The 72,089-nt window shown below is 43.8% G+C and overlaps 3 protein-coding genes across 3 annotated transcripts; 1 reads left to right on the forward strand and 2 right to left on the reverse strand.

The window, feature by feature from the left end:
* Positions 1-10,307: 10,307 nt before the first annotated feature.
* On the reverse strand, positions 10,308-11,547 carry LOC119654818 (40S ribosomal protein S20). Its single transcript, XM_038060378.1, has 4 exons — positions 11,399-11,547; positions 11,104-11,256; positions 10,772-10,861; positions 10,308-10,522 (listed from the first exon to the last, which is right to left on the reverse strand). The coding sequence occupies exons 1-4, from the start codon at positions 11,399-11,401 to the stop codon at positions 10,409-10,411; spliced, it is 360 nt and encodes a 119-aa protein (XP_037916306.1). The 5' UTR covers positions 11,402-11,547; the 3' UTR covers positions 10,308-10,408.
* Positions 11,548-11,677: 130 nt separating this feature from the next.
* On the forward strand, positions 11,678-41,157 carry LOC119654817 (glycosylphosphatidylinositol anchor attachment 1 protein). The gene is made up of 7 exons (XM_038060377.1): positions 11,678-12,026; positions 12,089-12,439; positions 12,503-12,694; positions 39,601-40,421; positions 40,487-40,632; positions 40,723-40,888; positions 40,950-41,157. Exons 1-7 carry the CDS (start codon positions 11,849-11,851, stop codon positions 41,070-41,072), a joined length of 1,977 nt encoding a protein of 658 aa, XP_037916305.1. The 5' UTR covers positions 11,678-11,848; the 3' UTR covers positions 41,073-41,157.
* Positions 41,158-54,193: 13,036 nt separating this feature from the next.
* Positions 54,194-54,885, reverse strand: LOC119653977. Its single transcript, XM_038059140.1, has 4 exons — positions 54,653-54,885; positions 54,441-54,594; positions 54,328-54,380; positions 54,194-54,214 (listed from the first exon to the last, which is right to left on the reverse strand). The coding sequence occupies exons 1-4, from the start codon at positions 54,803-54,805 to the stop codon at positions 54,194-54,196; spliced, it is 381 nt and encodes a 126-aa protein (XP_037915068.1). The 5' UTR covers positions 54,806-54,885.
* Between the last annotated feature and the right edge of the window lie 17,204 nt (positions 54,886-72,089).

A 72,089-nucleotide genomic window follows, 5' to 3' on the forward strand; every position in this document is an offset into this window, starting at 1 on the left:
TTTTCCATTCGTACATAGCTAAGAATACAAAACATTCCGTCATGTTTTGCCAAACTCCAAGATGCACGTATGTACATACATATCAAACAAACATTGTCTATTACCCCATTGATAAATTGATCTAACGCATCTTCACGCATATCCACTTCACTCCGTGCAAAAAAGCAAACCCTTGAGAACTAGGTACCCAAATGTCTATTGTATTGGTTATTACCCGCAAGCTTTATTCGCACATACATATACATACCTCTACCTTGAGTAATTAATACTGATATGCAAAAATGGAAAACTAAACCGTCCCGATGGGCCCGCGTTCATATAAATTCCCTTTATATGATGATGACGTCATATATAGCTTAGAGTGCAATAAATCTACTTGAAATGGCAGAGTTTGACCTTCTATAGCTTTGTGAATAATAATTGGATTGCCTTTAAACTTTGCAGAATTATATCGTATATTATCATTTCGGTTTCCTGGAGAAGAGCCACTACACCATATATTATAGTGGCCATCCAGTAAACCGTGTGCTCAGAGTAGGTTTCTTAGTCAGCCAATAATATGAAACCTGCTGTTATCGGCTTTAAAAATATAAGCGAAGCGATGCAAATTTCGAAATATAAGCCTCATAAACGTTCACACCCCTACAGAAGAGATTGTAGAATCGGAGAAGGATACTTTCTATGAGACAGTTGAGCGGACCCTCCAAGTTTGTCTCAAGTATGATATAAAACCATACTTGGATATTTCAACCGTCAAATAGGGACGGAGCCCGCATTCAGGCGATACGTCGGCTCCCATAGCTTACATAGCCATAACAATGATAACGGACTGCGGATTATTCAGTTAGCAGTATCGCACGAAATTCTTGTTGGAAGTACCTGGTTTGGGCGGAAAGCGGTCCACAAATATACGTGGGCCTCTCCAGACGGGATCACTTTCAACTAAGTTGACCATGTGCTGATTGAACGCCGCCTCCTCTCAGCTTTGATGAATGTCCGGACATATAGGGGGCCCAATATAGACTCGGATCACTATTTCGTTGGCATAGTGCTCCGGGCTTGAATTACAACACCACCTACAATCCCTTTTGATAATTAGGTTAGAATGAATACTAAAGCCATTCACAATACAACCCTCCGTAACACCTATAAGGGGAAATGAATGACGTAATAACGGCAGTCAACAGAGAGCCTGGAGATGGGGAATCAACAAATGATCTTCACAACCACCTGAAGAGCGTTATCATTGATACGGCTACAAACATATTTGGCCCTAGCCGCAAGAAAAGTCCGAACGGCTGGTTCGGTGATGAATGTAAGCTAGTAATGGAATGGAAGAATGCTGCATACCGAGTAATGTTCCATTCTCAAAGAACGCGGGCAGGGGCAGAGACTTATCATGAACTCCGTCGAACGGAGAGGTCACTTCACAGACGGAAGAAAGAAGCCTGGGAGAACCAACAGGTCTGCGAACTCGAAAAATACATGAAGCAACTGCACCAGCCGCGAAAGTCGATGTTCATCCTGCCGAGACAAAAAGGGAAATCTGAGTTCCAACTGAATGAGCATATTGGAGCGATGGGTTGAGTATTTTCATGAACTGCTCAACAACCAGAACATCAGCGAGTTGGATGTCCCGCCAACTGAAGACGATGGGAAAATAGTGCCACTACCAAGCATAGAGAACAGTCGCCAGGAACCGAAGAAATTACAGCCGAATTGGTTAAATATGGAGGTGACCAACTACACCAAGTGGTTCACCAACTGATGCTCAAAGTGTGGGACAGCGAATCAATGCCTGACGACTGGCAACGAGGCATTATCTGCCCCATAGATAAAAAGGACGATATCACACAGTGCAGTAATTATAGAGTTATCACGTTGCTGAGTACCATCTATAAGATATTCTCCGGCATCTTGCTAGGTCGGACGGCTCCATACGCCCAGAACATCACTCCAGGCAAATCAGCAATAGATCAGATTTTCTCTTCGTACCAAGCGATGGAATATGGACATCAGTTGCACCATTGTTTCATCGACTTTAAAACCGCTATTATAGCATACCCAGGGTAAAACTGTACATGGCCATGAGAGAATTCGGTATCCCGACGAAATTGATAAGACTGACTAGGTTGGCCCTGACCAATGTGCGAGGCCAGATAAAAGCAGCAGGATTACTCTCGAGACCATTTAACATCAACAACGGTGTAAGACAAGGGGATGCGCCATCATGCGTCCTCTTTGATATGGCCCTGGAGAACGTGATTTGCGATGCAGACGTAAATGCGAGAGGCACCATCCTCTTCAAGTCCAATCAATTACTGGTCTCCGCTGAAGATATTGGCACCTTCATCCAGATTGAGCAGGCGGCGCGAGAACTCGGGCTGTTCATCAATGAAGGCGAGACGAAGTACATGGAGGTAACGTCAGCGCGAAAAACGAAAGAACGGACAACATCGAATCGCACTGGTCAAACGAAAACAATGAAGATAGTAGAACTTTGAGACCGTTGAAAGTTTCTGCTATCTAGGTTCGAAAATCACAACCGATAACAGCCATGACGATGAAATCCGCGCATGGTCATTGGTTGCCAACAGAGCCTATTTTAGCTCACAAAAATTGTTCCGCTCGAAGCGGCTCACCATAGTGTTAAAGCTCGTACGCACAAGACTATGATCTTGCCAGTCCTTATGTAATTCTCGGAAACCTGGGTTCTTAGCAAAAAAATTGCGAACTCTTGGCCGGGTTCGAGAGAAGAATTTTCGACCCCCTACATGACGAAATCTTTGAGCGATACCACGATCATCTGGTTGTGGATAAAATCCGGCTGAACAGGTTGCGGTTGGCGAGTCACTTAATCCGTATGGATGAGAATGGTATAGAAAGAAGGTGGAGCATATCCTGCCTGAGATGGAGCGACGGCGTAGGTCAGCTTATAGGCACATCGAATTGGTGGACATTAGCGCGAAACCGTGGTGTCTGGAGTTCCTTATTAAGGCATGCCTAGACCAGATACCGGTTGTTGCGCCGTTGATGACGATTATCATCTATGCTGATACCAAATTTTGTACTTCTGGGATGAACTTCCGGTAAATTTTTAAAACATGGTAATATACTATTATTAACTTTATTTGTACTGATATCAGAACGGGATGTATTTTGAGACCTTGATGAAATAGATGCACCACTGTGGGTTGTCTCAGATTTTTCGGTTGGAAAGATTCTGAGAACAAGACCTGAAAAGTTGAAAGTGAACATTTTTGAACGCACCCATTCTCAGAAACTACCCACCCGAAAAATGTCAAATCAGTGATTGTGCCTGTTTCATGGGGATCGGTCGTCAGAAATTCAGTTTTGTTTAGATTCAATGTCAATGTCCATTTTTGGACAAGTTGTTCGAGATCATTTTCGCTATCAGATGCTAGGAAAACATCATCTGCATAAAGCAGTGTGTAGGGCGCTGGATGTAGGATATCCCGTGTGACGGTGTCCATAACAAGAACAAAGAGTGAGAGGGCGCTTCCTTGATGACCATCAACAGAGACACGAAGCGGTTTTGGTACACCCACCATATTTCAAAGTTTACTTCTCGGGTCGTGTTAGAGCAATTGAACCCAGCGCAGGAGTTCTTCTGGCAATAAGTGTTGTCGTAAAGCATACCAGACGAGTTCGTGTGGCACACGGTCAGACGCTTTCTCTAGATCCAGAAATGCAATGTAAAGAGGGCGATGTTTCTCACGGTGTTTCTCCATGAGTAACCGCACATCGTGTATTGCGTCAGTAGTTCCGTAGTTTTTGACAAATCTGACTTGATTCACGGTTATTTCAACGATTTCGTGAATACGGTTGCCAAGAATGCGTTCAAAAATCTTCATGGTATGGGAAAGTAACTGGATCGGACGGTAATTTGACTACCTTTCTTTTTCCATATTGGAACAGTGGTACTTTCTTGCCAGTCAGATGGTGTTCTTCCTTCCTGTTGGGTCCCAGCTCTTCGCTTTCCAGAGCTTAGATGCAATGTCGTCAGGTCCTGTGGCTTTCCCCGGTTTCATTCGTTTTATTGCCTCCTCGACTTCAGTTGCGCCGACAGGTGGAACTGGTCCAAATGTCGGCAATGTTTGTGGAAGTGGAGGATGAGCAAATTCTTCTTGAATTAGCCTTTGTCCGATTATGCTTTTTGGTTCACTGTACATATGCATGTCTGTTTTGAGTTTCGTTCCACTGAAAAACAAAGCGAAAATTTCTGAAATCCGCGAATCTTACGCATTCCATTTCATACACCAAGCTTATCGTCGTTCTGAGTGTTGATAGTGGTAGCTGCTCTGAATGCTTGATAATCTTATCCGGTGTATGTACCGAAATTCTTCGCTTCGCTTTCTTCTTCTTTAGCCTTGCCTGGTTTAGAAACAGGGTTGGCTCGTAAATGGTAAATAATACATTTAACAAATAGTTTCCAGCTGTTTTTTTTAGTTTTTTAAAGAAATTTTCTAATAATTCACATGTACAAAGAACACTCTCGTCTTATATACGAATAGCACTCTAGTGTAGTATATTTCAGACTATTGGTTTCAATGTGGCGCTGACATTTTTCGAATGCAGTAAATTCATATGAAGAAGACTGTTAATAGTAGTAGAATTCATATCAAACTTGATTCAATCCATTTTACAGAATTGCTTTGTTGTCCCATTTTTCCATAACACTTCTTTGGCGAATACGAATAATTTGAACAGTAGACTTAGTCAGTCTGATTGCATTAAAAATTTGAACAATTTTCTCATCAGTTTCAATATAATGTAGAACTTTTTATTTTCTGTCTAGCGTGACAGATTATCTTTTTATTATTAGCAGAATCAATAATCACATTCAATCAATATTTCGGTGATATTTCTCTAAAAGAGGAACAATTACAGTGCAGATGTTCAAAGAATGTGATGGAAAGAAAAATCGAAACTTTGAGGGAAAAGGCACGTTCGTTGCAGATTTGTGTTACTAATAAAGTACAAAAAAAACTTCGAAAATAAACATCTACACAAACAATTTGTTAAATTATTTTTTTTTTAAATGAAAGTGAATAAATGTCAAATTAGAAAAAAATAATTTTCGTTTTTTTTATATTTGCTCTTTAGTATGTCGAATGATCGCCTTTCGCCTTAATCAGCTCTGGAACTCGTACGGCATCGACTAATATAAATTTTCAGTAAAATCGTCCGGAATTTAATTAAGCTATATCGCTTCTAAAGTTTTTCTGGGTTTGCTTTGTTTCTTATCGATCTTTGTTGCGGTCGCCGCTTCATGAACGCCCATAAGTGCTCCTTGGGGTTCAAATCTGTACTGTTTCCTGACTATAACAGCGCCTGTATGCCAAGCTCCTCCTTTCCAGATGTGAATAAGAAGGTTATTCGGGATAAAAAAGATAAAAAAATTCACACGGGAAAAACTTCGTTTACATGCAGTACGAGCTCTATAACACGGGGCCGAATTGTTCTGCTTCTACCGTGGGGACAATGCAACATTTAATCTTTTGTACTTTTCTGCGTTGACAACACTACTTAGAAACGATCAACAACCAATTTTTGTGGGTTATGCATCCCCGCATTATTACTGAGAGAGAATGGCATGCAGTTTGTACAACAAATTGGGGTAAAATTTATCTCCTTTTCTCCTTCGCACTGGGGATAGACTGTCAGATCCCAGCAAATTGAATTTCGACTGATCAAAGCACAAACCCCGCCTCCAATCGTCCGCAGTCCAGTTCCCTCATTCCAATGCCCAGTCTAGCACAGGAAAGCCTTCGTTAAAATCGGCTTTTTTGATACGCTACGAGCTCTAACACTTCATTAATTCAACCGTCGCTGTATCGTTCTCACACTACCCGTGTCCCTTTCCAGCAATTTACTATGTAATTGAGAAGTAGTTGCAAATCTATCCCGCAAGGATGCTCGCTGTTCGGATAGCTGTGGTTAGAGCATAAGGCCCTCGTACGGAAGGTCGCGGTTTAAATCTCACTGGTGACAGTGGAATTTGTATCGTGATTTGATGTCCTAAGTCAAATCAGGGTAACAACCTTGACAATGTTGACCACATTGCTTCATACAGTCTACCATTACGATCGTGTATGAAGTGCTCTAACGAACGTCAAAGCCCTGATCCAATTGGATTGTTCCGCCAACGATTATTATTATTATAAGGATGCTCCCTGTAATGGCCGTCTGGCCCGCGGAGTAATCACCTGCTTCCTCCCGCTGCTTTCTTTCCGTCCCAGACTGCCTTTGACATACTTGTTAAAAAAATTCTAATACTTGGATCAGAAGAATTGTTTTTTCCCTTTTTCTCTATTACTATCACCCTGTTCCCACAAAACAAGAATATGAGCCATTTCTCAATACTTGATTTTTTCCATTCACTCTCTGTTCTTTCAAATCCCCAATCAAACTGATTTTGAACTAAATATGAATATGGCAATCTTTTTATAACACCAACATTTAACTTTAGATCCCAACACAGACATCATTAGACGAGACTAAATGTTGTTTAGACGCAACAAATAACGGCCGTATAGCTTTGTTAATTTTAATTCGATTACCGTGAAACTTGTCAGCATCATGCGATATGTTACTGCATCGTGTGTACCTACAAAATACTTAAACAGGGTTCTTCTTCATTTGAGCAGGGTTCGGAATGGAATGTGTTTTGAGGCATAGATTTTGTGTAGGGGCACCTTCGTAAATTTTTTCAGATTTTCGATTGGGTCGGTTCTGAGAACCTGCTACGCTTTTTGAGGCACGCATTTAAAGCTCTCACTTCCTTATGTTTCAGCTGATATCAGGAATAAGATCAGTTTCGAAAAGCAATTATCGAGTCCCTCAATTTGGTACCCACATGACTGTGAAAAAAACACAGACTACATTTTCTCACCAAATTTCGTGACAATCAGTTCGAGTTCTTCTTCTTTTTCTTCAGCCTTTGTCCCGTTCACAAGCGGGGTCGACTCGTCGTGATCGGCTTCGCCATTTGGCTCTATCGAATGCCTGATCTGGGTGCAATCTCAAGGCTTTCAAATCCCCATCTAGCGTATCAAGCCACCGTTGTTTAGGTCTGCCTTTTGGTCGTTTACCATCGACTTCGATGTTCAGACCAATCTTGGCAAGTGAATTCTCCTTTGCACGAATTGCGTGACCATACCATCGAAGACGCCTCTCCCGCAACTTTTCCACGATCGGTGCAACTCCATAACGATCGCGGATATCCTCATTTCGGATGTGATCTAAACATGTGACGCCACTAGTCCAACGTAGCATCTTCGTCTCCATTACCGCAAGACGCCGTTCATTATCTTTTATGGTCGGCCAACACTCAGAACCATAGAGAGCGACTGGACGGACGACATTGCGGTAGATTTTAGATTTGAAAGGTTTGTTGATACGTTGATCACAAAGAACACCAGTTGTGGAACACCACTTCATCCAGGTTGCGTTAATGCGAGAAGCAATTCCATAACGCCATTCTCCATTGGCTGATAGCGTTGATCCGAGGTATTTAAATCGCTCAGTTCTGGGCAGATCACTGCCGCAGACAGTGATTATGCTTGTTTCATGTGGATCGGTCGTCAAAAATTCAGTTTGGTTTAGATTGAATCTGAGAACGTGTTGCATGAGGCGATCATTCCATTTTTGGACAAGTTGCTCGAGATCATGTTTGCTATCAGATGCTAGAAAACATCATCTGCATAAAGCAGTGTGTAGGGCGCTGGACGTTGGCTATCCCGTGTGACGGTGTCCATAACAAGAACAAAATGGAGTGTCCCTGAATAACCCGATTTTTGAATTCACTTAGCCACAGTGTTGGGTCTCAGCTCTTCGCTTTCCAGAGCTCAGATGCGATGTCGTCAGGTCCTGTGGCTTTCCTTGATTTCCTTCGTTTTATTGCCACCTCGACTTCAGTTGCGCTGATAGGTGGAACTGGTCCAAATGTCGGCAATGATTGTGGAAGTGGAGGATGAGCAAATTCTTCAGTTGAAATCTGCTCGAAGTATTCTCGCCATCTATCCGTTGCAGCTCGACGGTTGGTAAGCAAAGTACCTTTCTTGTCATTAACGCAACGTAAGTGTTCGATATTCTGTGTACGTTCGTTACGGCTTTTAGCAAGTCGATACAGATGTCTCTCGCCATCCTGAGTGTCCAGTTTATCGTAAAGATTTTTGTAATGGTTTGCTCGGTTGACAGCGACCGCTTTCTTTGCTTCCCGGTTGGCATTCTTATAAATTTGCTAATTGATAGGCGTTTTATCGTCGAGAAATTTGTGGTAGAGGCGTTTCTTTTCACGGACCTTCATTTCAACATTATCATTCCAAAGCCGAGTATCTCGGTTGATGTACCGCCTACCCGGCTTGGTGACCCCGAAGGTTGCAGAGGCCGCTTTGTGGATCATGTATTTCATTTGGTTCCATGATTCTTCCACATTCGTAATGGTTGGCAATCGTATGAGTGAGACCGTTTCTTCTTTCTTCTCACCAAATCGCCACCATTTAATGCGCGGCGAGCCAGTGCGTTCCTCACGCTGTTTTATCGGTGGCTTAATTCACAGGACGGCCGATGTTGAGGTGCGATGGTCTCATAGGGAACGACTTTGCAATCAGTGACGGTGATAAAATGTTGGCGTCTTATGAGAATATAGTCGATTTGCGTTTTACTGTTCCCCATTATAAAATGTGGGAAGATGAGACAATCGTTTGATGAACCATGTATTCGTAAGTAAAAGGTCATGGGTGTCCGCAAAATCGATTATACGCTCGCCACCCTCATTGCGCGCTCCGAACCCCTTTCCCCCATGGCACCTGTTACCGTCTACCTTTTCACCCACTTGACCACAGGTCGCCGGCAATGATTATGTAATCGTCAGCAGGCACGTGACAAGTTTTTTCATCGAGAAATTGCCAGAAGGCATCTTTCTCGGCATCAGGTCTACCTGTCTGTGGTGCATACGCGGTGAAAAAGTGAATACTGCGATCAGCTGATATAATGGTGAGCTTCATCAGCCAATCATCAAATCGTTCGACTTTTTTAATGGCATCACGGAAACCCTCTGAGATGGCAATGCCAACACCATGTTGAGTGTGTGGGTTAACAAAATAGAGAAGTTTGTAGCCATTTTTACCGCGTTCGCGTTTAAGATCGTAGCTTTTGGCACCAGACCATCGGGTTTCTTGCAGAGCGCAGATATCAATGCGCCTTTTCCGAAGGGCTCTTGCGAGTTCTTCGGTCTTTCCAGTTAGGGTACCAACATTTAGCGTGCAGACACGTATTTGTTTTGTTCGTTGTTGCGGACTAACTTACTTACGTGCTGACGCCGTCCATGCGTCAAGAACCCTTGCCCATTTCTCGACAGGACCGGGGCCCGTCCTGCCGCGTCGACTGAGGTGGACGCCCTAGCATTTCTCTGAGGCTTGTGACTCAATCCGATCATCATGTTTGTAACGACATTCTATGCATTTTCTTGGTCGACCTGTCGCGGGGCCTGTCACCAAGAGAGATCAGGTAGGATTTAGCATAGTAGAATAACTCCAACTATACTCTATTTATATCTTCCCCTGATCTCAGCATTTTATTTTTGTTTTACTGAGGATAGTACAGAGTACGTTGCCTCAAACCTTCCTCCTTTACCTGGGCTTGGGACCAGCATACTATGTTAATAGCATGGCGGGTTGTTTCTGAGTGAATCGAGTGTGACAGAAAGACAGACATTAAAATGTGGGGTGTAAATTGTTCCACACGAGACCTTAAAAATGTCAAGTTCTGCAACACGTGTCTGTTCGGATGGGTTCACGAACAGATGTTTCCAAGCGGGATAAATGTGTTTGGCTGTTGACAAATAACGAAACTCCGTTTTCTGGCAACTCAGGCTAATATCTTGCCATGAGTCCTGTGGGTGTCACCGGGTATTACCAGGTAACCCAACGGGGTCGACAAACAAAAATCAATATCAATAGTAGCTATTTCTCCCCATTTCTGAACGTTCGCAATAAATGGTCGATAAAAATCCAAAACGAATTTTTAACCAGGAAATGCAAAACAAGCTCTCTCGGACTGAAACTAAACACAAAACCTCCCATGCCTGAATCGTCTATGTGGTTGGTATCCGGCCTTTTGTGTTTTTAAATCAAGTAAGGAAGAATCGTCTAAACTCGTCTAACTATCTCGAATCACTAACGCCTTTTGTTAGTGAGTGGGAGTTATTTTCTTCCCAAACCCAGGCCAGCAGAACACAAAATCCTTAAATTAGATAATAATGAGGTCAAGAAATGAACACATTTTTGGTAGAAATAAAATTCCCCTCAGGGGATTGTATTTTCAGTTCTTCCAGTACAAATGGAGGTGTTTCTCCTTGGAAGCTTCAGGCGACCTCGCCAACTTAAGCAGCGATTGTGACTTCAACCTCTACACCAGGTTCAATGTTGATGGATGTGATCTTCTTGACGATCTCAGAGGGCGAGTGCAAGTCGATGATGCGCTTGTGAATCCTCATCTGTGGAAGAAGGAAGGGAATGATTATTTACCATTTCCAGGCATTATGGCTAAGCAACTTATTATTTTGTGAGTGTAAAACCTCGTGGAGTCCCTTTGACTTGGGATACGTCAAGTGGTTCTATGTTTGAGATTCGATTGATCTTGGCAGTCGTGAGGCTACGAGTTATGCGAGGGCGGCAGAAAACGAGTTACGGTCACGACTGCCGAGCTTGAAAAGTTTACTTCATTGCTGGTTAGCGATTCTTACCTGGAAGCGATCCCATGTCTTTGAACCTTCACCACAAGGTGTCTTGCGGGTGGTGATGCGGAGGGTCTTTGTCGGCATGCGAACTGGCCCCTGGAAAGATGAATTAAATATATAAGTTGCGCTCCACCTTGATTTGAGAAAATTAGTTTGCGGTCAAAGAAATGTTGGCCGAAAATTAATTTGCATTCGCATTTGATAGACAAAGCAAATAGGCTAGTTTCTGGTGACGTTAATGTAGCATTTATTGTAACTAGGAAAAGCGCCGGAAGAGCACGATTCCTCCAGGTAAATGCGTGGAAGCCGCGTGTACTCTTCGACAGCTGGATACGCACCTTGACCTGCAACTTTTGTGTTTTGGCGCCTTGAATCAAGTCGCGGCACACGTTCTCCAAGGAGCGGACGTTCCTGGAGGTCAAAGTGATGCGGATACGGTGTGTGGTTGATGAATCCACTTGGGGCTTCTCGATGTCTTTTCCTACAGCAGCCTGGAGTAAAAATTTTAGAGGTTAGTCATCAGTCAAAATTTGTTCCACGTGGGATAGGGAACTGGCGCTTCCTACACCTTTTGGGGCGCTGAATCCAAATAACTCAGCATAATATTGATGGACGAAACAGCCAGACACTTACCATGTTATTTTGCAAAATTCCTGGTCGAGATAATCAACAAAAAATCAGGAGATTGATCAGCGCTGAACCAGACGTCTTGCTCACAAAAGTCAAAATGGACGAGACAGGGGAATTTCTTTGACTTTTCGCCTTTGCAAAAGGGAAATTTTTTGATCGGCATAGTTTAGTATTTTGCCTATATTTAGTTTGATCTGTTTAGGTAGTTTAGGTAAAAAGTTGCGATTCGGGCCTAGGATTATTTCTTGAACAACAAAGGTCTTCCTCTGTATATCCTGACCATATTTTCTTGATCTATCACGTAACTCAGTAAGTTTGCTAGAAAAACAAGTGAACAAATTTGAGTAATTCGACATATGTCATTGGAATGCGGCTGTCATTTGTCAGTTATTTTCTATTGATAAACAAATCGTACCTTGATTATCCCGTGTTTCGCTAGTTTCCCCCGAAAACATGGGGATCCTAACCGATGCTTCGCTGAACCAGCGCAATCATCTCGGCCGCAACTTCCTCAAGCACAATCGGAAGATCTGTGCTCTTTTCTACTTAGCTGGCGCGGTTTGGTTCTGTTGCCTGGGCCACTCGCAGTTCAATCATGCCACATACTTATCGGAAAACGCCCTGTCGCCGGGTAATCTTGACTAAAAGTAAGCTTCAGAGGGCATCTCATAATCGTTATTTGCCCATTGGTAGGTCTGGTATATTCGGAGATTAAAGTCGAGTCGGCGCGCATAGCTCAAAACTACTTAGACGAACTGAACCGGGAACGGGAGGTCTACCGCAGCGGCATTCCCTACAACTGGATTATGGCGAAGATGCAGCAAATCGGACTGGAGGTCTACACGCACAACTTTACGTTGCACTACCCGTTAGGCTCTGGTCGGGAATTCCACGGGGAGAATATTTATGGAATTCTTCGAGCTCCTCGGATCGGGTCGACGGAGGGTATTGTGTTCTCAGCGCCTTACAGGCCCCCGGAATCGGTGCATCCGGATATAACTGCGAGTGTGCCTCTGCTCCTTGCGTTTGCTGAGTTTACTAGAAGTGCGGTGATTACGATTCTCTAATTGGAAATGCTTTCTAAGTTGGTTTCATTTTTCTCATCAGGAAAGAACTATTGGGCGAAAGATTTAATTTTCTTGGTGACTGACCGCGAACAGTTGGGAATGCATGCTTGGTTGGAGGCCTATTATAAAGGTGACTTGGAGGATGCTTCTGCGTTGGATGCTGGAAATCTGAAAGGTCGCGCGGGAGCTCTTCAAGCTGCGCTTAACTTGGAGATACAGGATTTTGACGCAGGTAAGAGTGAAATGGAATGACCAATGTGTTGCTAGGTTCTGAGAAAGTGTTTGGTCCGTCACTATTTCCGAGAAATTTGCGCGGCTAGTTTTAAAATGAATAAAAACAAAACGTTGGCCGGAAGTTGAAGATTCTCTTTAAAAACAGGATGGACGGGGTAGAACTAAGGATCGCCCTGTGGGGCTTATTTCGATGGGAACCAGTTTGAAAATGGACGGTATAAGCCCGGCAAAGGAATACTTGAAATAGTTGTTATTGACGATTTGTTCTATTTCTCAATGCCTCATCGTCAACATTCTCTTATCAGTCGTCGGAAAGTTCGGCCGTCCTTTTTAAGGTTTTGTATAAAATCGGTTTACTGTTTGTCTGTCTGTCTTTTTTTTCATGAGGTGGAAATCTTCGAAAGACACTGGTCTGGACACACCAGCGTGTGGGATTTTTACCAACTAAAACCACCTCCGTCTCCTTCCCTGCCCCGCGGAACCACCATAAGGTATTACATCACGGGGCGGAGTCAGCTTATTCTAGCTTAGTCACATTTCTTCTTTCTTCTTTCACATTTCTCCTCTCCTCTGCCTTTCGTAGTTTGGTTTGAACTTGACGGTTGACGGCATCCCAATTCTCTTAAAGTGCTACCATTTTCGACACCAGATTTTTTGGTACTAGCACCTCTCCTAGAGTCTCCTCTAGATTCCTCCTTTCTTCCACAAATCTCGGACAGCGGAAGAATACATGCTCTGGGTCCTTCGGGACTCCATCGCAATTTGGACAGTCGGGTGAGGTCTCCAATTTAAACCTGTGCAGGTATTGGCGGTATCCTCCATGCCCCGTGAGAAACTGGGTGAGATTATAATTCATCTCACTGTGTCGTCTCTCAAACCACTCCTTGATGGCAGGAATGAGCCTGTGAGTCCACCAACCCTTTCCCGGGCGTTCCCAATGCTCTTGCCATCTATTTATGGATCTCTCTCTCTGAGACAGTGCTGAAGGCAGAGCATACTCTCAGGGCTGTTCTTCGGTATCACTGCACTCAGTTTTTTAGTGTTGACTGAGATCCGCAACGCCTCCCTCCAAACTGAGGTCGCATAGAGCATGATTGAGGTCACCACCCTGGCTATAAGCATCCTAGAGGTATGCCGTGGCCCTCCCACGTTCGGCATCATCCTCGCCAGGGCCATACTAGCAGTGGATGATTTATCGCAAACATACTCTACGTGTTGGTTATAGCTGAGTTCCCTGTCTATCACCATCCCCAAGTATTTGATGGTCGGCTTGGAAGTGATGATATGATTCCTGATTCTAACACAGGTGTAATTTCTCTTCCGGTGCTTCGTGATGAGGACTGCTTCTGTTTTTTCCTCCGCAAGCGTCAGACCAGAGCTTTCTAACCAGCATTTGACAGCACTGATTGCCTCGCTTGAGTATAACTTAGCATCTTCGAGATGCTTTGCGACAACAACCAGCGCTATGTCGTCAGCGTAACCCACCACTGTGGCTTCCTCCGGAAGGGGAAGATTAGGTACATCATTGTACATGATATTCCACAGTAGTGGGCCCAATACGGAGCCCTGTGGGACACCCGCGGAAACTACGTACTCCTGGGGTCCGTCATCAGTGTCATACCAGAGCCTCCTTTCAGTTAAGTAACTATTGACGATAGCAGCGAGATAGGCAGGAATACCAACCTTCACTAGGGATTTGCGTATTAGATTCCAACTGGCCGAATTGAATGAATTTTTCACGTCCAGGGTTACTACCACGCAATATTTGCTGGTACTACCCTTTCCGTAAATTGCATCTTCGGCCAAGCCAGTAATCAATTTGATGGCATCAATGGTTGATCTGGCTTTTCGGAACCCATACTGCCGATTTGAAAGGCCGCCCTGGCTGTCAACAACCGGGAGTAATCTATTATAGATTACGCGCTCTAACATTTTCCCCACCGTGTCCAAAAGACATATGGGTCGGTATGACGATGGTTCACCTGGAGGTTTACCAGGCTTAGGCAGAAGTACCAACTTCTGTCGCTTCCAAGCCGCTGGAAATATTCCTTCGGACATGCACGCTTCGAACAACTCAGCGAACATGTCCGGCCTGGACTTTACGGCAAGCTTAAGGGCCTTATTCGGTACTCCGTCCAGGCCCGGCACTTTATTGTCTCCTATTCTGCCGCAGATCTCCAGCAGCTCGTCTCTGGTGACTGGTGGGATTGTCGTCACATTCAGAGGTGGTTGGAATGTGTCGGTGCTCTCCTCTTGCTGGGGGAATAACCCCTGGGTGATTTTCAGCAAAAGGGTGGGACACGTGATCTGCGGAGATGAACGGCCTCTGAATCGTCCCATCACGATTCTATAAGCTCTCCCCCACGGGTTTACGTCCGCTTCTGAGCAGAGCTCCTTAAAGCATTTCCTCTTGCTACGCTGGATGGCGAGCTTGAGGATTTTGCGGGCTGCCTTATAGGCGCACTCTTTTTGCCTCTGATCGACTCTACCTACCGCCCTCTGAGCCGCTCTTCTGGCTCGGTGGCAAGCTGATCGAAGACTGGTCAGTTCATCATTCCACCAGTAGCTTGGTCTTCTACTGGGGAATGAGCATCTCCTAGGCATGCTTTGGCGATGCATTGAGCCAGATGGACGGCTCTTTCCGTAGAGGCGCCTGCATTATCAGGTTGATTTAACCACACCTCTATGAAGGTCTGCTCATCCAAAGATTTTGCAGACCAGCCTGAAATCTTTTTCGGTTTCGGGCATGATAGCTCTTTGGCCTGAGGCTCGACACATGTCTCAAAGAAGATTGCCTGGTGATCGCTGTGGGTGTAGCGTTCGCTGACGTACCAGGACATACCACGCGCCTGCGAAGGGCTGACAAAGGTCAGGTCTACAACTGAGCCAGACCCCCCTTTCTGGAAGGTGTTTATAGCACCTTCGTTAGCCAAAACTATGTCCATCTGCGCGAAAGCTTCTATTAAAATGCGCCCCCTAGCATTTGATTCTCTGCTGCCCCACTCTAGGGCCGAAGCATTGAAATCATCAGCAATCACCTTTGGACTTCGTCCCCTTGCGTCGAGAACAAGATTATCAAGCATTTGCTCGAATTCAGACAGTGTCAAACTTGGTGGGGCGTAGTAGCTGTATACATATACACCACTTATTTTCGCCCACACAAGCCCATATCGCCGCTCCACCAGTCGAATTTGTGACCCATATGCCACCGTGACGGTTTCTATATGGTTCACTTATGATGGCAATTTCCATCTCAGATTCGAACGTGGTCTGCTCAAGTAAATCCTGAGCGACCCTGCAATGATTCAGGTTTATTTGAATAAACCTCATTTTCTCATTGCAGTGAGCGCCTTGCTAAATTCCGAACATTTACCACTTCCGGCAATATGCCGGTTATCCTGTCCCTGTTTTACTTCGCACAGTAAGCATTTGGGGTCCCTATTGCACTCTCTGGCAATATGGCTTTTCTCTCCACACCTTCTGCATCGATCGGATCGATCAATGCTGCTGGTGCATGCCTTCGCGAAGTGCCCAAACATGAGGCATTTAAAGCACCTCTTCAGTGAAATTTGTTTTCTTAAACGACAGAAAACCCATCCAATCCGAACCCTTCCGGCAGCCAACAATATCTGCGCTGCCTCCGGTGGTACTCGTATTGTGGCCGTTTGAGTACCACCATAGGCTTTTCGTAAGCCCACAACAAATTCCTCGGTAAGTTCTTTCAACTTGAATTGCTCCTTCAGAGCAGTGCAAATTTTTCCTTTCGATGTCACTTCATCGACATCCTTACATTGTATATAGATCTCATGTTTTTGGGCAAGCATTGCACCCCAAGTGAGTTTTTCACTTGAGTGCGATAGTCATCAGTTTGGATGTATCTTTTCAGCTCTAACATGAGATCTCCTTTCTGGGTTCTTCGGATTCTGTTCACATTTCCGCTCAGATTTTTTTAGGTCGGGATCAGCTTTGACCTTTTTGAGTATCTCCGCGTAGGATTGCCCTTACTAGAGATAACAATCGCATCTGGACGAGTTCGTACTTTTGCTTTTCGTTTCGCTTTTTTGTTGGTAACTTTAGTCCATCCATCGTTTTCGTTCGTCTTGGGCTTCGCAACGCTGGCCAAGTTTCCTAGATTCACTGTACGCTTTCCTCCTTCTGAGCTGTTCGTGTTGGTTTTCAGGATGTCCTGTCCGCCTTTTTTTCTCTTAGGCGCCTGCTGATTATTTAAAGGATCCCCCTCTTTTTCACGTACTCGCTTATTTCGCTGGGATTCGATGGTAGTACGATTAGGCGTAACTTGGGTCGCTTGTGATACTGTTGGCACAGCGGGGTTCGGCGTATCCTTATTATTCTTTCTTTTCCTTCATCTGTGATCTATTATAGAGGACTCTAATAGCCCTCATCATATTCTTTATGGCTTGGTGCACGTTGTGCTTGTCCTTGATAAACTCGGACAGCTCACCTATTTTTGCCCCAAGCTGGGTGAAGGGTAATTCCTCCGGATCGGGTCTCTGCTCCCTTTAAGTCCCGGCAGGGTTACTCCTTTTACATGGTCCTTCACTTTTGGCGTTTATTGACCTTGCCTGTACTTTATCCTTCATCGTCTTTGGCATTGGTGGAGATCTTAAAGTTGATGAGCTTCTTTTGAATGGATCTCTTCCTTGTTCCTGGAGCATCTCCTGCTGTCGAGCATCTTGAACAGGTGCGGTGGGTGTTGTCACGGTTTTTGTTGTCCAAAAAGCTGCTTTTAGTTCATCTTTGTTTGCTCTTATTATTGATGTTCTCGGTAAGGTCGTACTTCGCTTGAACACCTCTTTCTCCAGATCCAAATCACTTGTAGCATTATATGCCAAGGTGGCCAAGTTGTCCACCACCGAGGCACTGCGGTCGATGGATATCGACGACCGGGAGTCCGCTTGCTTTTTTTCACAGAATGTAGCCATGTGGCGTATCAAATGAAATGTCTCAATTAGCACTTTTCGAAACTGGTTCAATATTTGATATTGTGTGAAACATAGGGGCGTGAGGGCTCAAAATATGACCTTCAAAAAGTGTAACAGGTCTCGTTCTCAGAACCTATCCAACCGTAAGATCTGAAAAAAAATCACAGTCTCAAATCTCCACAAATAAAGTTAATAATAGGGGCACCCCCCCTTATCTTCATCTCAGAAGTACAAAATTTGGCATGCGTGTAAAGAAGAACATAATGCACAGTTTGGTCAAGTTTGAAGAAAATCCAACTATTATTAACAAAGTTACAGGGGGTGAAACTTTACAATTTTTTGTGAATTTCGTGCACTCTGCAACCTGCATGACGTCATCACATATCAATTTGTCAATACCACAACGAAATGAGGTCTTATGAATGGGGTCGGAGAGAATTAATTTGTTTTAGTTTTTTAGTCATTTGTATATGAATACCAATTACTCCAAACAGGCGTGTGTGTATGTAGGTATATAGTATATGCGTGCTAATGAACTTTGCGGATAGTGCCTAATTCAGATAGATATAAGAAATCGGAAATATGGGTACGATCATTTTATATACGTGCATATATGTGTGCAGTTTGTTTGCTTAGGGTAAGCGTAATATCTATGGCTGTAATATGTACGTATGTCTCGTAGTTTGGAAAAATATGAAGGAATATGTTGGATTTGTAGCTATATACGGATAGAAAAATGTGCGTTGAAGTTTCTTACATAAGATGAACACAAAACTTTTATACCCGAAGCGCGAGCTTCGTCGTCCTCGTTCCGCTTTTTCCCCAGTTCGCTTTGCAGTGGCAGGCTATCTGCGGTCCATTTGACGCAAGTAACGTTCTCAGCAGGGAGTACGGCTGTTTCTGCTCTCCAATCGTCTTCCGCTGCTCTCCATGTTCGCCTATAGAAGGAGATGCGCCCCAATAGTTCCTCCAGTTCCATCAGCCCGTTTTTGACGCTTTTGCTGACGTTCCTCTGGAGGAACGTTGCCGACCGCATACGCTTCACCACTGCTGCGCATTTCCTGATGAGCCTTTTCTCTTCGGTGCTAGCTAGGACGGTCGACTGCATTTCCACTCGGTTTGTGTCCGAATCCATCTGCACAAGACTGACTGAGTTTTCTTCCGGAAACGGGGGCAATACAATGTATTGGAGTTGCCATCTCCGCAGGGTCAGTTGCGCCACTTGATAAGGCTTCCTCTTTATTTGGGCGCCCCGGTGTCACATCGGGTATCAGTTCATAGCCACGTCCACGGGCCCCTGTGTGGGGCATAGCACCCAAGTATACAAAGAAAGAAGACTAACGGTTTCGTTCAGGGCAGAGGTGAGGGATCTGGGGACCATAAAACGTGAGAGTAAGTTGCTCTACATTTGGTCCGGTCCAATATCAAGTGTGAACCTGGGATCCCTCATATTCCAAACAATAATACATTTTTTTAAGAGGTTAACATCTTCAAAAGACTAATCCCGGGTTCACGTGCCCTGAGAATGTGGAATTTTTACAAACTGAAACCACCACGGATTTAGTTTTCCCCATCAGCAAATTAGAGTTTCGCATTTATAGGCAGCCGCCGCACATTGGTTGACCTCGCTGAGGAATTGGCCGCTCCTCAATAGTTTGTCTTTGGGTTAGAGCACAAGGCTGTCGTACGGAAGGTCGCGTTTCAAATCTCGCTGGGGGCAGCGGGATTTCTGTATCGTGATTTAACGTCGGATGCCAGTCGACTCAGCTGTGAATGAGTACCTGAGTCAAATCAGGGTAATAATCTCGGGCGAGCCCAATATTTACCACATTGCTTCCTACAGTGTACTATAGTGTGTTACCGTCTTGAATGAAGTGCTCTAACACACTTCAAGGCCTTGATTCAATATGGATTGTTATGCAAACGATTATTATTATTCTTTATGTTAGCAAGTCATTTGACTTTATTCCTTTCAGTCGTCTCGTCATACTTGAGATATCTGTCAATTTTTGATAATAACACTCCAAGAAGACTATACATAGGAAGTGAAACTAGGCAAGCCTTGTGGTTTTGGGGGGGAAAAAAATATAACTTCCGGTGGGCGGGACTTTTCAGTCAAGATCGCAGTTGCGTTCTGCGCATCTTCATTGGTACTGCTTTCCATTTGTGTGATGGTGTTAGTGCATCTGGCCGCGTTTGTTAACCCGTTGGGGAGATCGGTCCCCACGTACTCGAGGAGGATGATCAGCCCCGAGTCTGTAAGGGACTCATCTGAAGTGGCTCTGCCACGAAGCCTCACTGGAGCTTATCTGGTACCATGGGAACCGGGATGGCCCCCTGAGGGCATATGTTCCAGGAGAATTCCTGGAGGATGTGTTTTCGGCCCGGTTATTTGCGGTTAGCCCCCTAGTGGGAGTTTCATGGTGGTTGTGGTTATGCCTACATTGCGGGCAGAGCTCCTCGGAGCTCAAGCGTGGGGTTGCGCTGTACAACTCGGGTGCCGTACCCCTTAGTTGCGGCAGAGGTGTTAGATAGGCCTCGCATCCACTGGTATGAAGGCTGAGCCTGCACTCAGTATAAACCAGTACCGCTGTGCTAGTCATGGCGGGGCTCTGATTGTGGTCACAAATTCAATCCGTGTCTGAAGAGGACCGTGGGATTATGCCTACACGGCAGGTACTCACGTTAAACCCCCAGGTTCATGACCGCGTTTGTTATAGACACTTGGCGCATGCAATTTCATTTTTTCAGCTTCCTATTGTATTTATGTATGTAGTATGTATTGGTTGTTCGTAGCTAGTTGCTAAGCTACATGTATTCGCACACACAGAAGTGTTATAGAAACACGGCACACAATATGTTAACATATGGGACGCACTGCGATTTTGACTCGGCCTCACAGCGGATGGTTAACTTCTTGTGCTGCTTCTGACTAGTTTCATCTCCTGTGTATAGTCTTCTTGTAGCACTGGTTTACACTGAAAATCGCAGCTAAAAATTTCTGTTTAAATCGATTAGTTTTAGTGTTCTGTTGAAAAAAACAAAAATAGTAAATTTATTTTTTTTTATGGTACGATTTCATTTAAAAAGAGATGCAGGGGGAATACCAGACCCAATTTCGACAACGATTCAAACCGGAGCGAAGGGACAACTCTGAGTTAATCGGTGGAGAACTTGAGGAACTGAAAGGATCGTTTGGGGCATCTTCGGCTAAGGGCAAACTGCAAAGAGGTCTCGGCCAGCAACGGTCAAGTCTTCATTTTTCTACGAAAGGGATTATACTACGCTTTGAGTCTCTATGTGTATACCGTAAAATGTTACGGATAAACTTTGCCGAAGAAAGCACGAACGAGTGGCTCATACAAGTACTGCTCCTCCTTCAACAAGGTGTGGGAGGGTGCGCAACTGACCTTGAAGAGGGTTTCCGAGCTAGAGTGGTGCTTTCTTTGGCTTTGAGATGAGGAGCGTAATGGTGCTGAGTTCCTGGAACAACTTGGAGTCCAAAATAAGCCCGGAACTTCCACCTGGATGCTATTAAGCAGCAAAACAGGAGGAAGAGCCGATAGGTAGCTGCATTTCTTATACCAAAAATTTTGCACCCGATCCAGACCTGGGCCTCGCCAGTTCTTCGAGCTGTTTATGGCTCGTCGAACTTTCTCTTCGGTAACATCTGCAAAATTCATGCCAGGCGTGTTTGCATGGCGGGTGCCTTCGGCGGTGATCCACTTAGCATGCTCACCATGCTTGTCAGGTACCCCCAAAAGTCCACCCCAATGCTCTTTCGCTTCCGTCACCGAAAACTGTACTGTCTGGACGCTCTGTTGGGATTCTTTGAGATCTGAAAAAGCTCCGCTGGACATGTTTGGCATGAATTTCGCCATATCGTCGTAACCGACTGCATATGACAGAAAGTTCCTGCTTTAATGCATCCAGAATTTCAACTACGGGTGTCTCACTGGGGATGGCATAGTTCCGGTAAACCCTCTGCACTTTATTTCTGACCCGTCTGCTGGCATTGCCAGTGCTGATTTGATCAGACGAATTTTCCATTGTGGATCTCTTTGGTCACTCAAACCAATAACAAGAAAGTGAATCTTCTGACTGTGCAATCTGATAGCCGTAATTACTCCACAATACACAAGTGATTATAGTTCCAGCAGCGACATATCAGCACACAGTCGAGATGCAAACTCATCATTGATTTGAGATAGAATTCCCAGAGTTCCTAGAGATGCATAGAGGCTGAGAATACCTGGTCTATGCAAAGGATCTATATCCGAGAATTCTACATACGCTCTTTGGAATTCGTCCCGAACCTCAGCGGAAACCTCAGCTGGACGGTGGAGAAGAATGCTTCGGTGAGTACTGAAACTGTTGCCTGCAGTGCGGCGTGGTGTTGTTGTATCCGCCCCCGCCGCTATTTCGTAGTAGGAGCGGGTGATGAAGATGTTCATTTCTTCAGTCCATTTCATCCGCTGCCTACGCGAACCTGCTGAAATGGTCGCCAATGATTGTGGTGAAACAGCTGCAGCAGGCGGAGCTGTGCTCTTGGTCGTCGTGGCGCCGAGAGGTCGAATCGCCCCACGACTAGCGGTTTCGACGCCGTGCTGTCCATTACGAGAGCCCCGGCAGCATGGTTTCTCCAACTCGAGGCTCAATTTACTTTGGCCGGCGTCACAGCGGATGCCGTTGGTTTTAATTACACACTGGCCGGGCTGGACGAGGAGGTAGTTGAGCTTGTCTCCGACTTCCCCGAGGACTGCTCTTATAGGCAATTAAAAGGGCAGCTTGTAAAATGTCCATCAGTAAGTGAGGCGGCTAAATTTAAGCAGCTACTGACAGAAATGACCGTGTACCACGCCTACTGCTGCGTGAAATCAATCAGTTGGGTGGTGACAAAGTCGGCACCGAGCTGCTGCAGTTTTTGTGGCTGCAAAGGCTTTCGAATTGTGATTTAAACACTTTATTTTATTAATAAATTTTATTATGATATGATATGGTAAATATTAAATATTTGTATTTTTATTTTTGAACTTAATTCAATTTTCACAATATAAATTGAATTGAGAGAAGTCATCTCTCTCCTCTGGATTGCTTTCGTTTCGAACTCCAACAGACACCAAAAAAGAATTTTCGCTGTCAAAAATTGTTTTTTGATGTCATGGCCGCCACGATTCACACTTTCGTGCATTCGACATGCTAGTTGCTCGTTCCGCCACAAAATCATATCATAAAAAACATAAATTTTCTATTTAAAAGAAAACTTCAAGAGCGAAAACAAAAAGAATTTTTTTCCATCAGAACACCAAAACTCATCGATATAAACATGAAATTTTCGAGAAGTTCAGGCCAGTGTAATTATCTGTAGCCCGACAATTCAATTGGACAGGACCTTGAAATATGTTAGAGCGCTTCATTTAATACCATAACGGTACGCTAGAGGATTACAGTGCCCCATGATTATTACCCTGATTTGGCTTCTATACTCATTCACAGCTGAATCGCCTTGTATTCGACGCTAAGTCACGATACGAATCCCACGTTGTTTTCATGTGAGCGTAATCGTTGGCTATGCTTAATAGAATGCTCTTTAATGACCTTACTAACAAACTGTATTCTCAGGCCCATATGCAGATTCTAATTGCGAATGAACCAGGGAGGGTCAACTTTGCTTCTAAGCATTTTCTTTTGAAACGTTTGTGTAACTTTCAAGCTTGATTTTTCAGCGCAGGTATTAGAATTTTAAGGAATTCTTCCAGGAGGTCTCTATGCAATTTATACAGCACACCTTGATGCAACTGGTGGGAGTAGAGGATGTGTATAAGAAACAAAAGTTATATAGTGCCAATATGTGTCTTCCTCCCGCGGGGGTGTGGCACCCCGTCCCCCCGGTCCGGGGTGGAAATTTGCTTTTTCGAGATAAATTGGGTGGATATAAGATATAAATTTGGTGGATATAAATGTTCCAAAAAATAAAGACCTTAGTGAAAAAATCATCATCATCAACCGGTATCCGGTACAGGCCTGCCTTAATAAGGAACATCCCGGTTTTGCGCCGAGGTCCACCAATTCGATATCCCTAAAAGCTGTTTGGCGTCCTGACCTACGCCATCGCTCCATCTTAGGCAGGGTCTGCCTCGTCTTCTTTTTCTACCATAGATATTACCCTTATAGACTTTCCGGGCTGGATCAACCTCATTCATACGGATTAAGTGACCCGCCCACCGTAACCTATTGAGCCGGATTTTATCCACAGTCTGACGGTCATGGTATCGCTCATAGATTTCGTCGTTATGTAGGCTACGGAATCGTCCATCCTCATGTAGGGGGCCAAAAATTCTTCGGAAGATTCTTCTCTCGAACCCGACCAAAAGTTCGCAATTCTTCTTGCTAAGAGCCCAAGTCTCCGAGGAATACATAAGGACTGGCAAGATCATTGTCTTGTACAGTAAGAGCTTTGATCCTATGATGACGTTCCGAGCGGAACAGTTTTTCTCAGCTTAAATAGAGTCTGTTGGCTGCCAGCAACCGTGGGCGGATTTCATCGTCGTAGCTGTTATCGGTTGTGATTTTCGACCCTAGATAGGAAAAATTATCAACGGTCTCAAAGTTGTAGTCTCCTATATTTATTCTCCCCATTTGACCAGTGTGGTTTGATGTTGTTGGTTGGTTGGTTTTCGGTGTTGATGTTGCCACCATATATTTTGTCTTGCTTTCATTGATGTGCAGCCCAAGATCTCGTGCCGATTAGCGCCTGCTCGACCTGGATGAAGGCAGTTTGTACGTCTCGGGTCGTCCTTCCCATGATGTCGATATCGTTAGCATAGGCCAGTAGTTGGGTGAACTTAAAGAGGATCGTACCTCTTGCATTTACTCCATCATCACGGATCACTTTCTTCAGGGTCAGGTTAAAGAGTACGCATGATAGGACATCCCCTTGTCGTAGACCGTTGTTGATGTCGAATGGCATTGAGAGTGATCCTGCTGCTTTTATCTGGCCTCGCACTTTGGTCAGGGTCAGCCTAGTCAGTCTTATCAATTTCGTCGGGATACCGAATTCTCCCATGGCCGTGTACAGTTTTAACCTGGCTATGCTATCATAGGCGGCTTTAAAGTCGATGAATAGATGGTGCAACTGTTGTCCATATTCCAACAGTTTTTCCATCGCCTGCCGCAGAGAGAAAATCTGATCTGTTGCTGATTTGCCTGGAGTGAAGCCTCTTTGGTATGGACCAATGATGTTCTGGGCGTAAGGGGTTATCCCGTCTAGCAAGATAGTGGTGAATATCTTATAGATGGTACTCAGCAAAGGTATCGATAATTGCTGCACTGTGTGATATCTCTCTTTTTATGTATGAGATAGATAATGCCTCTTTGCCAGTCGTCAGGCATGGATACGCTGTCCCATTATTATTATTCTGTTAAGAGAAAGTCGCACCGCGTCCTTGAAGATTGTGCCCCTTTTACTGGTTATAGTGTACCTATTGATCATAGTATTTCAAGCAGGCCCATAATCGTTAGGAACTTTAGTATGTTCCCTACTTCCAGATCTTTTAGCTTTGCATCTTATATTAAGTGTTCTCCCAGATGCCTCGACCTACTTTGCACAAGTGCCGGACACTGTCCCAGGACGTGTATAGAGGTTTCGTCCTCCTCCTCACAAAACCTGCAGGCAGTGTCCGTAGATATCCCTAGCTTCCCTAGGTGATAGTTCAGCCGACAATGACCAGTGAGAATTCCCACTATGATTCGGAGGTTTTTTTTGGCGAGGTTTAAACAATGTGTTGTCGAATGCTCCTTCGATATCCAAAAACGCACACAGTGCAATTTCTTTTGTTTCTATGGCGTCCCGTAGTACCTCTGTCAGCTGATACTGAGCAGTTTCAGTTGACCGTCCTGCCCGGTAAGCGTGTTGACAGTGATGTAGGGGATTACGCTTTATAACCTTAGTTCTAATATAGTTGTCTATGACCTTCTCCACCGTTTTAAGTACCAACGATGTTAGGCAGATTGGTCTGAAAGATTTAGGGTGAAAAGGATCCTTTTTAGCCGCTTTCGGAATAAAGACCACTTTTGCCCGTCTCCATGCCCTTGGTATGTAACCCAGTGCTATGCTCCCCCTTACCACCCTCAGAAGAGACTCTAAGATAATTCCTAGGCCTCTCTGAATAAGTGCTGGGAAAATGCCATCTACTCCGGGAGATTTCACTGGTTTAAAAGTTAACATTGCCCCTCTTAGCCTAGCTTCAGAGCATACCTCTTTTGCTAGTTTCCAGTTCTCCTTTCCTCCCCTTTTATTCGTTGTCGGGGTGTCAGGCAGATTGTTGTCACCTGCCACCGAGGGGTAGGACCCCAGGAAATGAGTTCTGAGAAGCAGGTGTACCCTGTCCTCCTCATTCTCGGAAAATTTCCCGTCTTCCTTTTTCAAGCAGACAGAGGATATTCCCCCGTCTTTGGCTACAGCCTTGTACAGCCTGGTTGCTTCTGTGATCTGTTCGATCCCTTCACAGAATTCCATAAAGCTGTTCCGTTTCGCTTCCCTGATCGCGTTGCTATACGCAGTCAGTGCATTTTTACACCTCTGCCAGTCCCCGGTTTGTTTTGCCCGGTTAAAGAGTTTTCGTGCCTCTGTTCTCATTCTGGCTAGGTTCTTGTTCCACCATGGTACATCCCTTGGTAACTTGACTGTCTTAGCCGGACAGCTGGCCTCATATGCGTCAATGACGATTGTATTGAGGTTTTCCACCACCGTTTCTAATTCCAGTTCGCTCCTGATGTCACCGCCCCCTTGAAGGTGGGCAATGTTGTTGCTCAAGTGCGTTCCGTAGGATTCCCAATCCGTTCTCCTGGTATTCCTTATTATTCTTTCTATTTCGGAGTTACTCTCAATGTCGAATCTGATTATCCTGTGATTAGACATTGAGGGTTCATCCGACACCATCCAATTCCTGACCATTCCGTTCATTAGGGTATTTCCTAGAGGTATATCTAGTACCTCCTGTCTGGTGCTGGCGACAAATGTTGGAGTGTTCCCTACGTTGTATATTTCTAACTTCTAAATTCAAGAAGGTACTCACCTCTACGATTGGTGTCGCAGCTTCCCCAGACTTCGTGGTGGGCGTTGGCATCGCAGCCGAGAAGAAGTGGTAACGCCTACTCCTCGCAATACTTCGTCAGTTTTGCGACTTGTTCCGGTGGAGCCCGGATTTCGTCTCCTGGGAAGTATCCCGATGCCACAACTGCCTCTCGAGTGCTCCTCCCGGCTTCCAATGAGACTTGGATAGCCACAAGGTCCCCGGTTAAGAACTCTGAAAGATATACGTATTTTAAATTACGTTTAAGAATTATGCAAGCTCTTGGTTTTTCACAAGAGGAGTCCCAAATTACCTGCATGCTTCCTCCTTGCAGACCGCGAATCTGCCCCCGGTATACCCAGGGCTCCTGAGCCAGCACTATTCCAATGTTCTCCTTGGAATTTGCCCTTGCAATCACTGCAGATGCAGCTCTCGCATGGTCGAGGTTTATCTGGGCTATCTTAGTGTTGGCCATTGGTTCCGTTATTGTTCTGCTGTCTCATAATTTGAGCACAAGTTGATGAACCACTTGGTGTAACTGGTCACCTCCATGTTTAACTAATTCGGCTGTAATTCCATCGGCTCCAGGCGACTTATGATTTTTCAGCCGTTTTTAGGCGCGCGAGACTCGCTTTCATTCTTCTCCGTCTGCAGTTCTTCATAAAGAAAGAACTCCCAGCGATCACCACGTGGAGGTGGAGATAGGGTTTGGTAGTAGAGCTTTTGGTGTTGGTTCACCAGGCGTTTCTCAAGTTTTATGCTCCGTCGTGGGTACCAATCCACATTTCGCCCTGGGACCTATACTACCCTTTGATCGCCAGTGAAAAAATGCTTGCTTACCGAGATTTTTGAGATATTTAAAAAAATTTCATTCCGTTTAAAAATTTAAAAAAATGGGGTAAATCCGTAACTACGCATTTTATATCCATCAAATTTTCATAATATATTGGGAGGGCTTAAATACAGTAGATTCTCAAGGACTTTCAGCTAATTTTCAATTTATATGAGAAAACCAGGTTTTTGTTTCTATTAATTTTTATATAAAAAATTCAGGTAATTACATTATCTTGATTATAGCTCTGCTATTATTTATCCTAATGATATCTATCATATCTCATTTTAATGGTTTTCTCCAGCACTTCAAGGGAGCTTTAGATTAATTTCTAACAAAAGTTACTGATTTTCCGTTATTCGACCTTAATAGTATTAATTTTTTTTAGAAATTACGAATTTATGTTTGACGAGCCAGTCTATGTTGCAACTAGAAAAAAGTAGGAAGATCCATTCTTGTGCTTTGTTTCCAATTTATATTATGTCGTCGGGTTATTTGAAAAACCTGTTGCAAAACGTGCATTTTTTCGATGTAAAAACGACATGTTTGAATATGAATAACTCGGAAACTACTACTTGTACGAGAATTGGTTATTTCGGAAAAACGAATTTCCACCCCGCAGACGGAGTGCCACATTCCCACGGGGGAGGTGCAGATCGGCACTATATAGCTTTAGTTTCTTATTCCTCCCCACCCCACCTACCCCAAATTTCATTTCAATCGGTTTTGATTGAAAGAATTCCGGTTTTCTGAAAATATTATCAAATCTGGGATTAAATGACTCAGGGAGTGGAAAAGTGTGATCTTGTTGGGAAGGTCGAGCTTTTTAGTACTATTCATCTGTGACTTCTTGTCACTTGGAGAGCCAAAATCCGAAGTTTCTAAATTAATATTTGGGACACTTCAGTAGTGTGTCACTACAGGCTATCCCATCACGACAAGATGATGTCCGGTGGCAGTCAGGTGTGCATATTGTTGTTTTGAGAGACAGGACTCATTTTCGGAAACTATCCAACTTAAAAATCCGAAAAAATCAGGATAGTGCGCTTAGATGAAATCTAGGCCTCAAAGTATGTGCCATTCCGATATTTGATTAAGTAAGCTTACTAATAGTATATTACCAACTTTTAGAAAGTGACTGAAAAACTCCCCTTAATTTTATCCTAGGAGTTTTGCACCGACATAGAAGACTATCTCGTGCATACACATGCCAAGTTCCATGAAAATCGACTATTAGTGTCAAAGTTATTGCGGTTCAAACTTATCAATTTCGTGCGAATTTACTGCATCCTAAGCCATACAAATAATATGCTGACGTCATAATTAACGAGAATGATTGACATTCGAATGAAATATTAAAATTCTTTTCACGAAAAATCAACTTCTCCCCAGCCATTTTTTTATATCTGTTGTAGGTTAAATTCTTCGCATTTGCTAATAATATTAAATTCAGAGTGTGAAGCGTATGAGGTTGACTATTATCAACACATGGCTTTTCATCAAATGATTTATTTAAATCACTTTTTCAAAACTAGAAGACAATGGAATTTTTAACTATGTGACACGGAGCTGTCATGCACTCGTCACAGTCGCAAGACGCCCTTCATTGTCTTTTATAGTCGGCCAATACACAGAACCATAGAGGGCGACAGGACGGACGACATTGCGGTCAATATTAGATTCGAGATGTTCGCTGATACGTCGATCACAAAGAACACCAGTTGTGGAATGCCACTTCTTCTAGGTCGCAAAAATGCGTGAAGCAATTTCAAAACGCAGTTCTCCATTGGCTGATAACATTGACCCGAGGTATTTAATTTCCTGACAGCACTGAGCAATTTAAATATCTCGAGTCAATGCTGTCAGCAGATGGAGAACTGCGTTATGCTTCTCACATAGGGAAACACAAAACCTTTTATACCTTTTATATCCACTGGTGGCAGTGGGATTTGTATCGTGATTTGACGTCGGATACCAGTCGACTCAGTTGTGAATGAGTACCTGAGTCAAATCAGGGTAATAATCTCGGGCGAGCGCAATGCTCATCGCATTGCCTCATACAGTGTATTGTAATCCTGTAATGTACGGTCTTGAATGTGCCGTGCAATTTTTTATGCAACTATAAGCAAACAATTTTAAGTAAACCCTTAACCCTTTATCAGCTACTACCATTTTAATTTTTAAAAAAAGTCGTCGCCTTTATAATGCTATAGTTGTAAAGACTCAAAAACTACGGCGGGACTGAGAAAAAGCCGCAATCGGAGCTAAGGTTGTATAGGAGTAATAGCTCTCCAAAGACAAAAAGTTTTCTGGAATTTTATCTTACACCAGGCACTATTTATTTTAATTATTCAATTAGTCTCAGTTACAGACCTGGAAATGTAAACCATAAATATGAAAAACACACTGGATTTTATACTACAAAGAAGTTTGTTTTAATCGATAAATAGACGTGGCGGATATTTTGCATAATCATCATCATCATCAACGGCGCAACAATCGGTATCCGGTCTAGTCCTGACCTAATAAGGAACTCCAGACATTCCGGTTTTGCGCCGAGGTCCACCAATTCGATATCCCTAAAAGCTGTCTGGCGTCCTGGCCTACGCCATCGCTCCATCTTAGGCAGGGTCTGCCTCGTCTTCTTTTTCTACCATAGATATTGCCCTTATAGATTTTCCGGGCTGGATAATCCTCATCCATACGGATTAAGTGACCCGCCTACCGTAACCTATTGAGCCGGAATTTATCCACAACCTGACGGTCATGGTATCGCGCATAGATTTCGTCGTTATGTAGGCTACGGAATCGTCCATCGTCATGTAGGGGACCAAAAATTCTTCGGAGGATTCTTCTCGAACGCGACTAAGAGTTCGCAATTCTTCTTGCTAAGAACCCAACTCTCCGAGGAATACATAAGGACTGGCGAGATCATTGTCTTGTACAGTAAGAGCTTTGACCCTATGGTGAGATGTTTCGAGGGGAATAGTTTTTGTAAGCTGAAATAGGCTCTGTTGGCTGACAACAACCGTGTGCGGATTTCATCATCGTATCTGTTATCGGTTGTGATTTTCGATCCTAGATAGGAGAAATTATCAACGATCTTAAAGTGGTTTTCTCCTATCTTTATTCTTCCCGCTTGACCAGTATGGTTTGAAGCCACAATATTTTGCTGAATAACAATTAAAAAATGTTTGTATTCTAAATGTTCTTATCCAAAGTGACCATTCTCCATTGTTAAACAATATGTAGGAGCTCGAATTTTGGACCACCGAGTGTGCAGGTTTTGCATCTTAAAAAGCGGTTAAGGCGCAGGTTTAAATTTCGATTGGTTGTTCCTCTTGCTTCAACTTTACGGAAAACGTTTACAATTGGATATCCGGTGCTGAGCTCTTGCTTTCAAGTACTAAGGCCATGTTAAAATATTCCTCCGATGAGTATTCCATCTTGGTGTTTAGGATCTATTTGTGAGATTGTCTGTCCGTCTTTCTGTCTGTCTGTCACAGGCACTTTTCTCAGAAACGGCTATACCGATTGTCACGAAATTTGGTGAGAAGGTGGGACATGTGGAACCCCAGACATGCAGTGAGTGATATCCTCCTACGTTGAGATTTAGGGGGGGTCCCCATACATGTAAAAGGGGGGTGTAAACATTTTTTCCACTAAATATAGTCATGTGGGGTATCAAATGAGAGGTCTTGATTAGTACTTTTTGAAGCCGGTTTTAGTTTTGAGATTTGAATAAAAAGGCGGGGAGTGGGAGGGGTGCAAAGTGATGATTTCTTTAAAGGTCCGATTCTCAGAAACTACCCATCCGAAAAATCTGAAAAAAATCATGAAGCTGCCTCTATATGGTGCCCAGACTTCAAAATACTCTCCATATCAATATCTGTTCAAATTAAGTTAATAATATTTTTGGGAAAATTGAGTAAAACCCCCCTTAAATTTATCTCAGAGTTATAAAAGTTGGTAGTAGTATAAATTATAATATAAAGCATATCATCTCCAAGTTTGATCAAAATCATACTATTAGTAACAAAGTTACAGTAGTTCAAAGTTGTCTTTACCGTGTAAATTTACAACCCGAAGTACTAAATCTGTCATGCTAAACGCATATTCTTAACGGGCTACGTACAAATGGGATAGTTCTACATTCAAATATACTCACACAAGAAGCAAACAAAACCTTTCATACCTGAAGCGCCCAGCTTCCGGTTTCCCGACTTGTTTAAGGTTTTATGTAAAGCAAAACCTTATTAAAATCGGTTTACTCTCTGTCTGTCTGTCTGTAGAAGATGCAGTTCGGGCAATTAAAACCAAATTGGAATGGAGTTTTAATGATGCCTTTCAATGAATTGAAACCAAGTCAAATCTAATTATGTCGTTTACCTAATAGACCTCGAAAGGGATCATCTGATGGTCACTTATATTCGCCTGCGTGTTGTGTTTCACAGGGTTGGAGAGCTGCGACGTGCTAACCGCTTGTATGATCCAGCTGTCGCTCGGCAGTGGGAGAGCTATCTTGCTGATCGAGCGGCAGATATACTGAGTAATTCGCCTGAGAATAGCGATGAACATTGGACCGCCATCAAAAGTGTTCCTTTCTCAGGTGCTACACAGGTCGTCGGCCACTTTCCAAAGGGGCGTCATAAGATATGAGTGACTGCGGAATCGTGGAAGCGGATCGACGAACGGAAGGAGTTGAAGGCTTTATTGATGGCTGCGAGCGATGGCGGACGTGACGCGCTCCGATACCGAGCGAAATACCGGGAAGTTCAGCGTAGTGTCCGCCATGACAAGAGAGAATTTGCTATTGCACTGGTCAGGGAGGCGGAAGATGCCTCAGATCGCAATGATTTCAGGAATGTATATCGCCTCACGAAAGAGCTTGCATGTGGTCGCAAATCTTTCGATAGTACTGTCAAGGACACCAACGGTCGACTTCTCATTCACGATGATGAACAACTGAAGAGGTGGAAAAAACACTTCATCGCAGTTCTTAACCGTATCACAACCAGTGAAGTTCCTCTTTTTGTGGATGAAATGGCTACTCACCGTTACATGCGGATACAGACTGTTCTTCTAAGCAGGAGAGAAATCATTTCGGCCATCAATTCACTCAAACGGAGCAAAGTCGCTGAGCTTAACGGTCACCCCGTAGAATTTTTTTATCGCTCCATCTGCAGTTACGGCTGATTTGCTCTTTCCACTCGTACTTCAAGATCTTTCCCAGAGAGTGGAAGAAGGGGATGATCGTCAAGATCCTAAAGAAGGGCATCCGTTTTGAGTGTGACAATTGGAGAGATATCTGCTTCCTTCCGTTGCAAAGATAATAGCTAAAATAATTCTGGAAGGAACGCATCAAAGAACATCTCGAAAGCATGATCGACAGAGACCAGGCTGGCTTCCACAACGGATCCTCCTGCATTCACCACATCAGCACCCCACGCATCATTTTGGAACAGTGCGCGGAGTTTAGATCGTTGTTGCACATGCTCTTCATCGATTCCGAGAAAGCTTTCGATAGCGTGAGCATGGAGTGTATCTGGAGTGCTCTACGTAGGAGGGGGATTCCGAAGAAAAGAATAGCTTTTATCAGAGCGACATATGATGGCGCAACATGTTGAAATGTCAGGGGCTGCATCAAGGCAAAATCTCGGGGTCCGCCAGGGTTGCATCTTGACGCCAATGTTATTTCTTCTCGTTGTCAGTGACGTTCTTTATGTTGCCTTGCCCGGAGGGCGTGGAGGTGTTCATTGGACGATGACATATTTGTCAAACCACCTGAGTACGTCTATGTCATCTGTTTGCTCTCTCACCGAATAATAGACCTTGGCCAAATGGCTCTGGATTTGGAAAAAAAGGCAAGTAGAGTTGAACTGAAGATAAACACCAACACAAACAAGGTTCTCAGTCTCGCGGGTCAACGCATTCTCCCTATCTGTATATTTGTATATCTAGGTAGCGTTGTTTCTGCGGATGGTGGCACCGAACTCGATGTCGCCCGACGCGTTAACAGCCCTAGATCTGGAAATGTAGTTATCTCAATACCAGGATTAAGTTGAGACTGTTCTTTGTTAGTGTTCTTTCTGTGTTGCTGTGTGACAGTAGCACATGGAAAGTGAATTCCAACCCAAACGCTTCAAGCTTTCGTCAATAACTGCAGCGTCCTGTCATGGGAGTACGCTGGCCTGACACCATCTCAAGTGAAGAAGTTGGTCGGCACATAGGCCTGTTACTCATACGCATTGTGATGGGCAGGCCGAAGTGGCAGTGGATAGGTCAAACTTTAAGGAGGGGCTACGCCATGCAGTGGAATCCACTCTCCCAAGATGGCCGACGAGTGAGTCGCCCCAAGAGCACTTGGGGCAGAACAGTAGTGGAGAAGTGTGACCGTCTCCGCCAGACGAAGGTTGAACTGAAGCGAGTTTCGGGTAACCGCGAGCGATGGTGCGTAGGTTCGGTTAACGCGCTATAAACCACCAAGGAGTGAATGGTAACGATTTATAATAGTTACAGAAGAGTTCTTAAGTATTTATTGTGGTTAGGTTCAGGGATTTGCTATTTCTTCGGTGAGCGGTTACCTTTAATCGATTATAACTGCCATTAATTTAGTAATTAGGATAAAATGATATTAACATAATTTATTTAAATTATTTTTTTGCAACAAAATTTGTCATGTACATATAATATAATTCGAGAAATATTGGTTTAAACAGACAAATTTTGGGGAGTCAAGTAACATTTTTGTGTTTGGCAAGTTACTATTCCCCGTCAGTCCCTGTCAGTCAGTCAAGTATTCAGGGGATACGTTGACTCCCATAGCTTACATAAGGATACCAATGATAACGGACTGCCGATTATTTAATTAGCAGTGTCACACGACATGATTGTTGGAAGTACCTGATTTGCGCGGAAAACGGCCCCTCCAGACGGGACCACTTTCAACCAAATTGACCACATGTTGAACGAACACCGTCGCCCTTCAACATTGATGAATGTGTGAACATATACGAGGACCAACATAGATTTAAATCACTATCTCGTTCGAATGGTGCTCCGGGTTCGAATAACAACAACATCTAGAATCCCCTCTGATAATCAGGTGAGAGTTAACACTGAAGCCATCCACAGCACATCTTCTGTAACACTTATAAGTGGGAAATGGATGCCACAATAACCGCAGTCAACAGAGGCCCTGAAGATGCAGCACTAACAAATGATCTTCACAATGACCTGCAGAACGTTATCATTGATACGGCTGCAAACATATTTGGCGCCAGTCGATCAATATAAGCTAGCAGGGGAACGGAAGAATGCCGTAAACCGACTAATGTTGCGTTCTCAAAGAACGCGGGCACGCGCTGAAACTTATCACGAACTCCGGCGAGCGGAGAAGTAACTTCACAGACGGAAAAAAGAAGCCTGGGAGAACCAAGTCTACGAACTCGAAAAATACAGGGAGCAACAGTACCAGGTGCGGAAGTTTTACAACAAGTCAGCAGGATGAAGCCTTATACGTCTCGATGCTCATCCTGCCGAGACAAAGAAGTAAATCGGATTTCCCACAGAATGGAGCGATGGGTTGAGTATTTTGATGAAATGCTGAACAACCAGAACATCGGTGATTTGGAGGTCCCACCAACTGAAGACAACATACAAATATTGCCACCACCAAGTATATAGAAGAAACAGTCCGTGCAATTCATCGACTTAAAAATCATAAGTCGGCAGGGGCCGATGGAAGTACAGCCGAATTTGTTAAATATAGAGACGACCAATTACACCAACTGGCTCATCAATTTATGTTCAAGGTGTGGGACACCGACCTGACGACTGGCAACGAGGCATTATCTGTCCCATACATAAAAAGGGAGATATCACGCAGTGCAGCAATTATAGATGTATCACGTTGCTGAGTATCATCTATAAGATATCTTGCTAGGCCGGGTAGCCCCATACGCTCAGAACATCATTGGCCCATACCAAACAGGTTTCCCTCCAGGCAAATCAGCAGATCAGATTTTTTCTCTGTACCAAGCGATGGTGCTCTGAGGTGGCGGGGAGGAAGACGGGGCGGCAACCCTGTCGGCTGAACCAAAACCAAGTGGCCGAGGAGAACCTCCATGTGGTGGCACCGGAAAACGCTGTATCGCATTGGCTTGCCGGCCGTGATGCAGTAGGCGAATGCTCCAAGGCCTAGCAAGGGCGATCAGACCCGAGTCTGCACGGGGACTCATCTGAAGTGGCTTCGGTCACGAAACCTTACCAGGGGTATACTGGTACCATGGGAACTGAGGTAGCCCCTGGACTCTTATACTTCAGGAGAATTCCTGTCGTATCTGAGTACAGCTCGGTTGGTTGCGGTTGGCCCCCTTGTGGGAGTTTCATGGGGGCTGTGGTTGTGCTCAAGCGAGAAGAGACCTTCGGGCCTCGACGTGGTGTTGCGTATCAACACGGGTGCCGTACTCCATAGTTCGGTAGAGATTTAGGTGATGCTTGCATTCACCAGTATGATTGCCAAGCCATGCACTTAACATAGACTGGTACCGTTATGCTTGTCTAACGGGGCTCTGATTGTGGTCACAAAATCAATCCGTGCCTGAAGAGGGCCGTAGGATTAAGTCTCAAGACAGGTACCTACGTTAAACACCGAGGACTTCACTGTACCAAGCGATGGAAAAACTGGTGCAATATGGACATCAGTTGCACTATTTTTTCATCGACTTTAAGGCCACCTATGATAGTATAGCAAGGGTAAAACTGACTAGGCTGACCCTGACCAATGTGCGAGACCAGATAAAAGCAGCAGGATCACTTTCGAGATGGTTCAATATTAACAACGGTCAGAGCAAGGATGCTCTATCATGCCTCCACTTTAACCTAGCCCTGGAAAAAGTGAACCGTGATGCTGAGGTAAATGGGAGAGGCACTATCCTCTTTAAGTCCACTCAATTACTGACGATATCGGCGTCATGGGAAGAACAATCCGAGACGTACAAAGTGCCGTCATTCAGATCGAGAAGGCGGTGTGATATCTTGAGCTGCACATCAATGAAGGTAAGACGCAATATATGGTGGCAACGTCGACACCAATAACCAACATCAAATTGCGCTGATCAAACGAGAATAATAAGGATAGGATACGCAAATCAAAACCAATAACAGCTACGATGATGTAATCGGCGCACGGTTGTTGACAGCCAACAGAGCCTATTTCAGTTTACAATAGCTGTTTCGCTCGGTCGTACGGAGTACAAGACAATGATCTTGCCAGTTCCCATGTATTCCTCGGAGATTTGGCCGCGTTCGAAAGAAGAATCCTTCGAAAAATGTTTGGCCGCCTACATGAGGATGGATAATTCCGTAGCCGTCAGGTTGTGGATAAAGTCCGGCTCAATAGGTTGTAGTAGGCGGGTCACTTCGTCCGTATGGATGAGGGTGATCTAGCCTGGAAACAGCTTTTAGGGATATCGAATTGGTGGACGTCGGCGCAAAACCGGGATGTCTGGAGTTTCTTATTAAGGCAGGCCTAGACTTGTTGCGTTGTTGTTGATGATGAAGCTACTACTCCCAATAACTTTATCTTGATAAGTGGACTTTTGTATTTTATTGTTAAATCTGAGCTAATGCTTCAGCTAGCTGTACACCGCTTGTCCGGTAAATTTAAAACACCTTGTTTACAATAATGTTTACAATATTCATACAATATTCATGCTTAGCCTCTGTATATCCCCTCTGGGCCAGGAGTGCCAAGGAGGGAGAGATTTTATGCGCGTACGCACAATTTGACAGGTCCTTAGAACCGCGACCAATTGGGCTGTTTTACGTTATTTAGTAGAGTTGTCGAAATAGTGGGGTAGGGTGATCCTCCGTTTTTTCTAGGAACTTTTCTAGAAGGTTGAATTTTTAGAGATAAAGGCTTTAATTGTTGATTCAACAACCTGGCTATTTGAGGTGAAGGAGTGTTGCGCTGAGTCATGAAACTTTCCGCGATGGCCTGCGCTTAACTAGCGTTGCTGCAGAATGTGATGATTCTAGAAAACGGAAGAGGACGACTCGGCAATACGAAACTTCAATCGTAAAGGAAAGGGAGGTATACATTAAATTTTATATCTGAGAACCTTGTCTTTTGGCTCTACAATGAAAAGCTGGTGATATGAACGCATCTGGTCGAATAGTCGAATACCGGTATGTGGAAAAAGATTCATGCAGACTAGACACTGTGAATCTGGGAAGGCTCCCAACCACCGGCAGCTGTTTTCCGCTGTTAAAGAAGGCGAAGCTTTTTGGGAATGAGATCGTGGGTGCTGCAGTATCACCAGGTATGGTAGTACAGAGAGAAATCGGATGAAAGGAAGCGGAATTTTCGGCGGAAGGTGGGGACAAGCTTGTAACCCTGGTAAGACCAGATATACAGATATTAGATTACACTTATGTCTACAAACAGAAAGGTAAGCCAAATCAACTTGTAGCATGGCAAAGCTTCTTCCTCTTTACTACTAGCGAAGATGGCAAAGTTGCAGGACTACCCTTATATCTTTCTGGTACAAGGGTCATGAACTCGATTCATAAAATCCACGGTATTGGATCGTAAAGGGGCTAGGATCTTCTACGATGGGAGATTCTCAAGACTGTGTGCTTATGTCCTGATATCATATTATGAATAACCACGTTACTTAGAATTTAGTTTAAATATGGCGAGCGAACAGACGGTAATACCAAGATGGAATGCTATGTAAATGGGTTAGACAAAGTTCAGTGAATTTCTTGGTAACAAAATGGAACTCCCTAGGCGACTAAAGACTGCTTTGGTGATAGAAGGCCAATTGGGAGCTACTAATCGAACACTTTTAGAATGCCCTTAGGAGTTTTGTCATTTCACGGAAGGAAACGGCGGTAAAACGATTTCCTGATGGAATCTTTGGTTTTACAGATAGAGGACGTAACTTTGACAGGCGTGTATGTAATGTTCGTGGATATTGAAGGAGGTGTGGTAGCGTCAATTCCGTGCAGTATGTTGCCAATACATGCTAAAGCTTATGCGGATGTCGTGGTTGTGCTATCTGTTGGTCGAGAGTGTAGAAATACATAACGTGGGGTTGATTTGAATGATAGTTGGCGCCTCAGGCAGGGACTTTCAGTGAATCCAAATAAAGCCACGATAATATTAATTATAAAAAGAAGTAAATTGAATATTCTTCACCTGCTAGAAATGAGGGGTGCAATCCTTGAATTTTCCGAAGAAGTGAAACATCTGAGAGTTATTGTAGGTAAAAACCTTATTTCTAAAAAACGTGTAGAGTCGTGGCCGAATGCACGGAGGTTTTCTACATTGGGGGGTCAAAAGTAACCCCGGAGCAGGATTCTATGTTTGGCTAATGCTGCTAAAAATGGAGGCAAGTTTCCTATAAGGGCAAGTGGCCCCAGACACGCCATATTGCCAGAACTGGTCACAATTTATTAGCTATGCATTGCGTATTAGAATATGAATTCAAAAAGATCATACATGTGCATCCTGTAATGGCGAAGTGAACTGAACATTTACTACCTAGGTGTCCCGTCTAAGGACGCATCAGACAGACAGCGAGCTGTATTACGGGAAAACCTGCGATACGTAAACAAATCGGGAACAATAACTTCATCAAAGGCGTTATGAAGTTTGTGGCGTTTTGCTCTTAGAATTCGGGGTGCTCAGCCTTGGGTTCGTTTATGATTTCCGCGGGGTTTGTTTCCTTGTTAAGCCTTACTCTTTAATGAGGGAGAGGATATTGGCGTGATCTTCCTCTATCTCTGTGAAAATGAGGATCTTATCTGTCTTCGTATTTTTTAGAGTCTCTGTTCTTTACAGCACATTTATATTGTTCCTGATTGTGATTGCGAGGATCTCTACTTTTTTTTCCTTCCTGGGTGGATTTGAGACCGTGGGTTTGGTAGGAATAGCCTATGGGGTATTCGCAATACTAGCATTAATCTTAACTTTCTTTCACAGATGTCGATTACAATACCTTCGCGTGTGGTTGAATCTTGAGGTGTAATTACTATTTTTTTTCAGAGTATTTGAATGTGAAAATTGAAGGACTGAATGGACAGCTTCCTAACCTGGATATGTTCAATTTAATTCAACGAATAGCTGCTCGTGAGCTACCAGTGCGTGAACCCTGTGGCTACAAGCAAACCAGCCCGCGGAAACGTGCGAAGAATAAAAATGCTGTCCTCGAGAATGTAAAGGCGATGCTTTCAATGTTGTTGTCGCAAGCGAATGGCGTCCCAACTGGCAATCATGGTCTTTTCCATCGTTATCGTGTCGAAGCTCTGACCCTAGAAGCTGTAAAGAAGCCAAAATCAGATTATCAAAGCCGCGGCGCAGCTGTTCTGCCGTTACTCAAAGTGATAGAAGGAGTGTCAAGGAGTCTTAACAATTTACTAGAGCGATTCCATCAAAGCTATTTCTTCTACATTTTAGTATCAAATGATCGCTTTGTGTCCATTGGTGATTTCATACCATGTTTACTATTGATGGCGGGTCCATTATTTATTAAAGCGTTTTTCTTGTGGCTCGGACTCAATGTTGAGGATCCGGAGATGGAGAAGTGTGACGAGGATGAAAAGCAAGCTGAGAGCTCGCAAACGGAGCTAAAACCAATTGTGAAGAAGGAGTTGGACCTGCAATATTCGAAAGTGTTGAGAATATTTTTAATCGCTCATTTGATTGGGTTTCTGGCTTCTGTGATGCCCGAGAATCGAGGCTTGAATGAAGTGTTTGCAACCTTGGGCCTAAGTTCGAATCAGTTTATAACGGGATTGGCGGTGGTTTTCTCGATAGTGGCACTGCTTGCACCTCACATTGTTGAACTGAATTATGATGGAGTAGAGGTGAGACTATACGGTCCTTGCTTGGGTATTTTAAAAATTAACAAGTATATGTTTACGTATTTCAGCTTTTACATATTGTTACGTTGCTGGAACTTGCAAGCGTTCTTGTAGTTGTTGGCCTTTTAAATTTTGCGCTTGGTTTTCTACTGTCAATAGTGATCGCACCAGCAGCCATCCTAGTGGATAGAAATCACAATGCTAGCATCAAATGGTGAGTTGTGTTCCCTTATAAGTTGACGTTAATCCCATTAGAGGGATTTACCTGCTCAAGCAACTTCTGATGTGGTATAATTATTTTCAGTCTAAACAGGTTCTACGTGATCTTGCTTCATCCTTTGATCGTTTCTTACGGCGTTGTGTTAATCCTTACTTTGAACGCATTCCCTGAATTAGGATTACTAGCTGTGGCGCAGAGAGCGATTGGAGCGACAATGGATGCTTTAACTTATTCAGTGGTTGATTCAATTGTAAGTTGTGTTTGTTGATTCCGATCTGACTACACAAACAGTTATTTTTTCGTCATTACAGATTTATGGCAACTGGGTTTATAATGCTGTCACTATTGCATTTCTTTCGAACTGGATGATGCTTTGGAGAGTTGTGTGCTATACAAAGACTGAGGAGGGTAGACCCAAATTGAAAACTAGTTAATTATTCTGAAAAATGTCCACTTAAATTATTTAGTTTGTTTTATTGTTTATCTGTTCCGATAGTAGAATATATGATTTGGATACAAGCTACAGATTTTTCATATTGCCGACTTTAGATGGCACTCATAGAAATAATGTGCGCAGACTTTTAAAATAAGCAGAACAAGTTAAAAGTGTATTATAATGGTTTTTTAGCGCTCGGTTGCAAAATGCAAATTAATTAATAGGAAGAAAAACGGAGTTCAACGGGGAAAGTCCAAAAAATAAGGTGACATCATTCAAATTTGCAGCTGTTACATCATTGGGTAAACAACTCGTTCCACTTAACTAGTTTATTATTATACAGTATAAGTACATTATTTCAAGAACATTCTCATTACATTTCATAACGATCAGAGCATTAGCTTCGCTGTATCAGCGTAGTAGTATAAAGGCATCGTTGTATATACTACTTATAGTTGCAACAGCAAAAGAAGCTACAATGGCTTGTAGGTAGTATAAAATTGATGTCTTGGAGTCTGTAGAAGGAATATTATATGGTTCTGGAACAGACGAATCGATGTAAGTAAATAAGTTCATTTTTGCAAGGAAAAACACAAGCTTGGAACTTTAAACGCGATTATCTCCGAACCGTGCTTTGTGAAAGTACCTTTGCGGTAGACACAATTATTGGAAAATTACTAGTCCAATCAACGCTTTTTCGAGTTGACACAATCTCGGCAGATGCCGGATTTTACCTAATACTAGCACTAAATACCAATCATTTAGGTTTGGACGATCCTATTTACTTAAAAGATAAAGGGGCGCTGTGAATGGTGGCTGGTGGTAGGTCAATGGGAGGATCCGTCGAGAACTCCCCGCAACATTGAGCACGTATGCAGAATGGTATACTTCTGCATGGTCCCCTGCTATCAGCCAATGGAGAACTACGTAATGAAATTGTTTTTCCGCATTAACGCAAACTGGATAAAGCGGCATTCCCCAACTGGTGTTCTTTGTGATCGACGTATCAGCGCACGTCCCAAATCTAAAATTTACTGCAATGTCGCCTGTCTGCCGCTCTCTACGGTTCTGAGCGTTGGCCGACTATGAAGGACAATGAGCGGCATCTTGCGGTAATGGGGACGAAGATGTTGCATTGCACTGGTGGCGCGACACGTTTTGATCACATCTGAAAAGAGAATATCCGCATCGATATAGGTTTGCACCGATCGTGGAAAAGCTGCGAGAGAGGCGTTTTCGAAGGTGTGGTGACGTAATACCCGCTAACGAGAATTCAATAACCCGTATTGGTCAGAACATCAAAGTAAGCAATCAAAAAGCCGGCCAAAACAATCGTGGTTTGATACACCGGATGGGGATTTAAAGGTTTCGCGATTACATCCTGATCAGGCATTTGATAAAATAAAATGACGGAACCGATCACGACGAGCCAACCCCGCTTGTGAACGGAAGGCTGAAGAAAAAGAAAAAAATGTGAGGAGCGGCGAGTGCACGACAGCTCCGTGTCACATAGCTAAAAATTCCATTGCCCTCTATTTTCTAGAAAGCAATTTAAATAAATCATTTGATGGAAAGCCCTGTATTGATAATAGTCAACATCAAATATAAACAAATCGGGAAACGGGAAGCTGGACGCTTCAGGTACGAAAGGTTTTGTGTATTTCTTAGTACGTAGCACGTAATATATCCACATATTATGTGAGAGTATCCACTTTCGGGTGATATTGACATTCATAGTCTTCAATTTTCAAAGAAGCAACAAATTTGAGGTATTATCATTTTGTTAGTAATAGTGCAATTTGCACCAAACTTGGTAAGATCATGCTCTATATTATAGCCTATATCACTGCAAAATTTCATGGTACTAGGATGAACTTAAGGGGGGTTTCTAACCAATTACAAAAAATTGTAGTAATATACCATTATTAACTTTATTTAAACAGATATCGGCATGGAAGGTATTTCGGAGCCCAGGCACCATATAGTGGCAGCCTCCTGATTTTTTTCAGACTTTTCGGTTTGGTAGTTTCTGAGAACCCACCCTTCCAACGAATGTCAAAACTAAGATCGGCTTTGAAAAGTACTAATCGAGACGTTTAATTTGATACCCGACATGACTATATTTGATGAAAAAAAATTTTACACCCCCCTTTTGTATGTATGGGAAAGGTTTCAGAAAGTACTAACCGAAACCTTTCATTTGATACCCTACACGACTATATCCGGTGAAATATTTTTTAAATCCCTCCTTCGCATGTATGGGGACCCCCCTTTAAACTCCACCTAAATTTATGTCCAGATAGCTGAATAGTTAGAGCGAGAGGCTGTCGTACGGAAGGTCACGGTTGAAATCTCACTGGTGACAGTGGAATTTGTATCGTGATTTGGCGTTGGATACCAGTTGAATCAGCTGTGAATGAGTACCTGAATCAAATCACGGTAATAATCTCGGGCGAGCGCAATACTGACCACTTTGCCTCCTACAGTGTACTGTAGTGTACCGTTAATGTCTTGAATGAAGTGCTCTAACACACTTTAACATCCTAATCCAATATGGATTGTTGCGCCAACGATTATTATATTATTATTATTAAATTTGTGACACTCGCTGTGTTCGAGGAATTTCATAGTTCCCATTTGTTTACCAAATTTCGTTCGGATCGGTTTAGCTGTTTTGGAGTAAAGTGCGTGTGACAGACAGAGTGAATCGATTTTAATAAGGTTTTGTTTTACAAAAAACCTTAAAAAGTATTTCTGGAAACAGCTATAGACACACCATTTTTAATTTTTTTTTTAAAAAACGTTTACAAGTACACTACTATATGTAATAAGTTTATCGTTTTTTAAATAAACGTTTACTGAGCTGTCGAAAAAAATGGAGAAAATGTCGTTTAATCACCCACGGTTTGTAGTGCCCATTCTTTCAAAATATAAGTGATGAAAAAGGAGGGTTGGAGACGTACTTTGTACTATCCTCAGTAAAACTAAAGTAAAAAACTAAAACCAGGGAAAGATAGCAATAAAGTATTGTTGGAGTTGCTCCATTATGCTAAATCCTACCTGATCTCTTTTGGTGACAAGTCCTGCCTCGTGCTGCATTCAAATGCATTCAACAAAAACAAAAATATTAGGGCGTTCACCTCAGTCGACGCCGCAGGACTGCTCCGGTCCTGCCGAGAAATCAGCAAGGGTTCTTAAGTAAATTCCTCATCCTCCTCCTTTACTGCACTGCCGACATTTGGAGCAATTTCACCTGTCTGCGCTACTGAAGTCGAGGAAGCATTAAAACGAATGAAATCGAAGAAAGTAACTGAACCTCGCGGCATTGCACCTGAGCTCAGCATGTGAGTTCTTCAATCGGGTTATTGAAGAGGTCAGAAAACCATCTGACTGCCAAGGAAGTTCCACAGGGTCAATATGGAAAAAGAAAGGTTGCCCAGCAGAATGCTTAAATTACCGTCCGATCCGGTTGCTGTTCCATACTATTAAGATTTTTGATCGCATCCTTGATAACCGCATGGGCGACATCGTTTAAATAATAGTGAATCAAATCAATAGCACTGCGTGCGTTTTTGAACATAGAAGAAGCGTTCGCCAACACATTGCCCACAGAGATACGAGATGCCCTGTCCCACACAAGGGAGTCAGAAATATCCCTGCCTTCTGGATGGGTAGAATTGAAGAGAGTAGGCAAATAGAAATACCCATAGGTACAAATTCTATTGACATGAACACTATTCAAGGTTGTCAAGGCTGTTATCACAGTTAATGAGAAGCATGGTAGTTGATGAACGCCTAGGAGAACTAACATACACTGAAATACAAGTTCAGGGTTACACTGATGACATTGTTCCAAATAATTAATTGGGTAAATATGAGGACACCCTATGTGACAGAATCCAAACTAAACTATGAATCACTAGTAACTGGTGCAGGAAGGTGGTTCTGCGTAAAACCCAACCAAGGCCAATATAGTACTATTCATTAGGAAGTGCAAGCTTGATCATTAGATTAAATGGTGCGGAGGTGAAACGAGTAACTACTCTGGAAGACACGTGTTGAAAACATGTATCGGAAAGTTAAGAGGACTCTGACGAATAGCAGGTTCATAGCAGGGAACAAATGGGGATGAACCCCGAAATGCTGCAACGGTAATCTCAACAGAAGGAACTGAGCTTAGCACAACAGTCAGGGAGTTAACCAAATTTCCAAAGACTGGCAGAAATATACGCCACAGAAAGATGAGAATATTATTATTTTAACCGAAAGTCAAGCCCCTATTAAGGTACTTGGGTTCAACCAAGTGGATTTCAAATTGTTGTGGGAATGCCTTCAGAAGTTGAACAGGCTTGCTTCGCTTAGCAAGGTCTGCTCCAGGCCACCTCCAATGAGGTGGCGGATGAGTTGGGTAGGAAAGGAGCAGCGACGCCGCCATATGGGCTAGAAACATTCTGTGGTGTCGAAAATGGGTTTACGCTGAAAAGGAAGAAGAAGAACGGTTGAGGGAATTGTTCTGGGCCAACTTATTAGGAATAGGTGGTCACCCTCTTAAAACGTTATGGCATTTCAAATGGGGGATATTTTGATATTATAATGGTAAAGTTTGGTTTGCCAATCCTTCTTCCGGATGGGGAACGTTTAAAAAGGGCGTAAAGGAGAAAAGAAAAGGTCACATCTCTCTACCCCTACAAAAACCCCTTTAACATTCAGTATGTCTGACAAAGTTACGCCCCGAAATTGTCTATTTTCGTATCACTAATTAGCTTATTGGTAGGATAATCATCCTCGCGATGTGCAAGGGAAATTACAAATAATAGGCCAGGGAATTACAAAATAGGCCCACTTTGGGCGCTATCACTTTTTATAGATGGTCGCCCAAGTTTTTTAGTGCTGTTGAGAGGGTGAACTCAATTAATAATTTGCAGATCAGCCTAATGTACTTCTTGTCCCCCTGTGGAACTCTCCATAGTTTAAAAATGACTGGTGATCGCCATGAGTGTAACCTTCACCAACTTGGCAGGAGAATGTTTTGTATTAGTTCATTGTTGACAAACCAGATCTTCTATTCCAATTTACAATATTTATTATTATTTTATAAAATACAAGTAGCTTTTCTTTCTACAAAATTTTCATTTCATATAAATACGCATTCATTTGCTTCTTACATACTTTACTGAGCTCCCGAACCCGAGCTTTCTCTTATTCGCATAACGTACTTGATGGGAGACTTAGCAACTCTACACTGATATTGAATATGGTGCATTTCGGCATGAGCGCTTCTGTTTTTAAGGTTTTGTGTAACACTACACCTTATTAAAATCGGTTTACTGTCTGTCTGTCCGTCACGGGCATTTTTCTCGGAGACGGTTATAGCGATTGACACCAAATTTGGTGAAAAAGTTGGAACAGTGAACGCTCACGCATATAGTCAGTAACCTCCTTTTACGTCGAATTCAAGGGGGGGGGGAGGGTCCCCATACATACGAAAGGGGGATGTCAATTTTTTTCCACCAAATATAGTCATGTGGGGTATCAAATCAAAGGTCTCGGTTAGTACTCTCTGAAGCCGGTCTTAGTTTTGATATTTATTAGAAAGGTGGGGAGTGCGGGGGGTTAAAAGTGATCATTTCTTTAATGGGCCCATTCTCAGAAACTACCAAGCCTGAAAATCTGAAAAAAAAACAGGAAGCTGCCACTATTTGGAACCTAGGCTCCCTATCTGGGAGAGGGTTTGCCACGTCTTCTTCTTCTGCCATAGATATTGTCCTTGTAGATTAGTAGTACGGATTAAATGACCCGTCCATCGCAACCTATTGACTAGGATTTTATCCAAAGCCGGACAGTTTAATCGTTATATAAAAAACTCTTTTCTTGAATCCGAGGAAGAGTTCGCTATTGCTAAGAACCCTAGTCTCCGCGGAACACATGAGAACATGCATTGTTCTCATGTCCACATTTGTTTTCTATTGTTCATGTCTTGTACAATAAGAGCTTTGACCAGTTTTCATAACCTGAATTTGGCTCTGTTGGTTGCCAACAACCGAGCACGGATTTCGTCGTCATAGCTTGTATTGGTTGTGATTTTCGACGATTCAAGATAGGAGAAATTACCAACGGTTTCAAAGTTGATGTTGTTTCTTCCACTTTTGATGCCAACGCATCCATCCTACTTTTCGTTTGGCTTCATTAATGTGCAGCCCATGATCTCGCGTCAATCCCCGTCTGTTCGTTCCGGTTGTTCTTCCCATGATGTCGACATCGTCAGCCAAACTTGAAGAGGATGTTACCTCTTGTATAATACTTATATCAGGATCAAAAATCACTTTTTCCAGGGCCAGGCTAAAAGGATGCATTATAAAGTATTCCCTTGTTTAGACCGTTGTGGATGTTGAATGGCCCCGAGAGTGATCCTGAAACTTTTATTTGGCCTCACATATTGGTCAGGGCCAGCCCAGTCAGTCTTACCAATTTAGCGGAAATACTGAGTCCTCTTAAGGCCGTTTACAGTTTTAACCTGGCTATGTCATGATAGGCGGCCGTGAAGTCGATGAATAGATGGTGTGGCTGATGACAATATTCCAACAGTTTTTCCATCGCTTGCGCAGAGGAAAAATGATCTGTAACTGATTTGCCTGGAGTGAAGCCTCTGTAGCATGGACCGACGATGTCCTGGGCGTATGGGGCTATCCGGCCCAGCAGGACGTTTGCATGCCCTGACTGGAATTCCAGAATTAACAGCATGCTATTAACATAGTATGCTGGTCCCAAGCCCAGGTAAAGGAGGAGGGTTTGAGGCAACGTACTCTGTACTATCCTCAGTAAAACAAAAATAAAATGCTGAAATCAGGGAATCAGATAAATAGAGTATAGTTGGAGTTATTCTACTATGCTAAATCCTACCTGATCTCTCTTGGTGACAGGTCCTGCGGCAGGTCGACCAAGAAAATCCATACAATGTCGTTACAAACAAGATGATCGGATTGAGTCACAAGCTTCGGAGAAATGCTAGGGCGTCCACCTCAGTCGACGCGGCAGGACGGGCCCCGGTCCTGTCGAGAAATGGGAAAGGGTTCTTGATGCATGGACGGGGTCAGGACGTAAGCAAGTTAGTCCGAACAAAACGAACAAAACAAATACGTGTCTGCACGTCAAATGTTGGTACCCTAACTGGAAAGACCGAGGAGCTCGCAAGAGCCCTTCGGAAAAGGCGCATTGATATCTGCGCTCTGCAAGAAACCCGATGGTCTGGTGCCAAAAGCTGCAACATTGAACGCGAACGCGGTAAAAATGCCTACAAACTTCTCTATTTTGGTAACCCATACACTCAATATGGTGTGGGCATTGCCATCTCAGAGGGTTTCCCTGATGTGAACGATTTGATGATCGGTTGATGAAGCTCACCATTATATCCGCTGATGGCACTATTCAATTCTTCACCACGTACGCACCACAGACATGCCGACCTGATGCCGAGAAAGATGCCTTCTGGCAACTTCTCGATGAAAAAAGTTGTCACGTGCCTGCTGACGATTATATAATCATTGCCGGCGTCCTTAATGGTCATGTGAGTGGAAAGGCAGACAGTAATGAGTGCCATTGGGGAAAGGGGTTCGGAGCGCGCAATGAGGGTATAATCGATTTTGCGGACACCCATGACCTTGTACTTATGAATACATGGTTTATAAAACGATTGTCTCATCCTTCTACATTTTGTAGTGGGAACAGTAAAACGCAAATCGACTATATTCTCATAAGACGCCAACATTTTACCACCGTCACTGATTGCAAGGTCGTTCCCTATGAGACCATCGCACCTCAACATCGGTGCTGATTGCCGTCCTGCGAATTAAGCCCCCGATAAAACAGCGTGAGGAACGCACTGGCCCGCGACGCATTAAATGGTGGCGATTTGGTGAGAAGAAAGAAGAAACGATCTCACTCATACGATTGCCGACCATTACGAATGTGGAAGAATCATGGAACCAAATGAAAGACACGATCCACAAAGCGGCATCTGCACCCCTCGGGGTCACCAAGCCGGGTAAGTGGTACATCAACCGAGATACTTGGCTTTGGAATGATGATGTTGAGATGAAGGTCCGTGAAAAGAAACGCCTCTACCATAAATTTCTCGACGATAAAACGCCTGCCAATTGGCAAATTTATAAGAATGCCAACCGGGAAGCAAAGAAAGCGGTCGCTGTCACCCAAACGAACCATTTAAAAAATCTTTACGATAAACTGGACACTTGGAATGGCGAGAGAGATCTGTATCGACTTACTAAAAGCCGTAATGAACGCACACAGGATATCGAACACTTCTGTCGCGTTAATGACAAGAACGGTACTTTGCTTACCAACCGTCGAGCTGCAACGGATAGATGGCGAGAATACTTCGAGCAGATTTCAACTGACGAATTTGCTCATCCTCCACTTCCATAATCATTGCCGACATTTGGACCAGTTCCAGCATTCAGCGCAACTGAAGTTGAGGAGGCAATAAAACAAATGAAGTCGGGGAAAGCAACAGGACCTGACGACATCGCATCTGAGCTCTGGAAAGCGAAGAGCTGAGACCCAACACTGTGGCTCAGTGAATTCTTTAACTGGGTTATTCAGGAAGGAAGAACACCATTTGATTGGCAAGAAAGTATCACTGTTCCAATATGGAAAAAGAAAGGTAGTCTAGCAGAATGTTCAAATTATCGTCCGATCCGGTTACTTTCCCATACCATGAAGATTTTCGAACGCATTCTTGACAACCGTATTCGCGAAATCGTTGAAATAACAGTGAATCAAGCCGGATTTGTCAAGAACTGCGGAACTACTGACGCAATACACGCTGCGCGGTTGCTCATGGAGAAACACCGTGAGAAGCATCGCCCTCTTTACATTGCCTTTCTGGATCTAGAGAAAGCATTTGACCGTGTACCACACGATCTGGTATGCTTTATGAGAACACTTCGTGCCAGAAGAACTCGTGCGCTGGGTTCAATTGCTCTATCATGATCCGAAAAGTAAAGTTCGAAGTATGGAGGGTGTATCAAAACCGCTTTGTGTCTCTGTTGGTGTTCATCAAGGAAGCGCCCTCACACCACTCCTCTTTGTTCTTGTTGTGGACACCGTCACACGGGATATCCAACGTCCAGCGCCCTATACACTACTTTATGCAGATGATGTTTTCCTAGCATCCAATAGCAAAAATGATCTCGAGCAACTTGTCCAAAAATGGAATGATCGCCCCATACAACACGCGCCTCATGCGAGTTAAATACCTCGGGTCAACGCTATCAGCCAATAGAGAACTGCATTATGAAATTGCTTCACGCATTAACGCAACCTGGATGAAGTGGCGCTCCACAACTGGTGTTCTTTGTGATCGACGTATCAACGAACGTCTCAAATCTAAAATTTACCGCAATGTTGTCCATCTAGTCGCTCTGTTGGCCGACTATAAAAGACAATGAACGGCGGCGATGGTATGGTCACGCAATTCGTGCCAACGAATATTCACTTGCCACGATTGGTCTGAACATCGAAGTCGATGGTAAACGACCAAAATGCAGACCTAAACAATGATGGCTTGATACACTGGATGGGGATTTAAAAGCCTCGAGATTGCACATGGATCAGGCATTCGATAGAGCCAAGTGGCGAAGCCGATCATGACGAGCCGACTCCGCTTGTGAATGGGACAAAAGCTGAAGAAAAGGAAGAAGCGATGGGTCAGTAATAGAAGACGGAGCGGAAAAATTAAAATTATGCGCACATTCTAAGCGGAGATACATATGTATATGCCATTTTATTCGCGCAGAAGAATGCTTTCCGACGGTCGAGCAGCGTTATCAGCACTGAATCTGTGGAGTTGTCACCAGCTGCTGTTAAAACTTACTTGACAGAACTAAACCCTGATGTGGGGGCCAGGGCGTCCGAACATCACTGGTAATGAGGAGGTTGACAGACTGGCTCGCCAACGGTTTGGCCTCCATTATGTTGGAATCAGGGCCACTATTTGGCATCCGGCCATTCACCATCAAGTCTGTTCTGAAAGGCGAAATTGTGAAAATTCACGTAGCCGGCAGGCGTAAAAGGGACAGTATAACGGACCTAACAAGCAGCCTGAATGCTTGCTTGCGACTCCCTCTACAAACTAAACTAACTAACTAGTTCCTGTAATGCTCCAACCGAGTTTAGATGGTGAATGAGATCAAAGGTAGTATCTTCGTCCTTTCACATGCTTGTATAATCTAATTAATTGTTATGGCAGCAAGAAAATAACTAACTCTACGGCGAAAAGCACCTATTCGCTATAAGTTTCATTTTCGCAGTTATGGCAATTGTTCCACCGACACTGAGACGCAGTTCAATGGGAACAAAGTGTTAATTCTGAGCTGCGGAAATTTCTATGAAGCGTTCTTCTGACAAAACGTCCTTATTTGAAAATCTACTTTGAATTGGTTACTAACAAAAGGCTGCTTGGCGTAAAACTGGACAATGGGGTATGAATATGAGCTGCAGTACGCTCAAGTTTGCCTCGTGATAAGTGTTGTTCATTATTGTTCTAAATGAGGCGAGGTAGCACGTCAGGCGCAATAACAAGGACCACATATTCCGTGCCGGAGTGGGAGGCTATTGTCTAATTTGATTCCTTATAGTTTTCCAGGGCCAGGCTCCTGGCCTTATTAGTGGCGAACGAGCTAAATGTTCGCGGAAAGGAAATTGCCATAGGGAGGCAGTTTTGAGTTCTAATGTGTTTTTGAAATGGAGTTGTTTTGTATTGTGTTGTGCTCCCTAGTTCACTATTATTTTCCTGGCTTCATCGTCTTAAGGACGAACAGGCTTCCATTCATCTCACGATGTCATTGTGTATTTGTTTTTTGTACAGGAAGAAAAAATTGTTTGCTACTGGTTGTTTTTGGAGTTATTTACTGGATCCTTAAATTCGTTCTGTTCATGGTGGAAGAGCGGGTGCCGAATAGCAGAAGAATATAACGGCCAACAACAATAGTTACGTAACATACATCAGTACTTGCCAGAGAGAAAAGAACTCTCGTCCCCACTCTTTCTGGGGCACACCAGGGAAAGATTTAAGCAGGATTCCGTAAACGGATAATTCCTAAGACTGTTGTACTATAAAGTGATTTTTCTTTACCCTCTTCTTCCGTTTGTTCCTGCTCCTGAATACGTTCGTGTGTATATGTATTTACGTAGGTACGTATGGGAGATAGGACAATAAAGTCGTTGGTTGTGTTTAAATAAGAGTAAATCGTAAATGTGATTAAATACTTCAAAGGAATGGAGTTTGCGGGAGAAGCACATAATTTCTGATTGTTAATGGAGTGTTCTGTGTATGGGACATGGTTGTCCTGGCATTATTCTTTCTAGACACATAATTGATGAAGAGAATGCTAAACATAGAGCTCACTACATCGTTGCTGGCCTTAGCTATCTGTGGTTTGTCTAACACTGATCGATTTAACGACCATCGGCTGTTAAGGGATTAGCCATGCTGTTATAATTTTCTAGCCGAAAAGTATTATGGAAAAGTTCATTAACAGAAAAATGTGGGAAAACCGAGCGGCTTTTAATAAAGAAATACGGAATAGATATGTTATAAGAGGAACCCAAAATCAGGGCTTTCTAAACAATGTTCGCGTCCGGAAACAATTAAATAAATGTTCACAGTTATCCCCTTTAAATTGAGTAAGATGATATCTTCGATTTTGGTTTTGAGAACGAGAGCTGTTACACTTTTCGGGGTACACATTTTGTGCCCATTTCATTCAGTATCAGAAGAAGTACTAATTGAGCCCTTTCATTTGATACCCAACATAGCCATATTCTGTGAAAAAAAAGTTTTACACCTCCCTTTCACATAAATTGGTAGCCCCCCTTAAGCTTAACACAAAAAAAGTGCCACTTGGTGTATATAAAGGAATTCACATGCCACATGTACTGACCACTAAATGGGGTGTGACAGACGCACAGACAGATATTGAATCGATTTTAAAAGTTTTTGTTTCACACAATTGGAAATTGGTTAATTCCAAAATTTGAGAAAAGTCAAAAGTAAACAAAAACATGATACTATGATTTTCGGATCGTAACGTACAGTTAAGCAACTAAGAAGTTGAACAGCTTCTGCAATACACTTTGAAGTCAAATATCCCGAAAGCCAGATTATATTTTCGTGTAAATTATTGAAAAAGAACAATGCATTTATATGCGCATTTTCTACACTTACTAATATTTCATTAGTTTTATTTGAAATAGAAAAATAGATATAAAACTAAAAACTGAGCGTTTTGAACAGCAAAACAAGTCGGAATACCGGAAGCTCGCGCTTCGGATATAAAGGAAACTTCAACGTATATTTTTCTATCCGTATATGGCTACAAATCCAACATAATCCTCCATATTTTTCCAAACTACAAGACATACCTACATATTACAGACATACATATGATGCTCACCTCAAACAATCAAACCGCCTACTTCCGAATACTGTACATATATGTGCACTTATATAAATTAATCGTACGCATATTTCCGATTTACTTCGTACGCAAAAGCATAACATACATATGGACATATATAGTACGTATATTAAATATGGCTGATTTATACAATTATATCTATCTGAATTAGACATTTCCCGCAAACTTCATTAGCACGCATGTACTATATACCTACATATACACATGTCTGTTTGGAGTAGTTGATATTCACCCACTAGGAAATGGAAGTAGTTCATAATCAATTGCGGAATCGATTCTCTGGAACCAAAAAGCAGTTCTAATTTGGCTTACTTAAATGCGTTTTGCGCATTACATTTAGCATTGCGTGTCATAGGCGGTAACCAATTGATCCGGCCTCGATTACCAAGAAGCCATTCCGTAATCGGTTACTACGAATCTAGTTTATCATCGATTTCTTATTAAATAATGTAACTAGTTCGGAAATTAATTCTTCAATTCATTACAGTTGGATACAATTGCACTAGACTTCTGTGATTCGAGTATTTTAGATCGGTTTTTTAACTTTTATTATCTTCAACCATCCTTAATGAGAAAAAAATCTCTTGAAACTTCATCAAAGGAAAAGAAATGAAAATTCTATTTAACTCCACGAAAATGCAAGCTGAAAAAACAAAATTATTTCAACAAACAAAACAGTAATTAATTCATATATATATAATAAAACAAAATTTATTTTCTTTTTAGGCATTCTTTTTTAAAAAAGTTATTTTTTGCCCTTTTAAATGCTTGTTTGATCAGTGAAGTATAATTTTCATCACCAACTGCCCCTGAAAGGAAATAACACTTTTTATAGAATAATCCAGTACTGTATTTTTCGCATCATATACCTTCAAAATAGCCGTTAATTTTTAAATACTGGCAAAATGGCAATTTGCCGTGTGTTCCATTATAATTGTACTTCAGACAAATGTCTTCGGAAATCAGTTTGCTGAAATTTTTAATTAAACCGCCAGCTTTTATCTTCATTTTAACAGTTGCAACCTAGTAATATAAGATTATAATTATAAGGATTTCTATAGAAACTAGAAAATACTCTTACATAAAAAGGAATATCCTCCTCAGATATACCGTTATTCAGTTTCTCTAATTCTTCCACCGTTTTTATCGGGAAAACAGTTGACACTTCGGTGGGCATCGTTTCATTTTTATAGATTTTATTTAGCAATACTGAATGTGATGCCAAGACGTCCATAATTGCCTGATTTTGTTTTACGATTTTTTCTGAAACAAGATAGGTCTTGTTATCCAATAAAGACCTGCAAATATAGGGAAATCTTATATTCAAATCACTTTTCTTTCACTTAACAAACTTTCTTTCCTGCACTTGTCAGAACTTCAAATATGTTATTAAAGACGACGTTTGTTAACTTGCAAAGCTCTGAAAAATAATAACGCGTGAAATGTAATTATTGCATCAGAAATGTTTCTAACGGAAAATAATTTCATAACACTTCCTGCACGCGCATGCAGCATATTCTAACATCGAACTCATTACCCACTGCATTACATTTAATGTAATTTCAATGCAAAATGGAAGTAATTACTAGCGCCTAGCAATGGAATTAATTCTAGCACTAGTTACCAATGTAATTCCTTGCCACTTTTCCTTGTGGGCATATACGAATGACTAAAAAACTAAAACAAAATAATTCTTTCCGACCCCATTCATAAGAACTCATTTCGTTGTGGTATTGATGAATCGATATGTGATGATGACGTCATACATGCATGAAATTCACAAAAAAATGGCAAAGTTTGACTCCCTATAACTTTGTTAATAATTGTTGCATTTATTCAAACTTAACCAAATTGTGCATTATATAGATAACATAATGCACAATTTGGTTAAGTTTGAATAATATACCATTTTGTCTTCTGTAATAGACATAAGGGGGGTTGCCGGGTAGATTTCTAAAATGTGGAAATACGCTATTATTAACTTTATTTGTGCACATATCGGAACCGGATGTATTTTGAGGCCTAGATTTTTTCAGATTTTTCGGTTGGATAGGTTCTGAGAACGAGATTTGTTACACTTTTTGATGGTCACATTTTGAGCCCTCACTTCCCTATGTTTCACCCGATATCAAATATGGAACCAGTTTCGAAAAGTACTAATTGAGTCCTTTCATTTGATACTTCACATGGGCATATTTTATGAAAAAAAATTTTGCACCCTTCATTCACAAATTAAATTTAAAATAAAATGGCGCCACTTGCTGCATGTAAAGGGAACAATAGATCACACGCTCCTACCAGTTTTTGTGATAATCGGTTTAGCCGTTTCCGAATAAATCGGGTGTGACAGACAGATGGACAGACAGACAGAGTTATACTCAAGCGAGGCAATTAGTGCTGTTAAAAGTTGGCTAGAGAGCTCTGGTCTGAAACTTGCAGAGGAAAAAACAGAAGCGGTCCTCATCACTAAACGCCGGAAGAGAAATTACGCCTGCATTAGAATCGGGAATCATCTCATCACTTCCAAGCCGACCATCAAATACTTGGGGGTGGTGATAGACAGGAAACTCAGCTATAAGCAGCACGTACAGTATGTTCGCGATAAATCATCCACCGCTAGTATGGCCCTGGCGAGGATGATGCCGAACGTAGGAGGGTCACGGCATACCTCTAAGTTCCCTTTAGCCAGGGTGGTGACCTCAATCATGCTCTATGCGACCCCAGTTTGGATGGAGGCGTTGCAGACGTCGGTTAACACCAACAAACTGAGTGTAGTCTACCGGAGGGCAGCCCTGAGGGTATGCTCTGCTTTCAGGACTGTCTCAGATGATGCAGCATTCGTCATCTCTGGAATGATGCCGATTGACATCTTATCAGATGAGATGACGAATATATACAATGCGAAGCCAATCTCTTCCTTATCGCAGACGAAGAACGCTGAGAGGGAGAGATCCATAAATAGATGGCAAGAGCGGTGGGAATGCGATGAGATGAGAATGAGATTAATTATAATCTCACCCAGTTCCTCACGGGACATGGAGGATATCGTTAATACCTGCACAGGTTTAAATTAGATACCTCACTGTCCAAATTGCGATGGAGTCCCAGAGGACCCAGAGCATGTATTCTTCCACTGTCCGAGATTTGTGGAAGCGTATAAAAGAAAGGTGACTAAACTAGAATGAGCTGACTCCGCTCCGTGATGTAATACCTTATGGTGGTTCCGCGGGGCAAGGAGGAAGTTGGGGGTGGTTTTAGTGGGTAAAAATCCCGCACGCTGGTGCGTCCAGACCAGTGTCTTTTGAAGATTTCCACCTCATGAAAAAAAAAGACAGACGGACAGACAGACATCGACTCGATTCTAATTAGGTTTTGTTTCACACAAAACCTTAAAAATGGGCACTTAACCCTTAATGCAAAGAGAACAAACTTATGCCAGTAATTGAGTAAATAAATATTTTGGTTGGTGACCACTAACTTTTAAAATTGTGAGTAGTTTTTTTCTTTGGCTCTACAAGTTTTTCGGTAACTTTCGCACAAATACACCTCCGGATATGCACTTTTGCGTAACTTCTTTTCGACGTGTAATTTAAATTCGGGATGTGAATGTGATGTGGATAAATAAGAGTCTTTTGACATTTAAGATGATTCAGTCGCTAACAATGATGGCTTTGTGTTTTGGATCATTGTCACGAACTAACATTATATCAGATGACAAACCCAATATAGCAAAGGTAGCTGGTATGTGCAAGGTAGCCTAGTTTAGTGAGGTTTTCTTGGATGTATATACAGTGACCCTGTTCCCCTAGACGTCATAGCACTCCACACCATGATGCTACCACCGCCGTGTTCAACTGCTAGCACAATATTACCATGCGTTTCAGAAAGACTGGTGGAGTTTCAAATGAAGAGAGATTTTGACGTTGCCTGTGAGTGCCTGTAGAGCTACAAGTCGGCCATCAAGATTGCCAAGAGGCGGTCCTGGTTGAGACTCAGTAAGATTCTGTCCAAGGAATATAAGAGCCCATCCTATCTTAAAAAGTCGGGAGACTTCTGGACGAAAACCATAACCTTTCTAAGCCAGCAAGTCAGAGAATTGTTTGAAGAGTATGCAACCCCAGCTGTGCCAGATCTTCAAATCGGTGATTAGCAAGGATAAAATCAATTATCTACGTGTGTATTGTATTTTGGAAAAATATGAAGGAATATGTTGGATTTATAGCTATATACGGATAGAAAAATGTGCGCTGAAGTTTCTTACATAAGATGAACAAAAAACCTTTATATCCGAAGCGCGAGCTTCCGATATTCCGACTTGTTTTTATTAAATATGTTTTGTTTCTGCTTTGAATTATTTCTACATAAAATGCATTGTTTCCGAGTTATTTTTGGAAAATCGTTTAAAAATATGCGTTTACAATGAAAAGCGACAGATTGGAACGTGAATTTTCATCAAAAATGTTCACATAAAATTGGCCATTTAATCGATTTCTGTGGTTATTTCGAAAAAAACAATTCCCTCTACTCTCCCCCGACACATCGGCGCTGTATAGTTTTTGTTTCTTATACTACCCCCTACTCCCACTCCCAAATTCATGTCAATCGGTATTGACTGAAAGAATTGAGGTTAAAATCTTCAATGGCTGGGCTATAATGTATAATGCAATTAGGAAACGAAACAGCTGTAAGCTGGGTCCGTCAACAAAGAAGGCATGTCGGGTATAAAGATTTTCTGCTTATATTATGTGAGAAACTCTCTGTGAACAACTTGTTAGCAATGATGAAGGGAACAAGTGGTTCCCGAAATATCGGTATTTGCAAGAATAAATATCCACACCAACGAAAAAGAAACAAGTTTTTTATTATTTCAGATCTCTATGCATGATTTTCCATTCATACATAGCTAAGAATACAAAATATTCCTACATATTTTGCCAAACTCCAAAAAACACAGATGTACATACACATCAAAGACATAAATATTGTGTTTCCCCTCAGGGGTCGTTAGCGACTTTTAACGGGTCGCTTACGATACGGGGTGTGACGTCCCCGAGCTGCCCGAGTAAGTAGTTCTGCCCCTAGCTGGCAGCATACTTGCATCCTAGGTAGTAGCCTCGAGAAAGCTTCTCGGTGAAGAGCGAACCGCGAATGACCGGTACACGTCGGGATACAGTGGGAGTCTCCAGAGCCGTCGACAACTCTCTGTCGGCGTCGACGGGCTGATGTGAGCATAGCTCTGCCAAGGTGGTAGTCGCGACGTGTATCAGGAGTCAGCCCCTTCGGGACCCTGGTCGGGAAGTGTGCATTGAACCGGTGTTAGTAGACCGCGTTGCCTCGAGCGAGCGCTGATCTGTCCGTGAATTCCGGGATCAGCTAAGCGTAGGTCAGGCCTCAGGGAACTGGGGTAGGGGCTGTGTCCCCGAGGGTATACCCGTTCTTGGCTATTGCGGCCCGCTCCCTTGCACACGATGCGCTGGTTACTTTTTCATGGAGAATATTCAGAAACTTATAAAAAAAAAAAACGACGAAACAACAGATAAGGAGGAAGAGCTGAGTGCATTTGGGCGGAGCACAGAAATGCGTCGTTCACCGCAGCGATCAGTGAAAGAGGCAACGAAGGCTGACATACCCGATGTCATCAAGTGGCGCGACTGACCGTGCGGGGATGGCAACTCCATTACCTTGCAGTGCCCCTGTTCTGAAAGTAAGCTCAGTGAGAAACGCTAGTCCTGAGCAGATAGATTTGGACACAAATCGAGTAGAAGTGCATTCGATCGTCCTCGCTAGAGCCGAAGAGGAAAGGCTCATCAGAAAGTGCGCAGCAGTGGTGAAACGTATGCGGTGGGCAACTTTCCTTCAGAGGAACGTCAGCAAAGGCGTCAAAAACGGGCTGATGCAACTGGAGGAACTACTGGACCGCATTTCCTATTATAGACGAACGTGGAGAGCAGCGGAAGACGATTGTAGAGCAGAAACAGTCGCACTCCCCGCTGAGAATGCTCCTTGCGTCAAACGGACCGCAGATAGCCCTCTGCAAAGTGAACTGGGGAAAAAGCGGAAAGGGGACGACGTGCCTGAAGGAGACTTTATCGAAGTAGTCTCCAAGGCCTAAAAAAAGAAGGCGAAAAAGGAGAAAAAGAAACAACGGACTCCGTCGCCAGAGACACGAGGAAACGAAGAAGGACTAGACCGTCGGCTCTGCTCATTAAGCCGACGGAAGGCAAGACATTTGCGGAAGTCCTTAGTGAAATCCGCTAAAAGATGAAACCCGAGGAGAACGGAGCAGAGGTATCTTCGATACGGAAAACGGGGAGTGGTGGAGTTCTCGTCGAACTGGGCCCAAAGACGACCAACAAGAGCACGTTCTGCGAAGCTGTCAAGGGGCTATTGGGGGAGAAGGCTCTTGTTTCCAGCCTAGAACCCATGTGCTCTCTCGAAATACGGGATCTTGTGTGCCTCACAGAAAAGGTTGAAGTAGAGGAGGCGCTAAAGCGTGAATGTCCAGAGGTAACCAATGCCCGGGTAGGTATTAACTCTGTAAATGCTCGAGGCCAACAACTCGCCGTGGTGGAAGTCACCGAGCAATATGCGAGGAAGCTCCTTAGTAGCGGGAAAATCAAAATCGGACGGGTAGTATGGAGAGTACGAATGCGGATAGTCCCCACCAAGTGCTACAGGTGTCTCGACTATGGACACACGTCAGCAGCTTGCAAGGGTCCAGACAGGAGGACAGCATGCTGGAGATGCGGCCAAGTGGGTCATCAGGCGAAGACTTCCAAGGAAAGCGAGAGTTGTGTTCTCTGCAGGGATCGTGGCGCGTCTGGTGAAAGCGTCGCACACACTGCGGGCTCGGGGCGGTGTCCAATCTTCAGGGCGGAATTGGAGAGGGCTAGGGTGCGAACGCCATGATCCGCATTTTACAAATTAACATGCACCGGAGTGCAACCGATCACCAGTTGCTAGCACAGTTCGCGGCGGAAGTAAATGCTGATCTAGTGCTGATTAGTGAGCAATACCGAAACAAGGACCCGTTCTCATGGTATCTCGACTTATCGGACACCGATGCCATCTGGGTTCCGGACAACGTTCGACTTCGTGTTCTTGCCGAAGGCCGGGGGGACGGGTTTGTCTGGGTCCGGTGTTTAGGGATAACGTTTTTTAGCGTTTACCTGACGCCGAACGAGACGGACTTTTGGCGCCGGCTTGATGCTCTGGAGGACGCCGTTTCGAGCATGGGGGGACGAATCCTGGTTGGCGGTGATTTTAATGCCAGGGCTCTTGAATGGGCCATGCCTCAGTCAGATTCCAGAGGGAAACGGATTCTGGAAATCCGGATCCACGCTAACGTTTCGACGCCCAGGTTGTGAAGGAAGCATTCATCAGCAAAAAGGAAACTCCGCAGCGCTATAAATAAAAGCAAAGCTCGCGGCTGGCAGAATCTTGTTAATGATGTGAATGAGGACCCATGGGGACTTGGCTATAAGCTTGTCACTCGGAAAATCGGGGCTCTGCGGAAGCCCTGCATACTGAGCACCGACCAGATGGACCGCATTGTGCGGGCTTTGTTCCCCAGACACCCTGTACGGGTTGATGTAACTAGCGCGGAAAGAGTCGTGGATTGCCCCCTTTTCACAATGAGAGAGCTCGAAGAAGCGGTTCTCACTATGAAAAACAAGAAGGCGCCAGGTCCTGATGGCATCCCGGCGGAAGTTTACAAAGTGGTGTTCCGCCAACGGCCAGAACTGCAGCTTGAAGCGTTCAACGCATACTTGAAGGAGGGCATTTTTCCTTGTCGCTGGAAAGTGGCCAGACTCGTGTTGATCAGTAAGGGTAAAGGAGACCCGGAGCTCCCGTCTGCATACCGACCGCTGTGTATGCTTGACACGGCCGCAAAAGTGCTCGAGAAGCTCATCAGGGGTAGGCTCGCTGAAGCGATCCGTGCTGCCAGAGACTTATCCGCAAGGCAGTTCGGGTTTAGAACATCTACAGTGGATGCTGTTATGGAGGTCGTAGATGCGGTTCATCGAGCCGAGGCGCACAGCCGCCGATCTCGACGGATAGTGCTCCTCATAACGCCTGATGTCAGAAATGCCTTCAATTCCGTAAGATGGACAGATATGCTAGGCACACTAGAGAACTCCTCCTATTGATGCTACGGGTGAGCGGATGGATGACTGCTCACGGTTTTAACCTTGCGCTGGAAAAAGCCGAAGTAGTCATCCTGACCAGAAGGAGAATCCCGACCTTGCATCCCATATCGATCGGCGAGTTGACTATAGAGTCAAAACCAGCGATTAAATACCTTGGTTTAATGCTCGACTCCAAGATGAGCTTCTTCGAGCAAATCAAAGCAGCAGCGGACAGGGCTGCGGCTGGAGTCGCGGCGTTGGGTCGGCTAATAGCGAATGTCGGGGGCCCTATATCAACTAGGAGATGTCTCTTCATGGGAGCAACGCAGTCCGTCCTTCTCTATGGTGCGGAGGTATGGGCTGATGCCCTTGACAAGGAGGTGCATCGTTAACGCCTCGCTCAAGTGCAGAGGCGGGGAGCTTTGCGAGTGACGTCTGCTTATCGCACCGTCTCCGAACCGGCTGTGATGGTGATTGCGGAAGTGACCCCAGTTGCCTTCCGTGCCAAGGAGCGCAGAGCTATCTACCGCCGTAGGGGCGAGAACTTACGAGAGGTGGTTGCCCGTGAAGAACGTCAACGCACCATTAGCGAGTGGCAACTTTCTTGGCAAAATGAGCAAAAGGGCAAGTGGACTGCGCGGCTCATCGACAAATTAGACCCATGGTTGAATAGAACGCACGGTGAGATTGATTACTTCCTTACCCAACTTCTAAGTGGGCATGGAGGTTTTCAGTCTTACCAGCACAGGATTGGGAAGGCGCGATCTCCTGATTATGTGTTCTGCAATAGAGTGGCGGTTGACGCTGAACACACCTTTTTCTCTTGCAAGAGGTGGGGCGGCCTCCGCCAGGCAGCTCTATGCTGACACCGGGGAGCCCTCTCCAGACAACATTGTGTGAGAGATGCTGAAAAGCGCTGGCAGCTGGAATTGTATTGTGCATTACGTTCGGGCTCTTCTTACTACGAAGAAGATTGAACTCTACCGGCGGAGGGATCGGACGGTAAGGGGTTCCCTGAACTGACAACAACTCCCTTCCTCCTCTTCTCTCCCGTTGGTGAAAGGAATTCCCTGACTTGAAGGCTCCCAAAGCCGGGAGAGCGGGAGGGCTAGCCCGAAGTAATGTGTCAAACGGTTCCAGACTAGTTCTCTGATGACAGGGAGGTGTTTAGTTGGTAGTCCGTCAGCGTGCTGTTGCGGGAGTCCAACACTCTGTGCGTAAACGCATTCACCTTCCCTACTCCCAAAAAAAAATAAATAAATACTGTGTTTATTCTAAATAAACAAACATTGGCTATTACTGCATAACGATGTATACATATATATGTGCGCCTCTAAATTGATCTAGTGCATCTTGACGCATTTATACTTTACTCCGGGCACAAAGCGTACATACATGTACGCAAATTAAACATCAACTATTGAAAAAATCAAAAATTTGACTGACGGTTTCGTCCAGGGCAGAGGCAACTCATCAGACGCTGCCTCACTTCTGCCCTGGGAGCGGCGTGACCGAAAGTGCCAACAGGTGGAAAGACGCTCCCTTTTATCATCGCAAAAACACGACAAGGTTGCGAGTTATATTGGACTTAAAACACCAGTCGTTGTAGTCTAAGCTAGACTAAAGCTAGGTAGTTGTTTAGGATCTGCGGGATCCTAAGTCCCCATCTACTTGATGGTGGACCGGACTAAATGAGGAGCAACTTACTCCCTCGTTTTTTAGTCCATGGATCCCTAGTATTGGAGCGTAGCACCCCAAGCATTAAGAACGGTCCACCATCACCCCTTTAACCTCAGCGCAGCTGAGCTGAAATAATTATCTCGTTGGCATCGTGCTCCGAGCTCGAACAACAACACCACTCAGAATCCCCTCTGACAATCAGGTGAGAGTTAACACTGAAACCATCCACAACACAGCCCTCCGCGACACCTATAAGCGGGAAATGGATGCCCCAATAACCGCAGTCAACAGAGGTCCTGGAGATGAAGCATCAACAAATGATCTTCACAATCACCTGAAGAACGTTATCATGGATAGGGCCACAAACATACTTGGCCCCAGCCGCAAAAGGGGTCGGAAAGGTTGGTTTGACGATGAATGTAAGCTGGCAACGGAACGGAAGAATGCCGCACATCGAGTAATGTTGCATTCTCAAAGAACGCGGGCACGCGCAGAGACTTATCACGAATTCCGTCGAGCGGAGAAGCGACCTCAAAGACGGGAAAAGGAAGCCTGGGAGAACTAACAAGTCTGTGAACTCGAAAAATACAGGAAGCAACCACACCAGGCGCAGAAGTGTTACCAACAAGTCAGCAGTATGAAGCCTTATATACGTCGATGCTCATCCTGCCGAGATAAAGAGGGAAATCTGATTTCCGACAGAATGTGCATATTGGAGTGATGGGTTGAGTACTTTGATGAGCTACTGAACAACCAGAACATCGGTGAGTTGGAGGTCCCGCCAACTGAAGACGAGAGACAAATACTGCCACCACCAAGAGATCTCTCTTTTGGTGTCCGTGCAAATCATCGGTTAAAAAATCATAAGTCGCCAGGAGCCGATGGAATTACAGCCGAATTGGTTAAATATCGAGGCGACCAGTTTCACCAAGTGGTTCATCAACTTGTGCTCAAGGTATGGAATATTGAATCAATGCCTGACGAGTGGCAACAAGGCATTATCTGTCTCATACATAAAAGGGGGATATGACACCGTGCGTCCCCATACGCTCAGAACATCATTAGCCCATACCAAAGAGGCTTCACTCCAGGCAAATCAGCAACAGATCAAATTTTCTCTCTGCGGCAAGCGGTGGAAAAACTGTTGGAATATGAACATCAGTTGCACCATCTATTCATCGACTTTAAAGCCGCCTATGATAGCAAAGCCAGGGTAAAACTGTCCACGGCTATGAGAGAATTCGGTATTCCGACGAAATTGATAAGACTGACTAAGCTGACCCTGACCAATGTGCGAGGCCAGATAAAAGCATTCGACATCAACAACGGTCTACGACCAGGGGATGCCCTATCATGCGTCCTCATTAACCTGGCCCTGGAGAAAGTGACCCGTGATGCTGAGGTAAATGCAAGAGGTACGATCCTCTTTAAGTCCACCCAACTACTGGCCTATGCTGACGATATCGATATCATGGGAAGAACGGCCCTTCATTCAGATCGAGCAGGCGGCCATTGAGGCGAGATCTTGGGCGCCATCAAGTAGATGGTGGGCTCAGGACAAGCTCATCCCAAACAAAATTTTCATTTTTATTAGCTTAAACCAGTTTAGGTTCTAACAAGGCGCTTTTGGTCGTTATAATTCATACCCTTAGCGGGTTTTGAATTCAATATAAACGAGCCAAATGCCACCTGTTGCCGCTTTCGGTCACGCTGCTCCGCAGGGTAGAGGCGCTGAGGCAGCGTCTGATGAGATCGCCTCTGCCCTGCGATCGAAACTGCATAGCCAATATTATAAATTTCTATACAAATTGTTATTTTTTTGTATATCTTACCAAAGTTGTGGCCAACAGCATGGAATTCTTCAAGATAAAGTGCGTTCTCACTTAAACTGAAAATGGAATATTGGAGATTTTCAAGTAGTAATCGTTTATGTTAGTTTTTGCCTGAATGTTTTGATTGTCATAAGCCCCCATATGAGATACAGCGCGTCAACCATCGTTCTTGATAATGTGCTTCAACTTCCCCCGTGATTTTTCGAGAAGCTTACACAGTTTTTCCACTGTTCTGTGTTATATAGTACTAGGGTGATCCGCCGTTCATCTATTCTAGGTCAGTCGTCTTATTGCATGGTATAACTCCCAATGGAGGTGCACTTTTCCATTGTGTGACCTGTCCAGTGCTACTGTTGCTATGTGGTGGTGACGAGGAAGAGAAACGCTGTACTTACTTTGGCTTGTTGGTCGTCATGCAGTAGGCGAATGCTCTAAGGTTTAATTAGGGCGACCAGACCCGAGTCTGCACGGGTCCTCATCTGAAGTCGCTTCGGTCACGAAACCTTACCAGGGGTATACTGGCAACATGGAAATCCAGAAAGCCTTCTGAATTTATATGTCTCAAGAGAATTTTTAACTTATACACTTTCAGCTCAGTTGTAGCGGTTAGCTCCTTAGTAGAAGTTTCATTGGAGTTGTGGTTATTTCCAAGCGGACAAAGTGACCTTCGGGTTTCAAGCGTGGAGTTACGTTTGAACTCGGGTGCCTTACTTTTTAGTTCAGTAGAGATTGGGCAGGTGTTGCATCCATCAGTATGACTGGTGAGGCATGCACTTAGCATAGAATGGCACCGTTGTTGCTAATCCCAGCGGGGCTCTCATTGTAGTCACAAAATCAATCTGCGTCTTAAGAAGATCGTGGGGTTAAGTCAGCTTGACAGGTACTCATCTTAAACCACCGCGGACGTAACTGTCCATTGCTAAACAAGCGGATGCATGTTTGGATTGCTCCAGTGATTTTCATTGTGGTTTTGTGCGCTCTAAATCGGGTGACTCCGCTAGAAAGGGAAAGAGGCAGCGGAGCAAGAAGCAGAGCTACCCAAGATGGAGGAAGGGAAGGGATTAGAGTGATGAAATGGCAAATGGGGGGCAGATCGTTGGCAAATTTGTTGGAATTCTGTTGAAGAGCAGCGCTGCTCATGAAGTCGAGATACCTCTTGCGTTGGGAGTTAGAGTTCACGCCGTGAAATCTGGGGAGGAGGGGAGGGTTGGTTTATGGCTGCCCTCCGAGAAAGAGGGGAGAAAGGTGGTGGAAAACTCTAAGTTCTCCAAGCGCGGACTGCCATCATATATGATGTCCACTGTTTTATCAGTGTTGAAGCAGATACATGAGAATCATATCGCGGAAAGAAGCTACAATTTTAAACCGGCCAATCTGGCTTGGTCCCGAAGCGGTCAGCAATGTAGTTCTGGAGGGAACTCTATCTGATATTGATAATTGATAGGCTGTGGTCTGCTGAGCGGTGTGTCAAGTGGTTTGGTTATCCGGCTAGATTGCACAACATGCTCCTCGCGTGCTACAGGTGTCGGCCATAGGGTCGCTGACTGCAAGGCAAAAGACCATGTCTGATCGTTGCTTGCAGAGTGATATATGGCTTCATCCTTCAGTAACGTGTGGCACTGTCGGAACTGTTCTTTTCGGGGACTTCCAACTAGGCATATACCACATTCGATGCTGTGCCCCATTTACGTCGCAAAGGTTGTTAGGGCAAATGCTTGCCACTGAGTGGCACGTCGCTTATATTGGTCCAGTTGAATTGCCCTAGAACGACTGCCGTGATACACGAGCTCAGTCACTATATGGGCGAGCACAGCAGTTACGGCGCGAAACTACAGGAACCCTTGAGAGTCAAAGGCTGGGTTAGGGGTTTGTCTGAAGATATGAGTGTGTTCATTGCTCTGGGGTCGACCCAAGCCAACCGCTGTCATTAATCTTCGGTCTTCCCTATGTGCGCAGATCTTGCCACTGTGCTGTACGTAGGGGAGAAATATTCTCTGAAATGTTGTTGAAATACGATTTGTTTTGTTTAAATATCTCGCCAAATGGTTACACACTTGAGAGCTACAGGGTCGTCAATGATATTGATCTTATATGTGTGAGTTTTGCAGTAAAGGCGTTCCAGTCCTGCAGTTTGCTGAATGAGTGTAACACTCTTTTCGAAGTCGTGCTGGTCAATAGGGATGTGAATATCAATGCTACTCTCTCTTTTTGTGTTTGTGTTGTTGTCAGTGGATGGGAAGGGCGAGTAGTTGAATAACTGGATATACATTTTTTGTTTAGGAATTGAGGAGTCCTAAGTCCGTGTCTACTTGATGTGGAACCGGATCAAATGGAGAGCAACTTGCTCCCACTATTTAGGGACAGAGGTGAGGCAGCGTCTGATGATTTGCCTATGCCCTGGTACGAAACCGTAAATGTTCAATTCGATAAATGCTATGAACGATGATATTCTGAGGAAGCCCGAATGGAGGGCTCTGAAGCATGTTACGTGGTGGAGGAATGCTCTTCGAAGAAAGTGGAGGAAACTCCGTCGCTTATGGAAAAGATTTCAAAGGACGTGTCGTCAAAGTATCGTCAATCCCGCTGTTGATGTTAACCAACATATGTTCGCTTATAGGTGAAGTGTTTCGTTGTGGAGACTGGAAGACTGCCAGAGTCATGGCCAGAGAAGGATAATGGTAATCCTTGGACGTACAGGGCCATATTTTTTCTCCCGGCTGGTAGGCCCCAGTAGGGAAAACCTCTCATCTGGCTTCGGTAGGCCCATGGACAGTGCTTTAATGTATGTGGAAAACTTTGTTTCCAAGGTGCATTAGATTCTCTTTCCAAGGTGCATTAGAATTCCTGACCTGTTCATTTGTTCTATGGAGGAGCTACTTCCATGGTAGAAAAACATGCGTTGATAGTATCAGTGAGCGTGTGTGGGTTAATGAGGAGCTCACAGGGATTTATCGCAGGCACATTTATATGAAACCTTATCATGGATGAACTGTTGGGTGAGCTTAATTCGGTGGTTGAACCTCTTCATTTTTGCTGGGGAAAACAATTGACTTGAGCTTGAGCAGCGGGGTATCGAGGTATTATGTGGCAATAATAGGTTTGGGCGAGAGGTTTTGGTATGTAGACGTTTTTATCAAAATTAATTAGAAATTGAAACTTGAAAACAAAATTATTCATCTTCATTTTGAAAAAAAAGTTTTCAAAAGAGATTGGATGAGTGGAAAGGGAAACCTAGGATAAATTGAAGCTTAATAATTATTATGATATAGCGAAAAATTAGCTGGATATTTTGGCATATTCTGGCGCAATTCCATGGAATACCTGGATTATACGTGAGCCGTGAGAGCATCGCAACCGACGCGATCACAGTTTTTCATTCCTGAAATGTCAGCTTCCTTAATATTTCCTGGAGTGAAGTATATAGACAACGGCTTGCGTGTCGAATGTCGCTTTAACATAAAGGTCGGGATATAATTTTACATGTAAAAATTAATATGACCTCGGAGAAATTGTGTTATGAATTTCGCACTTTCAGCTAAAATAGAATACCGCGTCATCTGAACGAATTGATTTCAGGTTTACTAATTCTAACATTTGTGATGGCGAGTTAATTAGCAATGTGCGTTATCCTTATACTGAAGTGATTGCTCTTCAATAAGGAAACTTAATTCAATTATGGTGTTGCTATTCTAATCAAACCTAATCCGATGAATTGATTAAGTGTGATACAATAGAAATCATTTGTAATTGCAATGTTACCGAGCCAGAGGAAAATGCTCGACAGGCACTTTTTCGGAAGGTTTCCCCCCACAATAGCAATATATAAGGAAAAATGGGAATATATGTGGTGACTGTCGTCAATTAGCTATTTGCAAATTGAATGAAGTCTTAACTGAAGTTGTTTATTCTGAGTTATTTAAAATGAAAATAAACATGGATCACATTCTGGAATAAATATTTTTGATTGAATTGATGGTTTATTAATTATTTTTTAATTACTAGGCTTAAGGAAAAAAGGATGAACGCGGCTTTGAGAGTGCTGTTGCGGTTGCGAAAGGAAGAGGGTTGGATAGCTTCAGTCTGAATGGCTGTACGCCACCGCAGCGTCTCAGGGGGTGGGTAAGGAAAGTGCAGGAACTTTGCAGTCTTGCAGATTACTCACTGAGGAAGCTATCCCCACACCTGGCAGTTAGGTATAAAATGGAAATCCATATATGAGAAGGAGAAGAAATTTAAGGTCCGGTACGGATAACCGGCGAGAGTCGTCTGACTTGGTCACTGGGTCGGGCTTCCCTAATGGACAGCACTGTGTCGAAACCGCTAGTCGTGGGGCGGTTCGACGTCTAGGCGCCACGACGACCAGGAGCGCAAGTCCGCCTGCTGTTTCGCCACAATCTGTGGCGACCACTTCAGCAGGTTCGCGTAGGCAGCAGATAAAATGGACTGAAGAAATGAACCTCTTCATCATCCGCTTCTACTACGAAATAACGACGGGGGCGGGTACAACATCTTATCGCCCCTTGTTGCACCAGAGATTCGTCGAGCGTTTCCCGCGATTCGCACACGTGACTGTGCAGCGAGTCGCAGACCAATACCGCTTTATTACTCGCAGCGACACAATCCCGCCACCATCAGGGAGCGTGTTCGACTTGAGGTTATCGGGGAAACTGGTGACCGAGAGTTGATGGGGGCGGAGGCGGCGGCATCAACAACACCACGTCGCACTGCAGGTAATAGTTTCAGTACTCGCCGAAGCACTCTTCTCCACCGTCCAGCTGAGGTTTCCGCTGAGGTTCGAGACGAATTCTAAAGAGCGTGTATAGAATTCTCGCATATGGATTCTTTGCATAGACCAGGTATTCCCAGGCTCTATGCATATCCAACACCTCCGGGAGTTCTATCTCAAATCAATGATGAGATTGCATCTCGACTGAGTGCTGGTATGTCGCTGCTGCAACTATAATAACTTGTGTATTGTGGACCAATTACGGCTATCAGATTGCACGGTCAGAGGATTCACTTTCGTGTTATTGGTTTGAGTGACCAAAGAGATCCACCATGGAAAATTTGTCTGGAACATCGGTGAGACTCACTAAGGCAGGACATTGCTAGACTGATTCAGATCAGCACTGGCAATGCCAGCAGACGGGGGAGAAATAAAGTGCAGAGGGTTTGCCGGAACTATGCCATCCCAGTGAGACACTCGTAGTTGAAATTCTGAATACACTAAAGAAGAAACTTTCTGTCATATGCAGTCGGTTACGACGGTATGGCGAAAGTTATTCCAGACGTGTCCAGAATGCAACATGAATAAATCAGCGGAGCTTTTTCAGATCTCTCAACGATCCCAACAGTCCCAACACTGTCCCAGACAGTGCAGTTTTCAGTGGCGGAAGTGAAAGAATATTGGGGTGGACTTTGGGGGTTACCCGCCCAGCATGCTGAATGGATCACCGCCGAAGGCACCCGCCATGCCAATACGCCTGGCATGAATTTTGTGGAAGTTACCGAAGAGGAAGTTCGAAGAGCCATAAACAGCTCGAAGAACTGAAGGGGCTCAGGTTTGGATCGGATGCAGAACTTCTGGTATAAGAAATTTACCAGCGTGTACAATCGGTTGGCATACAGTATAAATAAGGTCATAAATCGGCCGGAGGAATTTCCACCCTTCCTCACTGCAAGGATTACCTACCCTATCTCTAAGAAGGACACGGTGTAGGACCCCATAGACACAAGGCCGATTACTTGCTTACCATCCCTCTACAAATTCATCACGTCCACTATTAGTGGAAGGATCAATGCGCACCTCGCGACCAACAATATTCTGTCCGAGGAGCAGAAGGGCTACCGAGTTGGGTCAAGGGGTTGCAAAGAGCAACTCATTATCGACTCGGTAGTTGTAGGACAAGCAACTAGAGGCCAAAGAAACCTTTTTAGTTGCTATATCGATTATGTCAAGGCTTTTGATAGCGTTCCGCATACCTGGCTAATTGATATCCTACATCTATATCGCATTGATCCGAAACTAATAAAGTTTTTAGCGACAGCCATGGAAGGGTGGCATGCCACCTTATCAGTGCGTATATGTGTGGGTACTAATACCTCAGAGCCCATCCGTGTACATAATTAATTAGACAAGTGTCGAATCCAATAGCAAACTTGTTAGCAATGATGAAGGGAACAAGAGGTTCCCGAAATATCGGTATTTGCAAGAATAAATATTCACACCAACGAAAAAGAAACAACAAGTGTTTATTATTTCAGATAATTAATCGTTGGAAACACCGCATAGTTTCACTCAGATGGCTGTGTACTGGGTAGCTCTTTGCTGAGACGGAGGGATCCATGTGTGCCAATCAGGACGGCGTGGTCGCCACCTGAGCTTACAAAAAGCTCATCATGAAAGAACGGGTGGAGAACGACCAGTGGAGAATGTGTGGTTCGGCGTTAGAGACGTTGCACCATCTCATTTCTGGCTGTACTGTTATGGCATCGGTGCAATACATCACGAGACATAATGCTGTATGTAAGGTTATACATCAAAACCTTGCATACAAGCATGGGCTGATCACGGGAACATGTCCGATTTACAGATATGAGTCGCAATTACTTTCGCGCAGTCTGGTTCAAACCATGCAGAAGTACACCATTCTGCATACGTGCTCGATTTTGTGGGGAGTTCTCGACGGATTCTCCCATTAACTTACCACCGGCCACCACCACCAGCGCCCCTTTAGTTTTTAAGTAGGTAGGGTCGTCCGAGCCTAAATGCTTGGCACTTAGCGTTAGTATTAGGTAAAATCCGGCATCTGCCGAAATTGTGATAACTCGGAAAATAATAATCTTTCGGGCAACAATCCATATTGGATCAGGGTCT

The sequence above is a fragment of the Hermetia illucens genome, chromosome 4 (assembly GCF_905115235.1).
Source record: "Hermetia illucens chromosome 4, iHerIll2.2.curated.20191125, whole genome shotgun sequence".
Lineage (NCBI taxonomy): Eukaryota > Metazoa > Arthropoda > Insecta > Diptera > Stratiomyidae > Hermetia > Hermetia illucens.

What these genes read in the sequence shown, in the direction of transcription:
- LOC119653977 (XM_038059140.1), bottom strand. Translation starts at nt 54,805, where the DNA reads ATGGACGTCTTGGCATCACATTCAGTATTGCTAAATAAAATCTATAAA. An exon ending in AGGAGGATATTCCTTTTTAT is followed by an intron (nt 54,595 to 54,652) that starts GTAAGAGTATTT and finishes TTATATTACTAG; the next exon opens with GTTGCAACTGTTAAAATGAA. An exon ending in AATTAACGGCTATTTTGAAG is followed by an intron (nt 54,381 to 54,440) that starts GTATATGATGCG and finishes ATTTCCTTTCAG; the next exon opens with GGGCAGTTGGTGATGAAAAT.
- LOC119654818 (XM_038060378.1), bottom strand. An exon ending in CACAAAAGTTGCAGGTCAAG is followed by an intron (nt 10,862 to 11,103) that starts GTGCGTATCCAG and finishes TCATCTTTCCAG; the next exon opens with GGGCCAGTTCGCATGCCGAC. An exon ending in AGACATGGGATCGCTTCCAG is followed by an intron (nt 10,523 to 10,771) that starts GTAAGAATCGCT and finishes CTTCTTCCACAG; the next exon opens with ATGAGGATTCACAAGCGCAT.
- LOC119654817 (XM_038060377.1), top strand. Translation starts at nt 11,849, where the DNA reads ATGGGGATCCTAACCGATGCTTCGCTGAACCAGCGCAATCATCTCGGC. An exon ending in CACAATGCTAGCATCAAATG is followed by an intron (nt 40,633 to 40,722) that starts GTGAGTTGTGTT and finishes AATTATTTTCAG; the next exon opens with TCTAAACAGGTTCTACGTGA. An exon ending in ATTCAGTGGTTGATTCAATT is followed by an intron (nt 40,889 to 40,949) that starts GTAAGTTGTGTT and finishes TCGTCATTACAG; the next exon opens with ATTTATGGCAACTGGGTTTA.